Below are 57,760 nucleotides of genomic sequence, written 5' to 3'. Positions count from 1 at the left end.
CGTATATATATATATATATATATATACACGTGTGTATCTTTGCTTATAAATGAAATGGGTCGACCTTCTTGCATTAGTATTGCCCCTATACCAACTCCGCTTGCATCGGTCTCTACTACAAAGGGAATATTGAAATTTGGAAGCGCCAGGACCGGAGGGGAAAGCATACGCTGCTTCAACAATAGGAATGCATCTTCAGCTTCTTTATTCCATTCAAACCGACTTTTTTTCAACAAGGTCGTGAGTGGTTGTGCTATGGAGCCGTAGCCTTTTATAAATCTTCTATAGTATCCGGTCAGACCAATGAACTCTTTCAATTGCTTAGGAGATTCTGGAACTGGCCATGTGCTCATTGCTTCTAACTTTGCTGGATTCGTGGCTACACCATTCTCGTCAAGGATATGGCCAAGATAGGAAATTTGCTTGCACCCAAAATTACATTTCCCCCTGTTAAGGAATAACTCGTTATGTTGCAATATTGAAAGTACCTTATGTAGGTGCTGGATATATTCCTTCCAGCTCGGGCTGTATACTAGGATATCATCAAAAAATACTAGCACAAACATCCTTAAAAATGGTTTCAGGGTCGTGTTCATTAAGCTTTAGAAGGAGGATGGTGCATTAGTTAGGCCGAAGGGCATCACCAAAAACTCATACAGGCCTTCGTGAGTACGGAATGTTGTTTTATGGCAGTCACCTGGGTGCATCCTTATCTGGTGGAATCCTGAGCGCAAATCGAGCTTGGAAAAGAACCTGGACCCATGCAATTCTTCCATTAACTCTTCACTGACCGTAATAGGAAACTTATCCTTAATGGTTGCTGAGTTGAGCCGCCTATAATCAATACACATTCTCCAGGATAAGTCTTTCTTTCGGACCAACACCACGGGGGCGGAAAAAGAGCTGTGGCTTCTTTTTATGACTCCCCTGTCCAGCATATCGTTAACCAAATGTTCAATTTCTGTCTTTTGTAGGGCGAGGTATCGGTAGATACGCATGCATACAACTTCCGTGCCTTCCTTTAATGGGATGCGGTGATCTTGTTCCCTGGCGGGTGGTAAGTCCTCAGGTTGCTGGAATATTGGGCTAAAGTCATCTAGCATTTACTGAAGGTCTTCAGGAATATCATCTGGTGGCCTTGTAGAGAGCGAGAAAAATTGTGCTTCGTTTTCACTTCTTATTTGGATCATGGCAGCACCATTACCTTTTTTTAATAACTTCTATAGGTGATCACCCTTCATTAAATTGATTTGTGTATGGGGTATGCCTTGCAAGACCGTGGTTATCCCTTCCCTTTTAAAAGAGAGTGTTAATTTTTCAAAGTCCCATTTTTAAGGGCCTAGAGTAATCAACCATTCGATTCCCAGCACAATATCATACACTGTCATTGTCAATACCTTCATATTTGCTTGATAAAGCTTACCATCCATAGACCATTTCAGATCTTAACAGAAACTAAAGCATAGAATGTTAGAGTCGTCTGCCACTCGGACAGAGAGCACTTGGGTGAGAAGTATGTCATGGCTAATGTTCTTCATTATCCTGCTATTAATGAAGTAATGAGTGCTGCATGTATCAATTAGGATCACAACCGGTAGGTTCCCAACTTTACCAAGAATCTGGAGCGTTTGAAAGGTTTTAGAACCCGTCAATGCATGTAAAGATATGGCTAGTTCTTCCGCTGCGTCAGGATGCAAAAGAGAATCATCAAGGTCTACCTCCGGAGCAGGATCTTGGAGACTTGGGGCGACTTCTTGATCATTGGTCGAGACCATGAATAACTTTGATTTACACCTGTGGTTTGGTTGCCATTTTTCATCGCAAGTGTAGCATAGGCCCTTCTTTCTCTTTTCATCCATTGAGACCAGGTCTAATTGCTTAATATGGCCCTAATTTGCACTCGAAGAGGACCCATATGATGAGCTCGGCTTGATGTATGGGGTTCTGTTCGTGCTTTGCCAACTTGGTTTGATGTTGCTCGGATTGGGCAGTAGTGGTGGCTCGGCGCTGTACAAATTCCCAATGCTCATTAAGGACCGATACGTTGCTTCTTGAACTTTAGCCATGGCTTCGTTTAAATAATCTGAGAATCGCAACCTGATGCAGTTCGCAATCTCTTCCCTTAGACCGGACAAGTAACAATCTATGACATATTCCCTTGGCATTCTGTAGAGTTTTTGAGAGATCGCAGATTATATTCTTGAACCGACCTAACCTGTTTTAAATTCATCAACTCTCTCATTGGTGTGTCATGTATAGAGGGCCCGAATTGAGTCATAAGGTCTCTCTTGAACACGTCCCAAGATAAGGCCTTCATATGATTTCGGTTTTGAAGATATGACTCGTACCACATTCTTGCTTCGCTAGAAAAGTGAATGGAGGCGATTTTTAATTTAGTGGCATCCTTAGTTTTGTCCACCCTGAAAAATTGCTCGGCAGATATTAGCCAGCCCTCGACATCCGACCCATCAAACCGATGAAAATCGACCTTGGTTAGCCGAGTGGGAGGAGCATAGTGTTGGTCGCGGTTCTGGCCAGGGTGCGGGAGCCTAAATGGTGAAGGACCGTGGCAAGAATTATCATCATAGGGTCTGTGGCGGGGTTTTTGCACATTTCCAGATTCTCCGCTCTCAAAGGCTGTCATACGTTCTTCAGCCGCATCAAATCTTTGGTCTATGGCAGCTTGTATCGCAGCTGTTTGTTGGGACAAGTTTTCAATAAGGGCCTTGAGCGCATCCATTTCTGATTGCTGACAAGTTTCTACAATGTTGAGAATCGGTCAGCTCTGATACCAAGAATGTTACGACTTGTTTCGTAAGGTGTGTTTTGGGTTCAAGAATCAAGTTCTTGATCTCTAAGACCGGTGGAAATTCTACATTCAAAGGGCAGCGGAAGGTTTTGATAGAGAATTTGGGGGGAGGGATAGAAGAACCAAGGGTGCGAAGAGAAAATACTGAGGCTGCATTAATCGAGAATACACGACAGTTGGTCTATACCAAATAGTCCATAGTAAATAAAATTAGACGAACGGGGTCGAAGTTCATATCTTCATTATTCCATTCATCGGTCCTTTGGGAAGAAAAAACAACCTTATATAGGTGATGTCTTACCCCAGAATATTCGGTTACAACAAATACTAGAAAATAAAAGAATTCGGTTTGTAAAATAGAAAAGGAAAGCAAAACTAAATATTAATACAACAAAACAGAAATCTGGCCCATGTGCACCATATGACCGAGACCGGGTGCCGAGAAAGGTTGCTGGAATTATTCTACGACCGAGGCCTTGATTTTAGACCGTAACAATATCTCCCCCTTCAAATTTCGTCGCCCTCGACGAAAAAGACCGTGGTCTGCCGAGTCTATCGAGCCTCTAATGCGCATGCTCAAAATTTCAAAGAATTCGGTCGGACTTCAGCAAGTCCAGCAAGTGTCGGAGTCTAGGACCGCATTTCTTAGAAGTCTTCGGTCTTCCTGCTCCACGACCAGTCCTTCCTTCGGCCCAGCACGCCAAGTGCAGCAAAATGTCCATCTTTCTTCCGGGCATACTCTAGAATGTCTTCAAACAACCAAGCTCAGTCCTTTATCCAGACCAGCAACACATGCGCAACAACATAGCCATGTCTTCCGACTACCTTCCTGGCTGGTGGTCGGTTGTTGGGTTGCTGGATGAGCCCTTTGATTATTTTTTGGAAATTTTTAGGAGCGTCTTCCAAAACAAGTGAAACACATTGGCATTCGTTTTTGCTCTTTATTTGTATCGTGGCAGCAACATTATGATTTTCCAAGGCCTTTTCTAGCTGGTTGCCTTGTATTATGTTGACCCGCGACCGAGGGGTACCCTTCTGGACCGTGAAAGGGTGAAAAATAATGACACGTTTGTCCCATGTCTCAAGTAGCAAAAGTGGGTCATAAAAACCTGATTCTTGGACGGGTTCTTGAACGACTTCTTAAACTTCTGTCTGATTAGCCAGGGCCATGAACAATCTGGATTTGCACCTATGATTGGGCTCCCAATTATCATTGCAAGTATAGCGCCGATCTTCCCTGGATCGGTTGTCCGGTTTGAGCTCGAGCAGACCGTGTTAATAATGCATGGGTTGGGCAGCAGCGGCGACTTGGCACGGTACCAGGGTATGCGACCGAATCGCAGCGAGAGATCCCTCTTGAATGCATCCCACGTCAATGCTACCTTTTGGTTCCGATTACATAAATATGATTCATGCCACGTTCTTGCCTATTTTGAGACGTGAGTGCGGACAATGTCTAGCTTTGTGGCATCATTCGTCTTGCTCTCACTAAAGACTTGCTCGGCAAATAAGAGCCAGCCCTCCAAATCAGTCCCATCAAATTCAGGAATATTAACATTTATGAGTCGGGTTGGAGGAAGGTAGCAAGAAGCAATATTATAGGGTCGGGTGCGGGGATTTTGGCAATTATTAAACGCACATTTTTCAATGGCTGTCAAGCTTTTTCCAGCAGCATACCTTCTGTTCATATTTTGCAGAAAGCATTGTGCAAGGCAGCCTATTCTGTCATGTGTTGTCGCAGGGCAATATTCATGGAGGCATATTGTTGGGTCAGCCCTTCGAGTAGGGTCTTAAGATCGTCCATCTTTGTTGCTATTGGGTTTCTTTCATTTGAGGATCGTCTTGCTCTGATACCAATATGTTACGCTTTAAACTATAACTGACCCTTTCGAGTTCTTTGATTCAAGAAACGAGTTCTTGATTGATGGGACCAAGGATGGAATTCAATACTCAAATGCAGCGGGCATAGAGTGAGGAAAGAATTCGAGGTTAAAGAGAGAAGAAACCGGGGTGAGAAGAGAATACCACTAGAATACACCTAGTAGTCCAAGAAGTGGGATGAGGGCCGAGAGATAACTTAGAGCACCAAGTTCCAAAATATTTAATTCATAGCCCCAAAAAGTGGGGTGGGCATCAGCATTTAAAGAGGCTGAATTACCCAAGAGTCGGTTACAAACTTGTTACAACAACTTACAAAATAACAGAATTCGGTTTTAAAGAAATATAAGAGAAGATAAAAGATGAATTATTAAACAGAACATAAAGCTGGCCCAAATACACCATAGGGCCGAGGAGGGTGCGATTTCTTATTCGTGGATCGTAACAGAATGATAAAAACAATAATAATTCTTTACATAATAAATCATGATATCAAATTTATAATATAATTAATCTTAAATGATAGAAAATCAATTATATAGTTATTGTTTTTTAAAAATTACTTTACTTTACTTTGCATAAATGAAAGCTATAGATGTTTAAAAGACATTTAGCCTTAATATATAATGTAGTTTACATGGTAGCTTCTTATAATAATAATAATAATAATAATAAAAATAATAATAATAATAATAGTAATAATATAATTTATATTATATAATTTTTGGTTGTGAAATCTCCATTATTAATTATAAAATTATATTTAAATTCAGTAGAGTACTTACAACACTAAGGATCATTATTAAAAAAATAATATTTTCAAATAAGAAAATGAAAAATTTATGAAAATTATATTTTAAAATATTAGCATTTAATAAACAACCTTCCATTATAAATATATATATATATATATATATATATATATAAAAAAAAAAATCAATTTGTCAATCTTTAACCATCCAATTTTGAACTCTTATGTTTGGATGTGAAAATAAAATAATAACTCAAATTATTAATTACTTAATTATGACTTAAGATAGATTAAATTGTGGAATCATTTAATTTATTTAAAATAATTTCCAAATTATTTTATTTATTACAACTATTAAATTTTGATAAGAAATAGGAATCAAGTTAATATATTTTTTAATAGTAAATATACAAAAAAAAAAAAAAAATGAGAGTTATTTAAGAACACAGTATACATGACATTAAAAATAAAATACAAAAATTTTCGGCCAAAATTCTCCTTCCATATAATATAATTATTCAAATTTGCTTCCTCATGAATCAATACTCATTTTATTATCTTTCAAACCCTAAATTTGAGTAGCAATGATTAATAATTTGAACAATTGACTGCCCTAAAAGAAACACTCCCATCCTGACGATCATATCCAATCATATAATCCATTTGTAACAAACTCCCAATTATAGTTTCACCATTAATGGTTGGGTTTATCACTAAGCACCAGAAGCAGGGGCGGAGCCATGGACTAGGGCAAGCCCCACCTAAATTAAAATCTTAATATAAAACATTTTATATTTGTATTTGATATATAACCCTTAGCCCAGTTGGCTATGTAAATAAATTGTGAAGATGAGGTGAGGTGATCAAACCCTAGCCTCACCTATATTTTATTAAAATAATAATAGTGTTTTATATTTCTTAATTTTAAACTATTTCAAAAATTTATAAGAAAATATAAATTTATATTAATAAACAAGTTAAAATAGTTACATTGGTTTGATTAGGTATTTAAATAAAGAATTTGATATCTCTGTTCAAGAACCTAGCAAATCTCTTAATAAACAAGTTAAAATAGTTACATTGGTTTGATTAGGTATTTAAATAAAGAATTTGATATCTCTGTTCAAGAACCTAGCAAATCTCTTAGAATTAATGTTGATGTAAGTTTTTTAAACGTGATCCATCATTACGTATTTCGATATGGAAATATCCTTTTAATCAAAGGGATGAAATTAGACGAACTTATATCAAGATGGGGTCATATCAACCTATTAAGGATGAGTACCCGCCAACCAAATTTGGAAATCAAAATCGACGATTCCAAAATCATTGGTTTAAGAAATTTACTTAGTTAGAATACTCTCCTTTGAAAGATGTTGCTTTTTGTTTCCCATGTTTCTTGTTTGAACATAAACAACCCCAAAAACCTACATTTACAATAGATGGATTCAAATATGGAAAGCGAGTTAATGATGAGGATAGATGCTCTTTTGTTATGCATATAGGATGTAATATTTCACCACATAATAGGGCAGTTGAATATCTTGATAATCTAATGAATATTCTTGTCATATTGACAAAGTACTGAATGCATAGTCTTTAGATAAAAACAAAATAACAGATTACGGCTTATAACAACTATTGAAAGCACTCGGTGGCTCACTTTGCAAGCGTGTGCATTGAGAGAGCATGACGAGTCTCCATCTTCTAATAATCATGGAAATTTTATTGAAAAAAAAAGCGGAGCATAAAAAGTTACATCTGAGATGCAAGTTGGAGTCAGCCCCAGGTAATTTTTCATACTGGCTCCACCCCTGACCAGAAGCCGTTATTGTTAATAATTGTATTTCTCTTTGTCAAAACTAATTCAGCACCTCCAGAAAAATGTAACAATGTAACAATGTTTTAAAATGTCAGTTTCAATTGGTATGGATGTAATCACCCTTCTTAGTGCATTCTTCAATTGTTGGTACAAAATCCTCGGTAAATAAGATGCAAACGAGCCAGTATCTAATATGGCTCGACACCTAAAAGGAATTCTTGTATAGATTTTCTCATGGTTGACCATGACGGGAAATCCCATATTTTCGACACTAATCCCTTCCAATGTGATATATTCGGATACCAACGGGGTGCTGCCTCTAGACACGATTGCGCTAGCCCCGAAGCTTGTAAGAAGATTAATTAGATGTTAGTTTAGTATGATTAAGAAGTTATAGATAAAATTGTAATTAAATAAAAGTCCGAGGACTTGATTGTAATTGTTAATTTTTATTAACCCTAATTCCAGTTAATAGAAAATCAGTTTTTCCCAAATTGCTTTCTCTCTCATCTTGCTCTCAATCTCTTCTCTCTTAAACCTCAATTCCGCACATGGTATCAGAGCCTATTGCTAACAAGAAAGCTTAGAGAAACTAAAAATGGATATAAGAAGCTGAACTAGATACATCAAAAATGGCTCTAGAAAAGAAAAAATACAATGTTGATCCGTTGAATCTTCACGGTGCTGACAATCCAAACACTGTTCTAAGCGCCATAACTCTCACCGGAGTAAACTACTTTTCCTGGACAAAGAGTATCAAACTATCGCTTCAAGCCAAAGTGAAACTCGGTTTTCTTGATGGAAGCTGTGTAAAACCAACAAACGATGATGGAGCAACTCAATGGATGGTCGTAGACGCCATGGTTCGTTCCTGGATCTTAAACACTATCTCAAAAGAAATTCGAGCGAATTTCGAAGGAACGATTACAACACAAGATCTATGGCAAGAAGTCAAAGCTCACTATGAAGGAAACAATGGACCAACACTCTATGGACTAGCAAGAGACATTTCTACTATAAATCAAGGTAACCTAACTGCTGAAGAATACTATTCAAAAATTAGGTTATATTGGGAAGAAATGGCTGGTATTAATCCGCTTCTGAAATGTGAATGTGATGGCTCAAACATAGCAAATTGCCTTGGCTGTAGGGAAATTAAGAAATTTCATCTCATAGATGAGAATGCTAAACTTTTACAATTCCTATTAGGTCTAAATGAATCTTACGAAAATGTTAAAGATCAGATCCTATTAGGTCTAAGATTGATAAGTAAGATGCATGGAAATTGGGGCTGATATACCTGGTTTGTCATTATCTCTCCGCCCTTGACCCAAAGAGGATAATAAATATCAGACTCCTCATCATGGTTGAGGACATTAACACTTTCCTCCAATTTCCATGGGGAAAGTTTTCCTTTAGAGCAACCCTGAAGGGTTTGAATATGGACCTAGAACACTTCAGGTCGCTATATTTGGAGAAGAAGAAAGCCATGGGGAAGAAGAACAAAGACAAGAATGTCGATGTTTCTTATAACGTATATGGGTTCTCACTAGCTCCTTACAATTGTGGACCTATGGGGTTATCAAAATGTTTGTCCCCAAACTTGCAAGGGATACTATGCTTCAAGTGCATGAGGCTGTCTACCCATGCCCAATGATAATATAGTACAAATCCAATAGGAAGAGCACCGCCTCTGATCTTCACACTGCCCTACAAGGCAAGATTGTCAAGAAGATGAAATTGTCTGAAGAGGAGAAGATCTTATATGTTGGGGAGGACTTTGAAGATATGTGAGGTATTTTTTATGATTTCTTATTTGAACTTGATTGTAGAAGGAGGAAATTTGAATATATTTAAGATGTAGTTCCTCCCAAACCTGACATGAGGAAGAAAAGACAAATTACTCACCCCAACACCTTTCATTCTGTTCCTACCAAACCTTTCACGAGGAGAAGAACCCTCATCCCCAGCCTTAGCCCTAACAACTATTATTCTGTCGAGAGCGCCACCGAAACTCAAAAAGATGATGATACCTCTGAAATGACTCCAACATCAATAGATCCTCATGATGATGATGACCCTCAAATGAATCCAACAACAACAACTCCCCAGGATAAATGTAGATTGGATCAACTGACGAAGGAGCTCAATGAACTAAAAACTGAAATGAGAATTGAAATAAATCTCATAAAATAGATGCTAAACCAACTACAAGAATAATTTGACATATTATCATCCACACTAGAATGAAGAATGTTATGATTTGTGTCTCCCAAATCCGACCTACTTGAAAACAATATGTAAAAACACAAGAAAGAAGAACACAAGAACACACAGATTTATAGTGGTTCACTCAAATTGAGCTACATCCACTTCAGCCACCACCAGATTTACTATGAAGAAGAAGAAGGAATACAGAGTTTTTGCCTCACACTTTATCTCTCTAGAATTCTGTCTTACCAATGTAAACCCTTAATAATTACATATTTATAGGGTAAACATTCAAGTAATAAACCTAAATAACTTTGGTCAGGCCCAAGCCCAAAACCAAAAAAGATAAACCCAATAAACTCTAATTAACAATGTAGAGTTTATTATAAGTGTAGGCTCCATAAATAGACAATCTCCCACTTGGAGACTAACTTCATCATCTCTCGATCGGTAGTGGCTTTCCATTCGGTTTCTTAACGAAGAAGACCAACTGAAGTTGCACACAACTTCAGTTTCTCATTTGTCACAGCTTTCGTCAACATGTCAGCTGGATTCTCACTCCCGGAAATCTTCTCAAGAGCTAATACTCCATCTTCTAAAGTTGATCGGATGAAATGATAACGAACCTGTATATGCTTCGTCCTGCCATGATAAACAAGATTCTTTACCAAATGAATGACACTCTGACTGTCGCATCGCAACACACTTCCCTCGTAGTCTTGACCGAATTCTCGCAAAAAGGGTTTTAACCACATCATTTCCTTAGCAGCTTCTGTCACAACAACATACTTTGCCTCACAACTAGAAAGAGCAACAATCTTCTGCAATTTTGAAACCCAACTGATTGCAGTACCTCCCAGAGTATAAATGTACCCTGTTGTGCTCTTCCTACTATCAACATCACCACCATTGTCAGCATCAACATATCCTTCTATACCCATATTAGACTTTCGAAAACACAAAGCGAGACCCGTACTTCCTCTTAAGTATCGTAGTATCCACTTTACTGCTTCCCAATGTTGTCTACCCGAGTTGCTCATGAATCTGCTAACAACTCCCACTGCATGTGCTATGTCTGGTCTTGTGCAAGCCATCGCATACATAATACAACCAATGGCAGAGGCATACAGAACAGTGACCATGTAATTTTTCTCCTCCTCTGTTGAAGGGATTGATCTTTAGATAGTCTGAAGTGACTAGCTAAGAGGGTAGTAACTGGTTTTGCATCATACAAGTTGAACCTGCTAAGAACTTTCTTCACATATTCTTCTTGTGAAATCTTGAGAACTTCTTCATCCCTGAAAATTCTCATCCCAAGGATTTGTTTAGCAGCACCCAAATCCTTTATTGCAAACTTTTCAGACAACTCTTTCTTGAGCTTGTTAATCTCATACAAGCTTGCTCCAGCAATCAACATGTCATCAACGTAGAGAAGAAGAATAATGTACGATTTATCAAACCTCTTGATATAGCAGCAATGATCAGCTTCACACCTCAAAAAATTGTTACTTTTCATGAAGCTATTGAACTTCTTGTACCATTGCCTTGGAGCCTGTTTCAAACCATACAGACTCTTCTGAAGCTTACACACAAGCTCATCTTTTCCTTTGATTTCAAATCCTTCTGGTTGTCGCATATAAATCTCTTCATCTAAATCACCATGAAGAAAAGCAGTTTTGACATCCATTTGTTGAAGATGAAGGTCTTCTTTCACAACCAAACTCAAAATAGTTCTGATTGTCATCAATTTAACTACTGGAGAAAAAATCTCATTGTAGTCAATACCTTCTTTCTGTTGAAATCCTTTCACAACCAACCTTGCCTTGTACCTCATGGTTTTATCATGTTCTTCTTTAATCCTGAAGATCCATTTGTTGTGAAGTGCTTTCTTTCCCTTTGGTAGCTCAGTGAGCTCCCAAGTCTGATTCAACAACAAAGAGTCCATCTCATCTTTCATAGCAGACTCCCACTTAATCGATTCATCAGATTGTATTGCTTCCTCATAATATTCAGGTTCACCTTTATCTGTCAACAAGATATAGTTCAGAGATGGAGACCACCTCTCAACTGGTTTTCGATTTCTTGATGATCTTCTCAACTGTATAACCGGTGTTTGCTGATTTAGCTCTAGGGCCACGTTCTCAACGATTTCATCTTCAACAACACATTGTTCTTCTTCGACAACCGGTATATATTCAGCTGAAAATTGTCTCAAATCGACTGTACAAGTCTCTTCCAACTTGGAATCACCATCTGATGTCTTCCCAACACAATCTTTATAGAGAACCTGTTCATTGAAGATAACATTTCTGCTACGAATGATCTTCCGATTTTGATTATCCCAGAAACGATAACCAAACTCGATATCACCATAACCAATGAAAAAACATTTATTAGACTTTGGATCAAGCTTGTTCCTATCACATTCATTAATATGAACATATGATAAACAACCAAACACTTTCAAATAAGAAAGATTTACCTTTTTATTGCTCCAAGCTTCTTCAGGAATTATGAATTCAAGAGGAACAGAGGGTCCCCTGTTTATCAAATAGGCAGCAGTATTAATAGCTTCTGCCCAGAAGGTTTTAGGCAGCCCTACATGCAATCTCATGCTTCTAGCACGCTCGTTCAATGTTCGATTCATTCGTTCAGCTACTCCATTCTCTTGAGGCATTCGGGGAACAGTCTTTACCATACTGATCCCATTCACAGCACAATATTCTTTGAAATCTAGATTGATATATTCACCTCTATTGTCGGATCTCAAGCACTTAACTTTCTGATTTGTTTCATTTTCAACCAAAGCCTTCCACTTCTTGAAAATAGCAAATACTTCAGACTTGTGCTTCATAAAGTAATCCCATACTTTTCTTGTTAATCATCTATAAAAGTCACATAGTAGTATGATCCGCCAATAGAAGAAACAGGTGCAGGTCCCCACACATCAGTGTGTACCAACTCTAGTCTTTCTTTCTTGAGCTCCTTCCCAATCTTTAAGAAACTCACCCGTTTCTGTTTTCCAAAAATGCAGTTTTCACATAACTGATGTTCAACAAACTTCAGTTCTAGAATCTGTCCATTCTTCAAAAGAATTTTCATCCCTTTTTCACTCATATGGCCCAACCTGCAATGCCACAACTCACTGTTCTTCGAGTCATCAACTACAGCAGCAACTGTTTCTCTGCAAGTTGAAGTCGTGTATAACGTTCCAGTTTTATGACCTTGAGCAACAACAATTGCTCCTTTAGTCACCTTCCACGCACCATTTCCACAACTGAAATTGTGACCTTCTTCATCAACTTGTGTAATAGAAATCAGATTGCGCATTAAACCTGGAATGTGTCTCACCTTATTAATCTTCCAAACAGAACCATTTGCCATCTTCAATTTGATATCACCAATGCCAACAATATCCAGTGGCTCACCATCTGCGAGATAAACTTTCCCACAGTTTCCAGCCACATAGTTCTCCATTAATTCTTTGTGAGCAGTGGTGTGGAAAGACGCTCCTGAGTCCAAAACCCATGAATTTATCGGGCTATCAACAGACAGAAGTAATGCATCAGTGACAGATTCTATAACAACGTTGGCTGCATCATTTTTATCATCACCATTTTTCTTCGGTGCTTTATAGTTCCTCTTTAAATGACCCTGTTTACCATAATTCCAGCACTCAAATGTCCGCCCAGACTTGGACTGACTCCTCCTGCTCCTTGACATAGATCTGCTCCTACCTCGGTTGAAATTTCTATCATTACCTCTTCCCATGTTTTCCACATTCAGAGCAGAACCTTTGAATGTTTCTCCAGAATCAATTTTACGAACCTCTTCAGCAAGAATACGATCTCTAACTTCAACAAATTTCAGTTTAGCATTTCCAACTGAATTACTAATTGTTGCCCTCATAGGTTCCCAACTATTTGGTAGAGATGCTAACAAAATCAGGGCACTAACTTCATCCCCAAAATCAATCTCAACGGATAGCAATTGATTCACAATTGTATTGAATTCATTCAAATGAGTAGTGACAGAAGTACCATCAACCATTCTTAAGTAAAAGAGTCTTTTCATTAAGTGTACCTTGTTGTTAGCAGATGGTTTCTCATACATATTAGAAAGAGCTTTCATTAGACCCATGGTGGTCTTCTCCTTTGCTACATTATGAGCAACTGTCTTGGCTAGCGTCAATCGGACAACTCCCAAAACCTGTCTATCAAGGAGTTTCCATTCAGTTTCATCCATCTTCTCTGGTTTCTCACTCAAAGGAACATGAAGCTTCTTTCCATAGAGATAATCTTCAATCTGCATTCTCTAGAAGGCATAATCTGTCCCATCAAATCTTCCAATCCCATGTCCTATACTGTTCTCACTTGCCATTGTTTCCAATTCTCAGATCTAGCCTAGTTGCTCTGATACCAGTTGTTAGCATTTGTATCTCCCAAATCCGACCTGCTTGAAAACAATCTGTAAAAACACAAGAAAGAAGAACACAAGAACACACAGATTTATAGTGGTTCACTCAAATTGAGCTACATCCACTTCAGCCAGCACCAGATTTACTATGAAGAAGAAGAAGGAATACATAGTTTTTGCCTCACACTTTATCTCTCTAGAATTCTGTCTTCCCAATGTAAACCCTTAATAATTACATATTTATAGGGTAAACATTCAGGTAATAAACCTAAATAACTTTGGTCAGGCCTAAGCCCAAAACCAAAAAAGATAAACCCAATAAACTCTAATTAACAATGTAGAGTTTATTATAAGTGTAGGCTCCATAACTCAACAAAGAAGATTTGAAGCAGGTGAATGAGGAAGATTTGGAGGAGGTGAATGAGGAAGATTTGGAGAAGGTGAATGGTTGATTGAGGATCTGGTGAATGAGAATATTGAGGTATGTCTAATTCAAGCATTTTGTCTAATTCAACCATTTTGTTTTTTTTAGGATAAATACAATGATGAGCTTGTGGAGATGAAGAATGAGGATGTGATGGAGAAGAAGAATGAGGATTTGGAGGAGAATGTGGTGAATGAGGATGTGGTGGAGGATGTACTGAAGAATGAGGATGTGGTGGAAAAGAAGGAAGACAAGCAAAAGAATGAGGTATGTATAATTCAAGCATTTTGTTTAATTCAAGCGTTTTGTCTAATTGAAGGATGAGATTGATGATGTGGAGAATGTGGATGTGAATGATAAAGACAAGGTGGTAAATGAGCAGAAGGTGGAGAATGTGTTTGTATAGAATGAGCAGAAGGTGGAGAATGTGTAGAAGGTGGAGGAGGATGTGTTTGTGGAGAAGGTGGTGTAAAAGAAGAAGGTGGTGCAGAAGAAGATGGTGGTGTAGAAGAAGAAAGTGGTGTAGAAGAAGAAGGTGGATGTGGTGGTGCAGAAGAAGGACAAGCAAAAGATGAAGGAGGATGTGGTGGAATTTGACGATCCAATCTATGTCCAATTTAAGAGAAAGAGGTTGAGGTCGAGAGTACTACTTAGTCCCTACACCGACCCTGCTGAAAAAAATGAGGGTCAAAGATTCAATCAATGTTGATCCTATGGTGAAATTTTATTAGAAACTAATGAAAGAGTTGGGAAAAAAGTTAATGTAAACAGCTGGAGCTCAATACTAGCACTACAGGCTATAAATCTTTTGATACAATGCTGAGAACAACTAAGTGGCTCACTGATGAGGAGATCATTGCCGGATGTGCTTTGCTAAGAAAAAGAGCAATCACGTACCCTAAGACTTACACGAAGGATTTCACCATCGCCGATTGTCATCTCGCCCATTTGTTTTCATCACACTATGTCCAATTTGTTGCTGCTGATGAGCTAAAAGGCTATGATTTTGATGTATCCTTTTATGAGTACTACTGGGGTAAGGAAGAAAGACATATGCTGATGTGGAGTTTAGTTGATGACATTTTCTTGCCCCTTAACCTTGAAATGAAGCACTGAGTACTGTGTGTTTTACGAATTAAAGAATGGAGAATTGACGTTTATGATTGCGATCAGTCAATTTTTAAGGACGACCAATTTGCAAAATTAATGATACCCATGTGTGAAATGATGCCGTTCTTTCTTCATAAAGCAATGTCTCCAGTTGAAATTTCCACGTACCCGAAGATGACCATGGACACTTTAATATTTCGTAGAATCCCACATCCATAAGTACCAAAAGCCACAATAAGTGGGAACTGTGGCGTTTTTGTATTAATGTATATAGAGTACATGACTACTAAGCTTGATCTAGAAAATTGCCTATCAAATAACATGAATTTTGTTTTAGAGAAAAATGGACAGTCATGTTGTTCCACCAACTTTTAGAGCCATGAAGTGTTCACATTATTGTAATATGTTGAAACAATTCACATTATTGTTGTAATATGTTGAAACAATTCACATTATTGTTGTAATATGTTGAAACAATTCACTATATTGTTGATATTATTGTAATATGTTAAAACAATTCACATCAATAAGAGATATCAAGGTTTGTGACAATATTCGTGAGTGAGTTATGTTGAACTACGTGAGTTGATGATACACCATAACTCACGAATATTACAATATTCGTGAGTTATGTTATAATATGGTGTATCATCAACTCAGGATATTACAACATAACTCACGAATATTGTAATATTCATGAGTTATGTTGTAAGCTGCGTGAGTTAATGATACACCGTATTACAATATAAGTCACGCAGTTTACAATATTCGTGAGTTATGTTGTAATATTTGTGAGTTGACGATACAACATATTACAATATAACTCACGAATATTACAATATTCGTAAGTTATGTTGTAATATCCTGAGTTGATGATACACCATATTACAACATAACTCACGAATATTAAACATATTGTAATATTTGTGAGTCACTATTTATCTCTTTACCAATAAACATAAGAACACTGTAATATGCATACAACACAACTAAGAGCCATTGTTTGAAGTAACTTAGAAAATAGAATTATTCATACAATACAATACAATAAAATTATTCATACAACATTATCTTAGGGAAATGCCATGCAACACATGAAAATTCAATGAAGCATAACCGAGGAAGAGTTTGCTAGTAGAGTTTCATGAAAATTAAATTAAGCAACTTTCCTAGAAGTTTGCTGCAATGGATATAATGGATAGGAGCCCCCTATCCAATAGGTCCATTGAAGCAAACTTGTGGGCAATTTTTGACACATTGTATTTCCATGAAACCTACCAACAAACTCCTCCTCAATAACTATTTTACAATACAATAGAATTATTCATACAACATTATCTTAGGGAAATGCCATGCCACATATGAAAATAGAATTATGGATGATGCTGCTATTAAGATGATGACTGATGCTGCTGTTAGAATGATGGATGATGCTACTACTAGGATGATGGCTAATGCTGTTGTTCAAGATGATGGCTGATACTGCTTCTAGGATGATGACTGATGCTACTGTTAGGATGATGGCTAATGCTGCTGCTGGGATGATGGAAATCCAATGAAGCATAACTAATGAGGAGTTTACTGTTAGAGTTTTAGGAAATCCAATGCAATAACTTTCCCAAAAGTTAGCTGCAATAGATCTAATGGATAGAAGACCTCTATCTAATAGGTCCATTGAAGCAAACTTGTGGACAATTCTTGGCACATTATATTTCCATGAAACCTACCAGCAAACTCCTCCTTAGTAACTAAGATGATAACCTAGTTATACTATAACCAACCTAGTGTTCATAATCACTAACTAAGAAATCATCAAATCAAATAACATAAAATAAACATACCCATTTGAGAACGAAGAGTCGTGGGTTTTCAAAGGGAGAGGTCGTGGTCGTGTCAATGGGAGGGATATGGTTTTAGGGGTTGGGGAGTAGAGTCATCGTGGGTTGTAGAGAGAGTCGAGAGTCGTGAATGGAAAGGTTTTGTTTTTATAAAAATAGGTCAAATTAAGTACATATATATAGGATGAAAGACGCGGTTTACAACTATCGCGTTTTACTGTAAAATGCGTGAGTTAATAATCATGTTTTATATAAAACGCGATCGTTGTAAATCGCATGTTTTCATTAACGAGAAATACCACTCACGCGTTTCATCTAAAACATGTGAGTTCATAAACGCATTTTATAGGAAAATGCGAGAGTGATATTTCTTGTCTTTGAGCGTAAAGTGGGCGTTTGGGGGTAAGACGGACATTTCGCAGGGCGAAAAGGCCCTTTTTACAAGATTTATTCGGTGTGGGCCTTTTTTGAAATTAGAGGTCTCATCAAATTTCTACCTTCTCAACACTAAAGAAAAAGTGATTTTTTACTTTCACCAAAAAAAACTGCATGAATAAATAAATAAAATCTAAAGACAAGTTATAATATTATTGGTCACCTTCTTCTACCCAAAAAAAAAAAAAAAATCAAACTCTAAATCATCAAATCTGACCATAATTATATTATAATAAATTTATCCAAAATATTTGAATCTAATAAATCACACATAAAGAAGATTTATGATAGAAAAATATAAAACAATAATAAATTTTAAATTTATTTATGAATGTTATTTATGGTATTTATAAGTGTTATACAAATAATGGGATATTAGTTTTAATTAATTACAAATTGTTTGTGTGGTGCATTTTTTTTTTTTTTTTAGATTCAAATAAATTATGATATCAAATTTTAAGATAAATAATCTTAAATCATAGAAAATCAATTATTTTATTATTTTTTAAATATGTTGTTAAGAGAAAATGTGGTGCATTTTATGTTTTTTTAAGAGAAATAGAAAACAAGTTATTATTTTTTTTAAACAGTAATGTATAATAAAACATGATTAGAGTTATTTAAGCACACAGCCATATATGACATTAGAGAAAAACAAATATAAATAGATCGACCAATTATCGAACTTGTACCTTCTTCAAATTAGCGAATACATTAATAGAAAACAAGTAACTGATACACATTCAAAATATACTAATTCTCCTTCCTTATAATATAATTATTCAAATTTGATTCTATTAATGATTTAAACAATCAGTTGCCATAAAAGAAACATTCCCATTCTCAAGATCATATCCAATCATGTAATCCATTTGTAACAAGCTCCCAATTGTTATAATTTCATCATTGGTTGATTTTATTGCAAGGCACCATAAACCGTTATTTTTAAGGATTGTATTTCTCATCGTAAAAACTAACTCAGCCCCTTTCGAAAAATGGAAAATGATAGTAGGAAAGTTTGGATAGCTCGTGTAACAATGTTTGAAAATGCCATATTGAATTGGTACGAGTTTACTCACGCTGATTAGTGCATTCTCCAATTGTTGGTACAAATCCGTCGGCAAATAAGATAGTAAAGAGCCAGTATCTAACCAGGCATGACTCCTAAAAGGAATTCTCGTATAAATTTTATCATGACCAACCATGATGGGAAATGTCATATTTTCGACACTAATCCCTTCCAATGTGACATAACTGGCTACCAGCGGGGTGCTGCGCCCAAACACGATCGCGCTAGCCCCGAAGCTGATCTTGCTTCTTGCATGTTCTTTCGAATAATGAACTAAGCAGTACGCAAACTTACCGCCGGCTCTATGGCCAAGCTGACTTATTAATGAGTTAGGCCCAGGTCCAAACCCAGCAATGCCGGCAACGGTGTGATGGTACATGCCAATGTTGTTTTTCGAACATCCATAAACCATTTTTGGAAAGAGAGTGTTTCCTAGTTTATAAGTTTCTTTGGCTAGGTCACCAGAGCTGGTGGAATTGTCCATATATTTGAAAGTATATTCACATTTTTTATAGCTCCTTGTACAAGTTTTATCTTCGTCCAAGTTAAGACATTCTTTTGCATCACATTTCAATATTTTATAGGAGCTTGATTTTTTCGAATTAAATTTGGGTTGAGTCTCCGTGAAACAATTGACACATGGGAGACATTGAGTCCATACGTGGTCACTTCCGGTGTCGAAGATTAACAATTGCTTGATTGGTGGTGTGCCATTGGAAATCTCTATGAGGTACTAGTACAAAATAGATACGGAAATTGTTGAGTCTATAGCATTAATTTCCTTCGCGTCATGGTTGGGGAATTTTGAAATAGATTTAAGATGGGACAACCGAGAACTAGAGCGAACACTAGTAAAAAACAGTGCAATAGCCACAGGAATTACTGTCGTTGTTGCTTAATATACTGTCGCTAAAGGTTAATAGCCACAGTAAAGTCACCCGTCGCTAACCGACGCTATTGGTCCGTAGCTAAAATATAGCTGCAGGATCGAGTACTGTCGCTATTGATGGCTACAGGATTTGAGTACTGTGGCTAAAAAAGTGACTACAGGATTTAAGTACCGTCGCTAAAGAATACCTACATTAATTAAAAATTATTTATAATAAATTTATATATTTTACCAAATTTAATATGAACAAAATGTTTTCAAATATCTCAAAATAATTTTTTTTATTAGTGAAACTAAATCATTCATATTTACTAAAACAAACTTACATAATATTTCTCTTAAATACATATTGTTTCTCATTCTTATAAAATAAAAATAAACATAAATCAAATATAAGTTTGAACCCTTATAATATCTTGCTCTCCATTTGTTTTTCAATAATCTCAGTCCATAATTATCATATTACTTGGTCTACCAAAGACCTGCCATTATTATATTTGCAATCTAATCCTAAAGCTCCTTAAACCCTCTCCTGCATACCTAGTCATTCAGAATTAATCAGAAAGTTAGGTAAATAGTTTAAGTTACCTTATTTCTAACCCATCATGGATACGAGTTTATGGCCAATATTATCTAACTGAATATTTATCTTCTCTACAACATCCCTGGTTGCTTTCTATACACAACTACATCATCCTCTGGATATTTGTCTTTTCCTGCTGCCAAACACACCCAAACAAAGAAAACAACTCTCCTTCTTAGAGAAGAAACTAACTAACCTTGAACAAGTATAATGAGGCATTTCATCATTTAATTATTTCAACGGTCTTCTCTTCTCCTCTCGTGCAGCTTTCTTCATGTAGAATTCCCTTATTGCCAATGAATCTGTGTTTTCCGATGATTCACCTATATTATGAAATAACACACACAATTCAAATATCAATCAATGATTAAAGAAATGCAAACACATAGAAAAGATGAAAGGAAGTTCAGTTACCAGATTGTCCTGCTGAGGCCATACAACCTCGTTTTTCCTCGGACTCGTGCAATGCCGATATAAGAATCTGATAATTTAGCTGATGTCGATGTGAATGCTGAGAAATACTCTTTGAAGTAATAGTACTTGAACCACCTGCAAGGGTATTAAAGGCACTGAAAAATATGTTCAAGAATCCAAAGAAATAAGCACGAACATATAAGACTTATTAAGATATAAACTAATTGATAGAAAATTTTCATAAAGGGTCAGCAATAATCAAGAACATCATAATATTCCTTTAGAGGTCATATCTACCTTAACTGTTAGGACTAAAAGATAGAAGTAGAAGAAATTAGAACAGGTTTTGCACAAACCACTTTGTTGTTTAAAATTAGACTTGTAGTATCTCTCATTGTTGTTTCTTTCTTTTCAAGTGAAGAAAAGTTTTCTTATTTAAAATGAAAGACCTGAAACAAATAATAAAGATACATCAATATATATATGATTGTTAATGAATTGCTAAGAAAAAAAAATAAAAAATCTAGAGTTCTAATGATGCTCTAATTAACTAGAATTTATATGCAGAAAATAAAAAAAAAATCTAGAGTTCTGTTTTACTTTTTGGAGGGCCAGCCAATGGGAAATAGTAACACTAAAAGTAAAAATAAAAAAAAGCAAGTCACTTAGCGTGCTAAGATTTTCTCAAATGGGTAACTTAACTTTTCCTCCTATAAATTCTCATTAAATAAGATAAAGGCAGTATGTAATCCATATTCTCTTATAACCATATTTATGTGATTGATAGTTGTAGAAAGTTCAAACTTATATTTTTCTTTTCGCAAACTTTGGGATCTAACTTGTTCAGAACTTGTTCACAATCTCTAATGATGTCCTGGCTCACTGGATGCAAAAATAAAATAAAATGCTTCTACATTTGGCCTTATTTGATGAAGGGTTATTTTTATACATGCCTATGCCTCTAACTGCACAATAAAGAAGGTTTGAGGTTTTTTTGAGACATAGGGATCTCGAAGCTCATCAATATGCACAAGCTTATATTTTGTCCAAATTCTGTTAATTATATACTAATCTTGTGTTAATTTATTGCAAACAATTGAAGAAGATGTTGCTCACCTGGAAGATTGGATGCAAATCCACAATTGGTTAAACGTTTGGCAAGAGTTTCTCCTAAATGGTTTGGCACTCCTGTGGCTTCAGATACACAGGCGGTTTAACTGCAATTTCTGCAGCAAGATCAACAGCAGCAGAAGACACTTTTGATTGTAGAAACAAGAAGAATTAGGTTCCTAATTAAGACAATCCAAAAAAATTATAAAAAGAAACCTCACTTAGATTTCTAGTATTCTCTTTATGCTGGAAGCGCATCGATCCCTCACACATCATTCCCTGAAGAAAACGAACAAATTGAAGTAAATGAACTAACTGATCAGAAGACAAGGATTGCTTACTCGGATATTTAGAACAATCTCATCAGAAGGACGAACGCCACTGGAAACAGAAGTTGCCACAACTTAAACGATGTCTATTGAATCCCTCACACATCATTCTCTGTAGGAAATGAAAAGATTGAAGTAAATTCCTAGAGATGTAGTCGATGAAGGAGGTGAAGAAAAATTTGGCTTGACAATAAAAACAGATACAGAAAAGACATACACAAACCAGATCTAAGATCTTGACCTAATCAACCGTGAACAAATGTTGGATTAAATTGTTTGGAATTGACATTTAGGAATGCTAAGGCATTGCAAGAAAATGCAAGGTTGCAGGTGGAAGCGGTGGCGATATAGGAGGTAAAATTGAAACAGATCTGGATCCATTCGATCTAAAGATTCCTGTATTATTATATATCCAAAACAAAATTTGAAGCGACAAACCTGAAATGATCAGGAGGATATGAACTTTTGGATCTCAATGATACATAGAGAGTAGAAGAAGCAGATAGCAGATATCGCCTCCAAGACCGCAACTTCCAAAACTTCCAACTTGTGTGCGACTTAGTTTTGAGTCTGGTTAAGTTTTTAAGTTTAGTCGTTAGGGTTTAGTTTGATTTAATTTTGAATTATTAATATGTCATTTCAAATATGCATATTGGCAACAGGATAAAATACACGTGCCTATTGATAAATATTAATTATAGTATATTTATATATGAATCAATAGCGACGGGTTATGCAAATCGTCGCTGAATTCTGTTGCTATTGATCATTTCTTTGACAGTGGAAGAATGGCTCGTTCTAGAAGGTTTGTTTTGTTGGTAGATGAATCGTTCAACGGAGATTCAAGTGAATCTCGATGAACGAGATAAGTAGAAAAACTTATTAATTTTGATGTATTTGAGCTAAAGATAGATAAAAATGGTAGTACCACAACTAAAATTACTAAATGGTTGAAAACAATGCTGACCATGATAGAAATATATAATAAGAGACCAGCTAGATATAAGAGATGAAATTTAAATCTACAACATTGGTTGAATTTATAGATGTAAAGGAATAAATAAAAATGCTATATTGCTATAATATAAATATATGTCAAAAATCTGAAAAATGAATTAAGTAAAATCTCAATGTAATATTACTTTAATATATATATATATATATATTTTAATTGATGTATGTGTAGCATATACTTTCTAATAATATTATGATGTATTTTTAGATTTTTTCGGGAATATCAGTAAATTAATTCGAACTTTTGAGAATTTACGAGATCGATAATCTTTTGAACGACTGTTTTTTGTGTTTATTTTCATATATTGTGATTTTATTTACATCTTCGAGTTTGATAATTTAAAACTGACCAGTAGGTTTCTCAAGAACAGGGCAATCACTACTTTAGTTTTTTTTCTTCCAATTCCAAACAAATCTGATAATCCAAAACCTAACTCATTGACTTAATCTAGAACTAATTTAATAGTCAATATGTTGGAATTATCTTTCTTTGATTTGTAAGAGTTTCTCATTATTTTGACCATATATGTAAATAGTCAATATGTTGGAATTATCTCTAATATTTGAATACATATATTTAGTAATTGTGTATTACTTGTTATCATATAAAGATTAAAGCTCAATTAAAGTGATATATTAAAACATACCAATTATGAGCTTATTTAGACATTTATTATGGGCAGAAATATCATTTATTATTTCGTTAATGGGCCCAGTAGTAATGGGTATATTAGGGCTAGATTCTCGCATCGTATAAATAGCCTACCTATTATGTTTCTCTAATCAGAAAAAAGGGTAGAGGGTTTTTCATCTCTCAAGAAATACTCAAGAACTATCGATAGAAGGTTGGAAGACTTAAGCCCCATCCACATCATTCATTACCGATCCATGTTTAGATCCAGAACTGGTAGATCCAAGATTGAGAGAAGATCCAAAGAACAACCAAAGAACGACTCAATGGACCTTTCTTCATTAAAGATTCAGGTATGTTTCCGCAACTATAGAATATCTCAAATTTTCGACATATAGTATTAAGATTATAGAATTAAAGAATAAATATTTAGATTAAAGATTTTAAAAAGTAGTATTATAGCCTCTCTATGTTGATTTATTGAGATTTAGGTTTATAATTTTTTTAATAATATGAGTATATGTTTATATATGTTATTGATCTAATTCAGCTAAAACTAATAAAGAATAAATTGGATCATTGAATTAGAAATGACAATACCTTGTGTTGTGATGCATATGTTGATATGAAATTCTAAAATCAGATTTTGTTAAGAAAAAAAAGAAGAAAGACATCATGATATCTAAACAAATTTATTGATGGATAAGGAAAATGTCACACCATAATTAAGGACAAATCATTCTCTCCAAATAAAGAATTTGACGCAAAATTTTATCACGGGGTTACAAATTATAAATGATATAAAAAGACCACTAAAGATATTACGCGACAATAATCTAACGTTCTTTTACATTAAGAGTAATATGAGTTTGACTAAGTCGTACTATTTGGAAAATAAATAATTTAGAATGTTTAGTTATTTATTGAACATATTTGAACAAACTTTAAAATTACGGATTAGTTCTCTAAATATTTAATAACCGAGGTCTTTCATGAACATATTGTTCATATGGATATTGCATATTTAGATGATATACAATTTTAATGGGAGTTTGTATTGTCATGCTTATATAGATATAATTTGGAATTTATGTGCACATTAAAGATTTAGTTTCTAAAGAAATTAAAGATTCAGTTTTAAAGAAATCAAAATTATAAATTTATTCAGATTGATCTCTATAAGGAATAAAAAAAGACTAATTGATATTAGACATGTTAAAGATCACACTACACGTTAATCCACACTACACACTCATGTTTAATCTATGTCATTTGATTGTATTGACATATGTGACTATTGAATGTTTAATTACGAACTAATGTTACAAAACCGCTTTAATTCTATGTTGATATAATTGATGGACGAGATTGATATATATAGATATATTTAGAAATGATAACCATATTTTGAGCTCTTAAGGTTATAATATACAATTGAAAGAAATATATATATGACCAAAGTAGGAGATGGTTAGAATTATTTCCAATATTTGAGTACATATATTATTTAGTAATTGTGTATTAGTTGTTATCATATAAAGAATAAAACCCAATAAAAGTGATCTATTAAAGCATAAAAAATATGTGCTTAATTAGACAATTATAATAAATATGAGGATATATTTGTGTAGAAGTAGAAATATTATTTATTATTTCATTAATGGCCGAATAGTAAATGAGTATATATGGCTATGTCTCCAACCCATATAGATAGTTTACCTATTATGTTTCTCTCATCAGACAAAATGACAGAGGTCTGCTCTTCTATCAAGAATACTCAAGAGGTATCGATAGAGAGTTGGAAAACTTAAACCCCACCCACATCATTCATTACCGATCTAGGTCCAGATCTAGAACTTGGAGATCCAAAATCGAGAGAAGATCCGAAGAACAATGAAAAATGACTTAATGAACCGTTCTTCATTAAAGATTTAAGTATGTTTCAGCAACTTTAGAATATCTCAATTTATCGACATGGAGTATTAAGATTATAGAACTAAATAATAAAAATTTAAATTAAATATTCTAACACAATTATCATTTGACATAATATTTTTCGGAATTGCCGCTTAAAAAGGACAAAATTTATTGTCGCTTAAAATATTTGGTAGAAATTCTTCCAACATCGCATGAGTAGTTTGTTCTGTTTGTTCTACTTTTTCCCTCATCTTTAAGAAACGCAAACGAGTTTGTATTTGAAGTCACCCTCAAGAAATTTCAATATTGTTGGATCTTATCTATTGAAATTTTAGTTTTTTTTTTTAAATTTATCATACTATTTAATATTTAGATTTTCATTTAGTTGTTTTAATTTTTAGATATTATTTTATATTATTTAAAAATTAATAATCTAATATGTATCTCCTAATTTAAATTAATAAATTAACTTTTTTTTTTATCAAAAATTAAATAAATATGAGACAAATTAATTTTTTATTTTGATAATTTCCTTCAAATAATAATTAGTTTGATAATTGAATACTATGATGAATTCAAATTCAATTTAGGTGGAAATTAAAACAAAATTTGTGAGTAATTTTAGCAAGATTTCAGTTAAATAAAAACGATCATACAAAATTTTCTACAAACAATCTATTTATGGACATTGTCATCAAGTCAACTTACTACAAAAATAAACAAGTAATGATGTACGTAGTTAAAAACATTTCATTCAGAGAAATCGACTTGAAAGACGATTAGCCTCATGTCTTAAATTTCTCTCGAATCTCATGTGTAAGGGTGATATATTTTAATGGTATGTCTTTTATTAAAAATTTATTTTTAAGAATGTTTCACAAATCGACTAGCCGAGGAATTGCCTCCTAGTGAACTCATTCCTAAGATAGTCGATCACATACAAGTTTTGGCAAAAAAAGTCATCACCTAGTTTACTCCGTTAGAAATTAGGAATTTTTTTTTCAGAAATTCTTTAGAGTTCGATGCTTGGTTAAACGTGGAAAAATATTTCAGCACTATACTCCACCCACGAGTCCGTCTATAAAGACAGTCTTTACTCCGAAACAATTGGTATTTTATTTAAAGACATATCAATTTTACACTAAAAAATAATTTAAATATAGGCATGCTTCTATAGTTAAAAGCCATAATTTCTAGCCTACAACTAAGGGACTACGACCACTTGTATATGTAATATAGATGTAGATAAAAGCGCAAAACGCATCTCTTCCGAGAGAGGATAGAAAATAGTCTAAACCGGTAACTATTTCAAAAATTATAGTCAATAAATGTAATGGTCAAGAAATTATAACCATTTTTTATATTTTTGGAATTTAATAAAATCTTTTAGAGTATTTATAATAGAAAATGAGTAAAGAATAAAGCAAATAAGACTCAAGTCATGCTTGGGATTAGGCATGAAGTTAGGATCGAGTAAGATAAGAGGTTGTAGAAGTTTGGGCCAGGCTTGAATAACATCTAAAGGCTTTAAAAGGTTAGAGGGGGTAGACGGTAGGCTCGAGAAGCGGAGAGGTTCGATGTGGGCTTGAGTTTCAAATTCCTGGGTCGAGGTTATGGTTTGATCCGAAGTTGAGAGGTCATGGGTTAGAGGTTCAAATCCCCGGAAATCCTGATTTCCTTTCCTTTCCTCGGTCTTTTTCTATGCGCGGGGGATTCAAGTTCTTTATCACTTGTTGGCTCCAATTTCGACCCCAAACGTCTAAAAATGTGGTCACATTCTCATCTCCTTCAACTAGATCTCTCACGACATTAAGGAAGGACATTTAGAACATGCCCATGTTAATATCAAACCGTCACATAAACCCGAAGACCATAACCCTAATCATTTCTTAATTACATTTAAAACATTTTTGAACCATCACTTCGAGCAAGAGTTTGCCTTGGTCGAAAGTGATGATAAAAAATTTTCTTACTTAAATTTTAATTTGGGAAAATTTGATTTAGATGGAATTAGGTAGGTAGAACTTAACAAGAATCAAGGTCAAAAAATGGTGCTGATGAGATAATCAGAAACGGTTATGGAGAAAATTAACGAGAAAGCAATAAACACAAGAATGAGAGAAAAAACCCGATGGGGATTTGTGATATTTTATTATGTATAAATAGTGTCACAAATCTATTACAGGTACAAAAAAACTCCCACATAGTCTAAATAAGTCTCTCAACAAAATATAAGTACAAATTATACTTCAACTTTTATATTAGTATTAATTAACATATTATAACTTTTATAAATGGTTATAACCACTCCTAAATAATTAGGAATGGTTATATCAAATTAATAAAACAGTTTAACTATATAACAATATTATAACTAAGCATTAATGAATCATTTTGACATAACTTCTACACTCCCCCTTCAAGATGAAAATTTTGTAGTTGTAGCTTGTGTCGAAGATTCAAAAATTGATTCGTTTCAAATGATTTAGTAAAGATATATACAATTTTCATACTAGATGATACATGTGTTAGTGAAATAAAACCAGACTTGTATTTATTTCTTATCACGTGACAATCAATATCTATATGTTTTGTTCGTTCATGAAAGACCGAATTTTCAGTAATGTGTATAGCTGCCTTGTTGTCACAATAAAGTGTAATTGGAAAATCAACTTTAATTTAAAGATCAATAAGAAAATATGTTAGCCATTGTAGTTCATAAACTGTCGTTGCCAAGCTGCGATATTCAGCTTCGGCTGAAGAACGAGAAATAGTTTGTTGTTTCTTTGTTTCCAAGCAACAAGGGAATTTCCAACAAATATAAAATACCCTATAATGATTTTATGGAATCAAAATAGGATTTCCAATCACTATCTGAATATGAAAATAATTTAAAACTTGTATTTGATGAGTAAAATAATCCCGAAGATGGAGTCCCTATGAGATATTTGACAACTTGTATGGAAGTCTCAAAATGAGTTTTAAATGGTTTATTAATGAATTGAATTAATTGTTGAACACAATAATTGTTGACTATATATATCTTTTAATACCGATATATGCTCTTGTAGAGGTGTACCTTTTGACATACGATGAAAATATAATCGATGCTTTAGATGTAACTTACTAGTAAGAGTTTTCATCATACATAGTTGTTCTAGCTTCAACCATAATCCAACAACACTCGTCTCCTTCAAAAAATCTTGTAGAATATTGTTCGATAAATGTTGATGTATATGAGACAATGCCTTACGATCCCTTCTCTTTTTCTCTTCTGATGTCCACAAACTGGGCATCTTATCAAACCCTAGTAGAATTTCTTCCAAATCCATCTGAGTGAGCAAACCTCGTATCTTTATCTTCCATAACGAAAATATGGTATTGTAATCGAATAATGGAATGTCGTACTGCATACTTGACATCTCCAAAAATAGATATAGTCTCAGAATAAAAAAATCTCAAGGTTCGGATAACAATTGTTAAAAAACAAGATATGAATCTAAGACTAATAAGATAAAGAAGTGATGAAGTATCAACCAAAAAAGTACGATAAATAACACAAGATTTACGTGGAAACTCAAGACGGGAAAAGAACAAGCAGATGAGGAAACTCATTATGGTTAAAGTAGAAGATTACAATTTAGAGAGAGAAGAATAAAGACAAATATTCTGTGTGTTATTCTGTAAATAAAATTCTAACTAAGACCATACATTTGTAGTCACATAATTGGGCCTAGTGGGTCCAATATCAAATAGTTAAGATTTAATTTACTTTATATTATTTTATTATATCGCAAATATAGGCCTAGGCCCCGATCAAAACCCATCTAGGTCACCATAATCTAACAGTGCAACAATCATGCAATGCACCCTTCCTGTTTTAGATGCTTCCTCTTATAGTTGTAACCAATCTTGCAACTTTATTCTACATAAATTGTGTGCAAAATTACCTCGTGAGATAAAACACACAACTAGCTCAAACACAATACTCCTTCATGAAAGACATGACTTAATTTGACATTTTTTAATGCATTCGTTGTCGACAAATTGAGAACGGATTCGCTTAAATGTTACCTAGATCTTAGATGTACGAAACCGTTCCCAATTGACAACCAATGAAGAATAATGTGTTTGAGATGGTCAGGTGTTGTATCTATAAGGTAGTTTGACACACCATTTATGTAAAGCAAAATGAAAAGATGAATGTCAAAATGGATTCAAATTGTTCTGGTTCCTTGTTAATAAAATAAGAGAACCTGCAAAATTTATATATATATATATATATATATATATATTAAAATTTACATTTATTCTTTAGTTGTTTTTATTTAATTGAAATCAAAAGTGTAAGGCCTATTAAAAATCAAACAGAAGTGAATATCATTTTAAAAAATATTTCAGAATTCACAAATCTATTAAATCTCAAACTTCTAGATCACTTTTCTCACAATTGATGGAACTGACCAAGTGGCTTTAAGAAAATGATCCAAACTATTTTGAAGTTCAAGTTAATTAGATAACCTATAGAACGATAAATCGCAAACAATAATGTTCGAAAACAATTTTGCAAATCTAAACTTGTTAAAATCATCTTGAAACAAATAATGTGATGTATGTAAGCATTAAAAGAGTAAATGTACCTGGTTTGAAAACTTGAATTCCTTTGGTTCTTGACTCTCTGTATCGAAATCTTCGGCCTCCTTTTCTCTTTTTTATACTGATTTCATCAAACTTTTTTTTTTTGGAAAAACGACTTAACGTCATTTCATTAAAAATTCCAAAAACGGGAAAAAACCACGAGTTTAAGAGATCATTCTAGACAGGCCTAGAATGATTTTGAAGTCGTATAATTCTGAATAAAAGCTAAAAAGCTAAAAAGCTAAAAACGTAAATGAATTATCTGATTACAATGCTTTCAATTCTAGTGAGTTTAAGAAACGGTAAATTCTAGTTCCTGCAGATATTCCAGTTCTGCTCCGTGCTTGGAATTTTTTTCCACGTTCCCGCGAGGGCGCTGCAATCCGATACAATATCTTTCCATAACTCTTCAACGCTCCTGCGGGTTCTGCCATATACCATTACATTCCGTTCTTGCCAAATGTTATAAACCACTGCTCCAAAGCCGCACTTGAACACGCTTGTTGCAAATCTATTTCCCTTGGTTTTGAGTAGTGCCGCTTCTTTGAATTCATTCCATTCGTTCGGGAAACTGATCAGCTCCAGGATTTTATAGAATCTGTCCAAAAGCTCTGAAGCAATACAGCAGCTCCCGAATAGGTGATCTATGGTTTCTTCATTTCCTCTGTATAGAAGACAACTCGCGTCCGGGATGCTCATATACTTGCTGATACGATCACGAGTACCGAGTCTTTCCCAGAAGGCGAGCCATAAGATGAACTGGTGTCGAGGGATAATCTTCGTTGACCATACGAGAGAAGCCCATTCTACTTTCTGCGATTTTGCCCGGAAAAAATTTCTTCAAACTTTGGTTAAAGTGCCATGAGAAAATTTTCTTCTGCAAAGCTAAGGTGAAAGCTAGAGGTGATGCTGCTAAGTGGGAAGCTTATTATTCCATTTCAGCAATCTCTTTTGCTTTTTCTAAAACTTGATTATCCCAATTTCCAAGATTTTATAGTAAAATAATAGGTTATTTTCTTATATTTAATAATTAAAGTTAAAAAATCATTTTTGATCAATTCAGTCAATTTGAATAAAAGTTAAAGTTAAATTAAGTACCATATATTAAATGAGCTCAAGTTGAATAAAAGTTAAAGTAGTTATATGTGTGATCAAAACAAATGAGAGATTAAATTATGTTTGAGATTTATATAAACAATAAAACCTCAACCAAACAAGCATTTTAACCTCTTAATTACATTCTTTTTTCTTTAAGTTTCGTTCGGATACGTGTTATTTAATTCCGGGTTATTTGAAAATTAATGATTAGGGTGATTTTGAGAAGATGACGTTTTTTTTTATTTAAAGGACTTAAAGGTTATGATAAAATAAAATAAATAATTTAAAATAAAATGTATTTTAATATTTGGTTAATGAATTGAGTATTGTGATAGAAAAAATAAGAATAAAATAATATTTTTTGAATTTAAGTTATTGAAATAATTCTAACCAAACAAACCTAAGACAAACCTGAAAAAAAGAGAAATTAATCAAATAATTTCAGTAGTGCCTTTTCTTTACAAATATAAGAATTAAAATATTAGTTTTTTCTATAATATAAAAGGATTTTTTTCCCTCTAGAGAAGATTTAATTAAATTTAGGCAAGTGATTATTTTTAAATTTTAATTAAATAATTAAAATTTGATAAGTTACTCCAATTTGAATCTAATAAAAGAGACGAGAAATCGAAAGGATAGAGTTGATTAAAAATATTTTGTTTATTTTTTTTTGTTTAAATGACTGTTTTGGATTTTTTTTAAAGTTACCACTAATTTTAAATATTATAAAATTATTTTACGTTCCCAAAACTTCATGTTTTGAATTTGCGATTGGAGTCCTCAAACTCCAATTCAAATATATGGAGGTTTTTCTCGACCATTTAGAACATGTCTATAATGGCCTGAGATCTCATTCTTCACGTAGATGCGTCATCGGATCTTCGATGGGAGAATGAAAATCTTGGCTGAAAGAATCGATTTTTGTGATTTAAGATTCTAATTTAAATTCTAACCTTACAAAAAAAAAGTTTGTTAAATAATTTTTTTTTATTTAAGCTTGTTTGAGATCATGTGTTTATAGAGTTTTGTTTACTTTTAAAAAATAAATTTATTTCATTGAAAAATTAGGTTATTTGAAATTTGTTTAAAATAAATTTTAAAATATTTTTTGTTGTATTTAAAATATAAATTTAATAGAATTAAAGTAAATGTATTTTGACATTTTAGTTGATCAATTAAGTAATTTTATAGTTAAAATATAATGATATGATAAACATAAAAAAAAACTCAATAAAGTTGAAGTGCCATATATGGTCACTTTATTTTGTTAATTCTTCTTTAAATAAGTTATAATTTGATTAGATTCTATAATAATACAACAATTACAATGACATAGGATTTGAATTATGTTTAAATTATGATTTTGGTGGTAGAAGTGACTATCAAAATTTGAAATCAAAGTATTAGTTGATTTAAATAACCAAATTAGGGAAAAATAATTTAACTTATTAATTTGATATAGTTTTATTTTTATTTTACTTCTAAATAAATATAAAATAAATAACGCACAATAATAATACATTAATTTATTTAAATTCAACATATTTATCAACTTATTATTTATTTAATTTTTTGCATTTTATTTTATTAACAATAAATGGTCCGGGATAAATTATTTTGGGATTGAACCGATACGACATTATTTCAAAATAGCGATTGATACACATTCAAATATACTAATTCTCCTTCCATATAGTATATAATTATTCAAATTTGCTTCCTCAATACTCATTTTCTTCGATTAATGATCTGAACAATTCGTTGCCCTAAAAGAAACACTCCCGTTCTTAAGATCATATCCAATCATGTAATCCATTTGTAATAAGCTCCCAATTATAGTTTCACCATTAAAGGATGGGTTTATCACTAGGCACCATAAGCCTTTATTGTTAATAATTGTGTTTCTCCTTGTCAAAATTAATTCAGCACCTCTTGAAAAATGTAAAATGAGTGTAGGAAAGTTTGGATAGAACCTGTAACAATTTTGGAAAATGCCATATTTAATTGTTGGATAGAGTTTAATCACGTTGATTAGAAAATTCTCCAATTGTTGGTATAAATCCGTCGGCAAATAAGATTGTAAAGCGCCGGTATCTAATATTGCTTGACTCCTAAAAGGAATTCTCGTATAGGTTCTCTGATGACCAACCATGACGGGAAATGCCATATTTTCGACACTAATCCCTTCCAATGTTATATATTCGGATACCAACGGGGTACTGCGTCCAGACACGATTGCGCTAGCCCCGAAGCTGATCTTGCTTCTTGTATTTATTTTCGAATAATGAACTAGGCAGTACGCAAACTTACCACCAACCATATCGCTAAGCTGACTTATTAATGAGTGAGGCCCAGGCCCGAACCCAGCAATGCCAGCAATGGTGTGATGGTACTCACCAATGTTGTTATTCGAACACCCATAAACCATTTTTCGAAAGAAATTGTTTCCCAATTTAAAAGTTTCCATGGCTAGATCACCAGAGCTGCTGGAATTGTCCAAATATTTAAGAGTGTATGTACATTTTCCATATCTCCATTCACAAGTTTTATCATTGCCCAATTTTCCGCATTCTTTTCCACCACATGTTAATATATTATAGGACCGTGATCTTTTCGAATTAAATTTGGGTTGAGTCTGCCTGAAACAGTTGACACATGGGAGACATTGAGTCCATACGTTGTCGCTTCCAGTGTCGAAGATTACCAATTGCTTGATGGGTGGTGTGCCAATGGAAATCTCTATGAGGTACTCATATACAGTAGATACGGAAACTGTTGAATCTATAGAATTAATTTCCTTCGGGTCATCGTTGGGGAATTTTGAGATTGATTTAAGATGGGACAATCGAGAACTAGAGCGAAGAATGGCTCGTTCTAGAAAGTTGGTTTTGTTGGTAGAAGAGTCGTACAACGGAGATTCAAGTGAATCTCGATGAATGAGATAAGTAGAAAAACTTATTAATTTGGATGTATTTGAGGCATAAACAGATAATTGTAGTACCACTACTAAAATTAGTAGATAGTTGATAGCAATGCTGACCATGATGAAATATATAAAAGGAGACCAAACTAGATAAGAGATGAAATTTAAATTTACAACCATGGTTGAATTTATAGATGTAAAGGCATAATTAAAATATCAATGCTATATTACTATAATATATGTCAATGCTAATAGATGTAAAGGCATAATTAAAATATCAATGCTATATGTAAAAAATCTTTAAAAAACAACTTAATAAAAGTTAAAGTACTCTATATCAAATGAGTAATAGGTGTGACCAAAATATTTTGTCATATATGGTCACTTTATTAATTCTTCCTTAAATAACTCATAATTTGATTAGATTTTATAATAATACAATTACAATGAAATAAGATTTGAATTATGTTTAAATTATGATTTTGGAAGTAGAAGTGACTATCAAAATTTGAAATCAATGCATTAGTTGATTTAAATAACCAAATTAGGGAAAAAATAATTTGAAGTGATATATGAAATTTGAAATTCAAATGGGATTGGTCTTAACAATCATGGATGCTACTTGGACTTAGAGATTGTGTTTGAAAAATAAAATATATAAGTGAAATATTCTGAAATTTTAAAATTTGTCTAATTTAGAAATTGGTTCGATCGATTTGAAACAATTTAAAATTGGAATTCCGAAGTAAATGAAAATAAAAAACTTAGAGAAAATTCTTCTAGAATAAGTAATAAAATTTTGTTAGAATCCAAAAAATAAAATTTTGTTTTATTTTTTATTTTATTTAAAATTGATTCATTCAATGTAAAAAAGAAAATTGGCTAGATCTCAGAAATCGAATTGGCCTCCTCTTTTCTTAAATCTCTTTTTCTTTTTCTTTAACGTGGCAAAGAAAAAAAAAACTTAGCTAAGAAAAAAAATAATCCTAGAATTTTTGTATAATCATGAGTTTCTAGAATTTTATTAATTTTTAAAAATAATTTTGTTTCATAAAAAGATAAGTTATTTTAGATTTGTTTACAATAACTTACTAAAATATTTTTGTTGTATTTAAAATATAAATTAAAAATATTTTAAAATTTTAGTTGATCAATTCAGTAATTTTATAATTAAAATCATCATTATATGATAAACTTGTTTTAAAAAAAAAAAATAAAACCAAAAAAACAACTCAATAGAAGTTAAAGTGCTATATATCAAATGAGTTAAGTTATTTTATTTATAAATTCTCAAAATGAGCGATTAAATCTCCGGAATAATAATATAAATATTCCCGAATAAGGTCGAGATTGGGTAAGCCCAGCAAACTTACGCAACCCATTTAATAAAAAAAAATATTTACTTAATTTTACTAGTTTTATCTAGGGATTTCTCTTTATATATATTTCATCATAGTTATCCTTTTTATTTTTATTTTTTTCAACCATTTTATAATTTTATTAGTGATACTATGTGATATATGCATCACGTCATTTCTTCTACCAAATTCCTCTCTCAACCATATATATTAGTGATAATGAAGGAAATGGAAGAGAGAATGATGTGTTATATTACTGACCGAAAAAAGAGAAAACTATAAGAATAGAGAGTAGAGAGTAGAGAGATAAATTTTATTATTTTCTCAGCCAATCAGATTGCACCACGTCATTCACTCTTCCAAATTTTCTCCCTTAATCATTTCTCATATATATATTATTTTTTTAAAAGGTCTATCTATTAAAAATAAAAAAATTCGTTTAAGCACAACGAAAAAACATGACATGAATAGAAAAAAATACAAATAAATAATAAGAAAAAAACGGTGCTGAACATAGTATCAAGCTCGTAAAGTCATGAGAAAAACAATTAACTTTCCATTAGACTATATTAGTTTTTCTGAACGAATTTTAGAAAACATCGTAATAATAGTATTGTGAATGATACACATTGAACGACTTTGATTATTGAAAGTTCGACAATTTCTCACCAATCAAATAGTATACTAAAAATAATTGGGATGGTAACACAAATATGTAGGTCTCTCATATCAGCCGCATCAATTCAAACTTTCCAGCAACTATTCAAAGACTCGAACATCACCCAATTAATCCCAGTAATATTCCACAAAAGATTCCAAATATTAGTCACCATCGACAATACAAAAGTAAGTGAGTTATTGATTCAACCTCTTCGTGACACATACGATTATTTATAACACAATTTTTTATCATGCACATATCATCTGTAATGATTCCACAATGAATAACGCTTCATCCAAAGAACGAGATCTTGGATGGACTTTGACTCCCAAAGTTTTTTTTCAACAAAAAATATATGAAATCATCTTAGTGAACAACTTGTAGCAATGTCTAACATTTAAACTATCCATATCTTGCCAATGAATAACGTCATTTTCGATAGTGACATTTTTTTTATGTCATGCCAAAAGTAAACTCTATTATGGGACGAAGTATCCATAATGTTTATTCTTATTTTATATTTAACTCGGTTAGCGAAATTATTAGACCGATGATCAAACATGTCCTTAACTCTAACCTTTCTAATATATTATAATTAATGGTTGGTTAAAATTTTAATTATTATCTTTATAATCTCTAACAAGATAATTGTATTTCTCTCTCAAACAGACATCCTTCTCAACCCTATAAGAAAAAGTGAATTTTTACTTTCACCAATTTTTTTTTTTTGCATGAATAATTAAATCTAAATACAAAATAAGTTATAATATTATTTCGTCAACTTCTCCTTACAAGAAAAACTCATTCAAACTCTAAATCATCAAATTCTGACCATAATTATATTATAATTACACAAAATGAAGATTTATGACAGAAAAAGATAAAACAATAATAAATTTATTTATGAATGTTATTTATGGTATTTATAATTGTTATATAAATAAGGAAAATTAATTTTAATTAAATACAAATTGTTCGTGTGGTGCGTTTTTAGATTCAAATAAATTATTATATCAAATTTATAAGATAAATAATCTTAAATCATAGAAAATCAATTATTTAATTATTATATTTAAAAATTATGATCTTATAATCCGTTTGTATTTTGTTTTGCGTAAATGAAAATTATAGACTTTTAAAAGACATTTAGCATTAACATATATATATTTATATAATATAGTTTATATACTTGCTTCCTAAATTAAATAATATATATATATATATATATATATATATATATAATATAATTTATGTTAAGTTATTTTTTGTTGTGACATCTCCATTGTAATTAAACCCAATAGGTTACTTAAAATGGTAAGGATGAGTATTTAAAAATAAATAAATCATATATACTAGATTTTCAAATATTAGGATTTAATAAACAACCTTCCTTAACTAATTTGTCAATCTTTACAAATCAAACTTTAAATATATTATGTTTGGATGAAAAAATAAAATAATAACTAAAATTATTAATTACTTACATTTATAACTTTAAGATAAATTAACTTAATGGAATCATTTAATTATTTAAATTAAATTTCAAAATTTTTATTTATTGAAAACAACTAAATTTTTGAAGAGAAATAGAAAATAAGTTATTGTTTTTTTAAAAGTAATGTATAATAAAACATGATTAGAGTTATTTAAGTACACAACCATCACATTAGAGAAAAACAAATACAAATAGATCGACCAATTGAACTTGTACATTCTTCAAATTAGCGATTACATTAATGAGAAAACAAGTAATTGATACACATTCAAATATACTAATTATCCTTCCTTGTAATACAATTATTCAAATTTGCTTCTATGAATGATTTAAACAATCAGTTTTCATAAAAGAAACATTCCCATTCTCAAGATCATATCCAATCATGTAATCCATTTGTAACAAGCTCCCAATTGTTATAGTTTGATAATTGGTTGATTTTATAGCTAGGCACCATAAGCCGTAATCTTTAACGATTGTATTTCTCATCGTCAAAACTAATTCAGCACCTCTTGAAAAATGGAAAATGAGAGTAGGAAAGTTTGGATAGAACTTGTAACAATGTTTGAAAATGCCATATTGAATTGGTACGAGTTTAATCACGCTGATTAGGGCATTCTCCAATTGTTGGTACAAATCCGTCGGCAAATAAGATAGTGTAGCGCCGGTATCTAACAAGACACGACTTCTAAAAGGAATTCTTGTATAAATTTTCTCATGACCAACCATGATGGGAAACGTATTATTTTCGACACTAATCCCTTCTAATGAGACATAATAGGATACCAGCGGGGTGCTGCGCCCAAACACAACTGCGCTAGCCCCGAAGCTGATCTTGCTTCTTGCATGTTGTTTCGAATAATGAACTAAGCAGTACGCAAACTTACCACCGGCTCTATGGCCAAGCTGACTTATTAATGAGTTAGGCCCAGGTCCAAACCCAGCAATGCCGGCAACGGTGTGATGGTATATGCCAATGTTGTTTTTCGAACATCCATAAACCATTTTTGGAAAGAAAGTGTTTCCTAGTTTAAAAGTTTCTTTGGCTAGGTCACCAGAGCTAGTGGAATTGTCCATATATTTGAAAGTATATTCACATTTTTTATAGCTCCTTTTACAAGTTTTATCTTCGTCCAAGTTAAGACATTCTTTTGCACCACATCTCAATCTTTTATATGACCGTGAGTTTTTCGAATTAAATTTGGGTTGAGTCTGCGTGAAACAATTGACACATGGGAGGCATTGAGTCCATACGTGGTCACTTCCGGTGTCGAAGATTAACAATTGCTTGATGGGTGGTGTGCCAATGGAAATCTCTATGAGGTACTCATATAAAATAGATACAGAAATTGTTGAGTCTATAGGATTAATTTCCTTCGCGCATTTTTTGGGGAATTTTGAGATACACTTAAGATGGGACAGTCGAGAACTAGAGCGACGAATGGCTCGTTCTAGAAGGTTTGTTTTGTTGGTAGATGAATCATATAATGGAGATTCAAGTGAATCTCTATGAATGAGATAAGTAGAAAAACTTATTAATTTGGATGTATTTGAGCTAGAGATATATAAAAATTGTAGTACCACTACTAAAATTACTAAATGGTTGAAAACAATGCTGACCATGATAGAAATATATAAAAAAAGAGACCATATAGATAAGAGATGAAATTTAAATCTACAACATTGGTTGAATTTATAGATGTAAAGGAATAAATAAAAATGCTATATTGCTATAATATAAATATATGTCAAAAATCTGAAAAAAGAATTAGTAAAATCTCAATGTAATATTACTTTAATATATATATATATATATATATATATATTAATTTATGCATGGGTAGTGTATAATTTCTAATAATATTATGATGTATTATTAGATTTGTTCGGGAATATTGGTAAATTAATTCGGATTTTTAAGAATTTACGAGTTTTAAAATATGTTGAGCGATTGTGTTTTGTGTTTGTTTTTGTTTTCATATATTGTGATTTTATTTATTCTTTACATCTTCGAGTTTGATAATTTGTGTTGTATTGTTTTTTTTATAGTAAAACTGGACTGTAGATTTCTCAAGAACAGGGCAACCACTACTTTAGTTGTTTTTTTTCAATTCTAAATAAATCTGATAATCCAAAACCTAACTCATTGACTTAATATAGAGTTAATTTAATGTTCTACTAAATTCACAAAAAATTTATAAATTCAAATCTAGACAGAAATCATTTCTTTTAATTTTTTTATTGTTCAAAATCTAATAACATGAGGTTTCAGTAATTTGAAATGCCATCTTTTCATGGCATTTGAGAGAAAACACTGAATTATAGTAGGATTCAAGGAATTAGAAACATGTTCTATCTAGTTTCTGAAACAAATGATTTAAGGTTGAAAATAATTTCAAATGCAAATCTTAAAAACTGTAATAATAAAATTCCATCTTTTGAGCTAGTTGAGAGAAAACATTGATTACAGTAAGAGTCAAAGAATTTAATTTTTTTTTCTGTCCAGTTTCATGATTCAATTAATTTGAAGTTCAAGTTAATTAAGTTTAGTACCATTTAAATTTGAATTCAAATTTGAGTTAATGTTATATTTTGTTTTGTCCGTTTAGTTTTATTAGATTTTTCTTTTCAAATTTTTATAAGCTTGTGTAGGCCGTTTCTTGCTTATATCTATCAATATCTTGATTATGCTTTCTCGAATATTTATACATTCTCTTCTTAGCATCAAAAGCGATTAGTGGACAAATATGTAATTGTTTTTTTTTGTTTAATAAAGAGTTATTAAAATTTATATCATTTTTAATTGATAAAGGTTTCTCATTATTTTGACCATATATAAAAATAGTCAATTTGTTAGAATTTTTTCCAATATTTGGGTATGTAATATTTTGTTCTTAAAATGTTACATTACTTGTTTGGTTTCTTTCTAATAATATAAATCAGGATTTTTTAAGTATTTGTCCAACATCATAAATATACTTTATTTCTTGATACATATAATCTTGAGCATACATTAAACTCTGGTTTAAGGAGTCTTTTGTATGTATTTATTTTTAAGGCTAATCTTGAAGTACTTATGAGACTAAATTTACTTATAGTTCTTTTTAAAATATTCATCAATTAACATTTAACAATTTTTTAGTCCAATTTATTTTCTTTGGGCTTATAAGACCTAACCTTAACTGGACAACACAAAAAGAATTTATTAGTTGTTTTAGTTGAAACTTTATTACATATATAAGTTGTAGTTATTTAATTTTATCTCAAAATAAATTTATTATATGGAGATATGTCCTAAATGTTTGTTTCTAAATAAAGAGTTTATGAAATTGTTCATTATTTCTTTATCTTTAATTTGAATTGTTATTGTTCACGTCGATGTTTCTTTCACCATCAATTGAATTTTAACAACTACCTCAACCATACATCAACACACTCACTATCTATAGTAACACCTAAGTTCCCATCTAATGTGTCTAAGTACCGAAGTTAAATTACTCTTAGAACAAACAAAAACTTGTAATATGTATTCTTTTATACACCACTTTCTTTAGTAATTTTCTTTTAGGTACAACATCTGCAATTCCTATAACTCCATTATTTTATTATCATTTAAAGTATTTCTAAGTGAACACTATTTATGTTATTTTTCTTTAAATCTTTTATTTTCTTACACACAATATAATGTGAGTTTATATAGAGACTAAGTCTCCTTTATACAATTGCAATTCACATAAATTAAATTAAATGTGAATTAAAAAAATCAAATTAGATGCATGAGAATAAATTAGTGTAACTCTAACTTTAATGCATTTAATTTTGAAACAAAATAAAACATATATGATGGCGTATTTCTTATGATATCTTTATTCTAATAATACCCTTAACAATTTAAACCTTTTTAGATATAATTCTTAAAAATAAAAAATTCTAAATACGCTTTAAAAAATTGTCATATAAAATGAACTGTTGACAAGAAAATTGTATAAGCAGAAGTGTTAACTTAATTAGATAAAAAAAATGAACAACCATACTCACAAGAATTTAATAATCATATAAATTCAAATAATGGTACGTCTCATCATAATATACCAAACGCAACATTAATATTTAGTCTTTGGACATTAAATATTAACTTGGAAACGATACTCTTTTGTAGTAATCAAATATTAACAATAAGTTCTGTCAAATAATTGGTTATCTTTGAATAGTCCAATTATTCACACGACACACCGAATAATTGTTACATATTTATTACCACATGTGCATAATGTTATTCTGATCAATTATTTATCTTCATTTGTGTCGATTAAATAAGCGCATGAATTATATACACACTATCTTCTTAATTTATAAAAATATTAACCTACACAAGAAAGTCTACTTTGTTAGGATGTTGCTTCAATTAATTGATTTAATAAATTAATAACGTATGTACATACTTTAAATATATAACTCGAGCAATTATTAAACTTCCTTTTGTTCGATTAATAACCATATAGTTACAAATACAACCGTCTTAATTTTATAAATCAAATATGTTTTATAAATTAATAATTTGTACATTATTTTAAATTTGCAATCCGACCAATTATTAACCTTTCTTTGGGACGATTAACAACCGCATAATTACAAATTTAAGTGGGTCTAAAATTTTACCAAATTTTGAATCGTTATTAATATCGAAAATCTGAATGTTGTTTTATATATGTATCAAAATCGCATAAATTTCACACGCATGTAACACAATAATGATCCAAACTATTATGAAGTTCAAGTTAATTAGATAACCTATAGAAAGATAAATCGCAAACAATAATGTTCAAAAACAGTTTTGCAAATCTAAACTTGTTAAAATCATCTTGAACCAAACAATGTGATATGTATGTAAGCATTAAAAGTGTAAATGTGTCTGGTTTAAAAACATGAATTCCTTTGGTTCTCGACTCTCTATATCGAAATCTTCGGCCTCCTCTTCTCTTTTTTATACTGATTTCTTCAAACTTTGGTTAACCTTCCACGGAGAAAAACACATCATGAGAAGTTAGTTCACTTTCTTCTGCAAAGCTAAAGGTGATGTTGCTAAGAGCTTGATTGATCCCAGTTTCCAGGATTTTATACATAGAGAAAATTAGGTTATATTTTATATTTAATAATTAAAGTAAAAACATTTTGATCAATTCAGACAAGTTGAATCAAAGTTATAGTTAAATTAAGTATCATATATCAAATGAGCTCATTTGAGATTATATGGAAATTTATATAAACAATAAAACCTCAACCAAACAAGCCTGTTAACCTCTTTTGTTTTTTCTTTAAGACAAACCCTAACAACTTTCTCTTTTGCTTTTTCTTTAACATGCAAAAGAGAAAGAATAATCAAATAATTTCAGTTATGCTTTTTCTTTACAAAGATAAGAATTAAAATAATATTTTTTCCTATAATATAAAAATATATTTTTTTCATTTTTCATATTTGTTTATGTTAGAGGAGAATTAATCTATTTTAGGTTAATGATTATTTTTAAATTTTAAATTAAATAATTAAAATCTCATAACTTACTCTAATTTCGAATATAATAAAAGGACGAACTGAAATGATCAATAGATTTGATTAAAAACATTTTGTTTAAAAATTTATTTAGTTTAAATGACAGGCCTTTTGATTTTTTAAATTCGTCATTTTATTTTAAAAATTAAGAAAATATTTTACGTGCCCAAAACTGCATGTGTTTCAATTCACGATTGGAGTTCTCAAACTCCATATTAAACATATGTGAGGTTTCCCACGACCATTTAAAACATGTCTATAATGGTCTGAGGCCCTCATTCTTCACGTAGAGGCATCCTCGGATCCTCACCGGGAGAATGAAAATCTTGGCCGAAAGAATCGATTTTTGTGAGTTAAGCTTCTAATTTAAATTCTAACCTTACAAAAAAAAAGTTACATATTTTTATTTAAGCTTGTTTGAGATCACAAGTTTATAGAGTTTTTGTTTACTTAAGAAAATAATTTTATTTCATAAAAGAATTAGGTTATTTGAAATTTGTTTAAAATAAATTGTTAAAATATTTTGTGTACGTTGCATTTAAAATATAAATTTAATAGAATGAAGTAAAATTATATTGACATTTTAGTTGATTAATTAAATAATTTTATAGTTAAAATATAATGATATGATAAACATAAAAAACAAACTCAATAAAAGTTGAAGTACCTTATAACAAATGAGTAATAGGTGTGACCAAAATATTTTGTCATATATATATATGGTCACTTTATTTTGTTAATTCATCCTTAAATAACTCATAATTTGATTAGATTCTATATAATAATAAAACAATTACAATGACATAAGATTTGAATTATATTTAAATTATGATTTTGGAAGTAGAAGTAAATATGAAAATTTGAAATAACTCATAATTTGATTAGATTCTATAATAATAACAATTACAATGACATAAGATTTGAATTATATTTAAATTGTGATTTTGGAAGTAGAAGTGACTATCAAAATTTGAAATCAAAGCATTATTTGATTTAAATAACCAAATTACGGGAAAAATAATTTAACTTATTAATTTGATATAGTTTGGCATATTATTTTTATTTTACTTTTCAAAATACATATAAAATAAATAACACACATTAATAATACATTAATTTATTTAAATTCAACATATTTATCATCTTATTATTTATTTATTTTGTAGCATTTTATTTTATTAATAATAAATGGTCTGGGATAAATTATTTTGGAATTCAAACGATACTATATTATTTCAAAATAACGATTGATAGAGAACATAAGCTATTGATACACATTCAAATATACTAATTCTCCTTCCATATAATGTAATTATTCAAATTTGCTTCCTCAATACTCATTTTCTTCTCTTCAAACCCTAAATTTGAATAGCAATAATTAATGATCTGAACAATTCGTTGCCCTAAAAGAAACATTCATATTCTCAAGATCATATCCAATCATGTAATCCATTTGTAACAAGCTCCCAATTATAGTTTCATCATTAGTTGGGTTTATCACTAGGCACCATAAGTCCTTATATTTAATGATTGTATTTCTCATCGTAAAAACTAATTCAGCCCCTTTCGAAAAATGGAAAATGATAGTAGGAAAGTTTGGATAGATCGTGTAACAATGTTTGAATTTGTCATTTTTAATTGTCACGTGTTTAATCACGCTGATTAGTGCATTCTCCAATTCTTGGTATAAATCCGTCGGTAAATAAGATAAAAACGCGCCGGTATCTAATATGGCAGGACTCCTAAAAGGAATTCTCGTATAGGTTTTCTCATGACCAACCATGATGGGAAATTCCATATTTTCGACACTAATCGCTTCCAATGTGATATATTCGGATACCAACGGGGTGCTGCGTCCACACACAATTGCGCTAGTCCCAAAACTAATCTTGCTTCTTGTATTTATTTTCGAATAATGAACTAGGCAGTACGCGAACTTACCACCTACCATATCGCTAAGCTGACTCATTAACGAGTGAGGCCCAAGTCCGAACCCAGCAATGCCAGCAATGGTGTGATGGTACTTACCAATGTTGTTTTTCGAACACCCATAAACCATTTTTCGAAAGAAATTGTTTCCCAATTTAAAAGTTTCCATGGCTAGATCACCAGAGCTGGAGGAATTGTCCATATATTCAAAATTGTATGTACATTTTCCATATCTCCATTCACAAGTTTTATAATCGCCCAATTTTTGGCATTCTTTTCCACCACATGTTAATATTTTATAGGAGCTTGATCTTTTTGAATTAAATTTGTGTTGAGTCTGCTTGAAACAGTTGACACAGGGGAGACATTGAGTCCATACGTTATCGCTTCCGGTGTCGAAGATTACCAATTGTTTGATGGGTGGTGTGCCAATGGAAATCTCTATGAGGTACTCATATGCAATAGATACAGAAACTGTTGAATCAATTGAATTAATTTTCTTAGCGTCATTTTTGGGGAATTTTGAGATAGATTTGATATGGGACAACCGAGAACTAGAGCGAAGAATGGCTCGTTCTAGGAAGTTGGCTTTGTTGGTATACGCGTCATACAACGGAGATTCGAGTGAATCTCGATGAATGAGATAAGTAGAAAAACTTATTAATTTGGATGTATTTGAGCCAAAAACAGATAAAAAATTTAGTACTACTACTAAAATTACTAGATAATTGATAACAATGCTGACCATGATGAAATATATAAAAGAAGACAAGCTAGATAAGAGATGAATTTTAAATTTACAACAATGGTTGAATTTATAGATGTAAAGGCATAATTAAATAGTAATGCTATATTACTATAATATATGTATATATGTCAAAAATCTTTAAAAGTAATAAGTAATTCTTAATCTAATTTAGCGACAACAAAATATGAATATCCCGCGAGAATGATTAAATGTATTTGCAGGTTATGTGCTTAACCCGCAAGAATTAGTCACACTCCAAAGGAGAAACAAAACTAGTGTTCTAAAAAAATTCTCAATGTAATATTTAATTCGGAGAGTAATCGTCTTTCTCGAAAATTTACGAGTTCAATAATTTGTTAAGCGACATATTTTGTTTTCGTTTTCAAATTTTGTGATTTTATTTATTTCTTTACATCTAGGAGTTTGATAATGTGTTCTTAATATTTTTTTTTGTTAATGTAAAACTGGACAGTAGATGTTCAAGATCAGGGTAACCACTGTTAGATTCTTTAGTCTAGATCTTTAATTCTTAAATCTATATTCTTAATTCTCTATGTCGATAAATTGAGACAAATTGTAAAGAGGAAACGTACCTGGATCTTGAATGCAGAACGGTTCATTAAGCCATTCTTCGTTATTCTCTTCTTCTTGATCTTCTCTTGATATTGGATCTGGACCTGAATTTGAATGTGGATCTTCTTGTTCTGGATCTGGACCTGGATCGGAATGTCAGATGTGGGTGGGGTTTAAGTCTTCCAACCCTATATCGATAGCCCTCTTTAGTGTTCTTGAGAGATGAATAGAAACCTTATTGTCTGATGAGAGAAACAAATAGGTAGGCTATCTATATGGGTTGGGGACCTAGCCCTAATATACCCATTTATTATTCGGCCCATCAACGTAATAATAAATGATATTTCTGTTTCTACACAAATAATCCCATGTTTATTATAAATGTCTAAATAAGCCCCATAATTTTTATATACTTTAATAGATTACTTTAATTGGGTTTTAATATTTATTACGATAACAACTAATATACAATTATAAATAATATATGTACCCAAATATTGGAAATAATTCCAACAACCACTACTTTAGCTCTTTTCATTTCCAAACAAATCTTCATAATCCAAAACCTAACTCATTGACTTAATCTATAATTAATTTGAGGTTCTCCTGTAGCTTAAAAACTCAAGGTCACAACGAATTTATACATTAAAATCTAGATAGAAATCATTGTTTAAAATTTTTGATTGTTCAGCTTTTAATAATAGGAATTTTCTGTATGGAGATAATTTGAAATGCCATATTTGAGAACTCTTATAAATGCCATGTTTTCATCCCATTTGAGAGAAAACACTGATTTACAGTAGGATTCAAGGAAATAAAAACATGGTTCTATATGAAAACAAATGATTTAAGCTTCTAAATAATTTTAAATGCAAATCTTCAAAACACAAGTAGAAATGCAAATCTTCAAAACACAAAAAAGTTGTTCATGATATGATGTCTTTTAGAGACAAGAAAAGTGTTTATCTCATTAAGTATTTTTTTATACGATAAAAATGATTAAATCTATTAAGCATCTGAATTGAACTACACAAAATATCATGTTGTTATCAAATGATATATTGATAATGTACCCCCGAAAAACCCTTGTCCTGTGGAAAGCTTGAGATTTGAGAAATTTCAACAACGGTTTACGTGTCAAGAATCTTTTTAAATAAAAAATTATTTTAAAAGATTTAAAATAATTTCTGACAACTTTTAAAATTAATTAAAAATAATTAATTCGAGTTCAAATTTAAATAATTTTTGAATTTACAGTAATTAAATTACAATTTGATTTTTTTTTTATAAATTCGTTGTTTGAATTATTAAAAATAATTAATTTAAAAATGCTGGTACTTGTTACTAATGACATTGATGACATTGAGACTAGGGAGAAAAGTGCATGAAACATGTCAGCATTTAAAGTCATTAGGGTTAAACATAAATCTCAAACATTCCCTTACCAAAATATTTTTTTGTGGAAATATCTCGAAAACATTTTGAAATCATTTTCTAATTTTTTGGGATTTTTAGAAAATGGTTTGGGTTCCAAAATTACAAAAATAATTTTGGAATTTTAAACGAGGAACCAAACATGCCTTATTACCGGTGTCCTAGGTCTTGGGTTCGTTTTATCGTTCGGGGCTAAAAAGACATCGGTCCTAGTCGAGAACCCTTTATTAAGTTATAAGTTTGAAACATACTTATAACAATATTTTTAATTTTATTTTTAATCGTTTTAAGTTTATGGGCGGGTCAATCCACGACCAAACATAAATATCCATTACTCTCACATATATATATCAAAATTAATTACAGATTTTGACCCAACCATCCGGGCATTTCAAAATTAAGCATTATTATATTATGTTATTTTTAGTTGTGATATCTCCATTTTTTAATATAAATTCACTAGAATACTTAAAACGGTAAGGATCATTATTTAAAAAAAATCATATTTTCAACATAGAAAAAGAAAATTTATTAAAATTATATTTTTAAATATTATCGTTTAATAAACAACCATCCATTATATAATTAATTTGTCAATTTTAACCAATCCAACTTTGAATCTTATGTTTGGATGAGAAAATAAAATAATAACTCAAATTATTAATTACTTAATTTATAACTTTGACATAAATTAAATTTGTGGAATCATTTAATTTATTTAAAATTATTTCCAAAACTTTTAATTATTACAACAACTAAGTTTTGATGAGAAATGAGAAACAACTTAATGTATTTTTAAATAGTAAATATACAATAAATGAGAGAGTTATTTAAGCCCACAGTATAAAACATTTCGGCCAATTACATTATTTAGAATACAAGTTATTGATACACATTCAAATATTCTAATTCTTCTTCAATATAATATAATTATTCAAATTTTTCTCCTCGATCAATACTCATTTTATTCTCTTCAAACCCTAAATTTGAGTATGATTTGAACAATTCACTGCCCTAAAAGAAACACTCCCATTCTTACGATCATATCCAATCATATAATCCATTTGCAACAAACTCCCAATTATAGTTTCATCATTAATGGTTGGCTTAATCACTAGGCACCATAAGCCGTTATCGTTAATAATTGTATTTCTCTTTGTCAAAACTAATTCAGCACCTCTTGAAAAATGTAAAATGAGAGTAGGAAAATTTGGATAGAGTTTGTAACAATGTTTGAAAATGCCATATTTAATTGGTACAAGTTTAATCACGCTGATTAGTGCATTCTCCAACTGTTGGTATAAATCCGTCGGCAAATAAGACAGTAAAGCGCCGGTATCTAATATGGCTTGACTCCTACAAGGAATTCTCGTATAGGTTTTCTCATGACCAACCATGACGGGAAATTCCATATTCTCGACACTAATCCCTTCCAATGTGATATATTCAGATACCAACGGGGTGCTGCGTCCAGACACGACTGCGCTAGCCCCGAAGCTGATCTTGCTTCTTGTATATATTTTCGTATAATGAACTAGGCAGTAGGCGAATTTACCACCAACCATATCGCTAAGCTGACTTATTAATGAGTGAGGCCCAGGTCCGAACCCAGCAATGCCAGCAATGGTGTCATAGTACTCACCAATGTTGTTTTTCGAACACCCATAAACCATGTTTGGAAAGAAATTGTTTCCCAATTTAAAAGTTTCCATGGCTAGATCACTAGAGCTGGAGGAATTGTCCATATATTCAAAATGGTATGTACATTTTCCAAATCTCCATTCACAAGTTTTATCATTGCCCAATTTTTTGCATTCTTTTCCACCACATGTTAATATTTTATAGGACCGTGATTTTTTCGAATTAAATTTGGGTTGAGTCTGCGTGAAACAGTTGACACAGGGGAGACATTGAGTCCATACTTTGCTGCTTCCGGTGTCGAAGACTACCAATTGCTTGATGGGCGGTGTGCCAATGGAAATCTCTATGAGGTACTGATAGTAAATGGATACGGAAACTGTTGAATCTATAGAATTAATTTCCTTCGCGCCATTGTTGGAGAATTTTGAGAAAGATTTGAGATGGGACAACTCATGAGAACTAGAGCGAAGAATGGCTCGGTCTAGAAAGTTGGTTTTGTTAATAGATGAGTCATACAAATCTCGATGAATAAGCGAAGTAGAAAAACTTATTAATTTTGATGTATCTGAGCTAGAGACCGATAAAAATTGTAGTACCACTACTAAAATTAGTAGATAGTTGATAACAACTATGACCATGATGAAATATATAAAAGGAGACCAACTAGATAAGAAATGAAATTTAAATCTGCAACAATGGTTGAATTTATAAATGTAAAGTAATAAATAAAAATACTATATTGCTATAATATATATAAATATATTATAGCAATATATATATATATATATATTAATTGATGCATGCGTGTAAAATTCCTAATCTTATTATTATGATGTATTTTTATATTTGTTCCAGAATATCGATAAATTAATTCGGAGAACTATTTTTTTTTTTTTTTAATTTACGAGTTCGATAATCTGTTGAGCAATTGTTTTGTGTTTGTTTTTGTTTTTCATATATTGTGATTTTATTTATTCTTTTACATCTACGAGTTTGATAATTTGTTCATATTGTTTTTGGTTTTTTCTTTTTTTTTTGTAAAACTGGACCGTAGGCTTCTCATAAACAGGGCAACCACTACTTTAGTTTATTTTTTTTTCAATTCCAAACAAATCTGATATTCATCCAAAACCTAACTCATTGACTTAATCTAGAATTAATTTAATGTTCTACTATAAGTTAAAACTCAAGTTCATAAATAATTTATAAATTCAAATCTCGAAAGAAATAATTTCTTAGAATTTTTTTTATTGTTCAAAATCTAATAACAGGAGGTTTCAGTAATTTAATATGGCATATTTGAGAACTTTTATAAATGCTATATTTTCATCGAATTTATGATTCAAGGAGTAGGAAATATATTTGTGATTTTATGTTAGTTCTCTTTAATTTAAAAAATAAAAAAAACATAATTTCAAATAATTTAAGGTTGAAAATAATTTCAAATGATTTAAGGTTGAAAATAATTTCAAATGCAAATCTTCAAAAATACAAAAAGCTGTTCAGGACAGGATTTCCTTCAAAACTGTAATAATAAAACCCATCTTTTGAGAGAAAAGATTGATTACAGTAAGAGTCTAAAGAATTAGAAATCTTTTCTGTCAAGTTTCATGATTCAATTAATTTGAAGTTTATGTTAATTAAGTTTCATATATATAAGTGAAATATTCTGAAATTTTGAAATTTGTATAATTTAGAAATTGGTTCGATTTGAAACAATTTAAAATTGGAATTCCGAATTAAATGAAAATAAGAAATTTAGAGAAAACTCTTCTAGAATTATAATGTTGTTAGAACCACAAAAATGAATTTTGTTTTACTTTTTTTATTTCATTTTATTTAAACATGGTTCATTCAATATAAAAAGGGAAATTGGCCAGATCTCAGAAATCGAATTGGCCTCCTCTTTTCTTAAATCTCTTTTGCTTTTACTTTAATGTGGCTAAGAAAAAAAATAATCTTAGAATTTTTGTATAAGAGCTTGTTTGATCATGAGTTTCTAGAATTTTATTAACTTTTTAAAATAATTTTGTTTCATAAAAAGATAAGTTATTCAAGATTTGTTTAAAATAAATTACTAAAATATTTTGTTGTATTTAAAATATAAATAAATTAAAAATATTTTAATATTTTAGTTGATCAATTCTGTAATTTTATAATTAAAATAATAATTATATGATAAATTTGTTTAAAAAAAAACAAAATAAATGTTAAAGTGCTATATATCAAATGAGCTAAGTCATTTTATTTTGTTAATTCTAGTGAAATAACTCATAATTTGATTAGATTTGATAATCAAATACTATAATGACATAAAAATTGAATTATGTTTTATTTAAGTTATGATTTTAGAAGTATGAGTGATTATCAAAATTCAAAATCAAAATATGAATTGATTTAAATAAGGGAAAATTAATTTAAAGTGGTATGTGAAATTGAAAATCCAATTTGGATGGGTCTTATTAACAATATGGATGTTACTTGCGATATAGAGTTGTATATGAAATATTAATTTATAAATAGTACAAAATAACATTTTAAAATTAAAAACAATTAAATAAAAATTTAAATATTAAATAGTATAATAAATTTATAAAAATTAAAATGTAAAAAAAATGATTTATGCAAGACTTTAAATAGTATAATAAATTTATAAAAATTAAAATGTAAAAAAATGATTTATGCAAGATTTTAATATATAAATTATTTTTCAACTTGAAATTTTAACTTTATAATAGAACCTCAAATTAATTCTAGATTAAGTCAATGAGTTAGGTTTTGAATTATTTGGAATTAAACAAAACAAAGTTAAACTAGTGGTTGCTCTGTTCTTTAAGAGCATGTTGTTAGAATCTTTAGTTTAAATCTTTATTTCTTAAGTCTATATTTTTATAATACTTTATCGATAAATTGAAACAAACTTAAATTGCGGAAACATACATCTATCTGAAATGAAGAACGATTCATTATGTCGTTCTTCGTTATTCTTTGGATCTTCTCTCAATCTTGTATCTTCTTTTTCTGGATTTGGACTTGGATCGGAATGTCTTATGTTGATGGACTTTAAGTTTACAACCCTCTATTTATAGCCTTCTTGAGTGTTTTTGAGAGATGAACATAAACCTTTTATCTAATGGGAGAAACATAATAGGTAGACTATCTATATGGGTTGAGGACCTAGTCCTAATATACTCATTTATTATTCGGCACATCAACGAAATAATAAATGGTATTTCTGATTCTACACAAATATATCCCCATATTTATTATGGATGTTACTTGGGATATAGAGTTGTATATGAAATATTAAACTATAAATAATACAAAATAACATTTTAAAATTAAAAACAATTAAATAAAAATTTAAATAATAAATATTATAATAAATTTACAAAAATTAAAATGTAAAGAAATGATTTATGTATATATTTTAATATATAAATTATTTGTCAACTTGAAAATTTAACTTGATAATAGAACCTCAAATTAATTCAAGATTAAGTCAACCAGTTAGGTTTTGAATTATTTGGAATAAAAAAAAAGGTTAAACTAGTGGTTACCCTGTTTTTTAGAGTATCGTGTTAGAATCTTTAGTCTAAATCTTTATTCCTTAAGTATATATATTATCAATATTCTATGTCGATAAATTGAGACAAACTTAAGTTGCGAAAATATACCTGAATCTGAAATGAAGAACAGTTCATTAAGTTATTCTTTGTTATTCTTTGAACCTTCTCTCGATTTTGTATGTTCTTGTTCTAGATCTGGACTTGGATCGGAATGTCTGATCATCTGACTGGAGTTTAAGCTTGTCAACCCTCTATCGATAATCTTCTTGAGAGATGAACAAAAACCTTTTGTCTGATGAGAGAAACATATATAATAGGTATGCTATCTAAATGGGTTGGGGACCTAGTCATAATATACCCATTTATTATTCGGCACATCAACAAAATAATAAATGGTATTTCTGATTCTACACAAATATATCCCAATATTCATTAGAGATGCCTAAATACATTTATAATCTTTATACTTTAATAAATCACTTTAATTGGACTTTAATCTTTATATGATAACAATAATACATCATTCCTAAATAATAAATAATATATGTACCCAAATATTGAAAATAAGTCCAATAACTTATGAATCAAAACTAATCTATATTATTCTTATTTTAAAACATTATCTCCAAATGGTAAAAAAAAATATTTTGCAAATATTTCTTGTTCTTTTTAAGAATAATGTGAAAATTTTGTTAAAAATAGTTTTTTCATCCACTTCTAACATTTTTATCAATTTTTTACCAATATAATTTTACATCAATCACATATTTTATACCGCATCTAAACAAAATTATTTTTACTTTTTATTTTGTAATTTAACGATTATAATTAATAGTGATTGAGTGATGGTTAATATTATAATGATAATTGTGATAAAATAACATTTTTCAAAAAAAAAAAATTAATTTGAATTAAGTTGAGTTTATTTTGTATTTCTCGGGTTAGCAAAATTCATGAATAACATATATTGCATTATCTTCAATTTTGTTGTTTTATTTGAAAACACTTTTTTAAACATGAGTTAGAGTTGTATTTGGATATAGAATGGTGATAAATATCTTGGGAAATATTTTTTACTAATCATTATATTCGAATGTTGATTTAGATGCGATAATGTTATTTTAACTTAATTACATATATATTTATAAATTGGTTGAAATATTTTTCTTCCACACTCAGACAAAATTCAGCTTAAAATAATATTTTTTTAAGAAAAAAATTATTTAGGCTTAGAATATAGTTATACACAAACTTTTTTACAAAAATATAGAGAACATTATTGCAACTATTAAATGATCTAGTTGTTAAAATTGTTGAAACTACAGACCAAATTGCATATATTTATATGTTAATAAAAACAACATTTGGTAAAAGTATGCATGACATAATGGTCAAAATGTAGGCAAGAATATTCTTATGCAGTTTTCATCAGTTATTCAATTGACCTTATTTGGTTGGGGTTAGTTAAATAATAAAATAATTGAGTTAGGTAATTTATAGAAGAGTGGATCAAAATAATGTTTGATTATAATTTTTTTTAAATAAACAAAATCTAACATAATTCAAAAATATACTATTTAAGAGTTGTTTTTCAAATTTTTAAGTTTCCAGGCTAGAGGCTTTCGTTTGTTGAAATAGTTGTGGGTGTTAGAATATAAAATAATATACCTGTAAGATATTATCATAAATTGTGATAATATTAATATTATATTATTGTATTATATTAATTTCCTTTTAGGTGGATTATAATGTCTATATAATCTATGATTTTCTGAGTATTTTAAGTTTTTCGATTATTATTATTTATTGGATTTGGTAGTGTATCTCAACTCCTCACTTCATTGTTAGCGTTAACGGAATTTATGATAAATTTATCAAGGGAGAAAACGGGGTAAGACAGGGGATCCTCTCTCTTCATATACATTTTTATTTTCATCATGGGATCTTTGAGAGCATCTTAAAAATGTCCCGAAAGAATCTTCCATACACCCACACCCACCATCCACAATGTAGGGAGGAAGATATCACACATATATGCTTTGCGAACGATCTTTTCTTTATGGAACACGCGGATGTAGACTCTATTTACATTATTAAGGAATCATTAACACTCTTCTCTAGTCTTATAGGTTTCGTTATTAATAAAGGAAAAAGTTTCTCTTTCTAAGGTGGTGTGAAGGAGAAAACAAAGGCGAGTATATTTGGCATTATGAGAATCAAAGAAGGTGTTTTACCGGTATGATAATTGGGGATTTCATTATCATCTAGGCAGATCCATATTTCACATTGCAGACCTCTCATCGAATATGTAAAGAACTCAATGAATGGATGGGCAACAAAAAAATTATCATGCGCGGGTCAGATTGAGTTTGTTATGAAAGTCATTATGGGTATCGTGGGCTATTGGTATCAACAAATTGTACTACCTAAAAAGGTCATGAAAGATGTTGAACAGTTTATAAGAAACTTTATTTTAGACAGTTAAGGAAGAGGAGGTAAAAAGGTAAAATGGGCTGATTTGTGTAAGCCGAGAGAAGAGGGCGGTATCGGATTACAGAGCTACACGAGTGGAACAAAGCACTCACGTTTAAGAACTTTTGGGCAATTGAACAAAAACATGATTCACTATGGGTTAAATGGGTGCACTCAAGATTTATGATGAGGGAAACTAGTATATGGACAAACAAGATTAAAGCAGGAATGACATGGTCACTTAAGAAGATTCTAAAGCTCAAGGACAACGCTATGATGATGTATAAGATTTGGTTCGGAGATGGTATAGGAACCCTATTTTGGCACGATTTTGTTTTTAAAAACTAGCCTATTGTTCTTGAAGCAGATTTTAGAGGTATTCGAATAAGGAGGGCCTGCCTTGTTGCCACGGTTAGTGACATAAGAGATGGGGAATGGAGCACACTTCTAAGGAGAATTTTGGAAGGTATAAGAATTCTAAATTTTATTCAATCATTGCATATTAATGATACTGCAAATTTACGGGATCGGATGATTGAGAAGGGTGAAAAACTTAATTCAAATATAGCGTGGGAGTTTATTCGGGAAAGGGGGCAGATTGTGGAGTGGGTTGTCTTAGTATGGTCTTCTAAGATCATCTCGCGCCATCAAATTACTCTATGGCTTGGTTTTCGTAATCGGCTCTCGACAAGGGGCTGAATTAGTAGGTATATGACGATCCCAAGTACATGCTGCGTTTTATGTTCAATGGAGGAAGAATATATAGATCATTTGTTTAGTGATTGCCCTTTTACGGTTAAATTGTGGAGGTAGTTTGCTAATACTATGGGCTTGTTGAACTGAATTTCCCCCTTCATTGGAATCAAATCAAAGAATTCATGATTGAAAGGCTAAGGGAAATACATTTTTCGTTAATCTCATGAAGTGTTACTTTGGGGCGGTTTTGTATCAAACATGGATGGAAAGAAACGCTAGAGTCTTCTTAAGGACTAGCTAGTAGAAACAAGGTGCAAGTTTGGAACGATATCCTCTTTGATGGCCAAACACTAATATATACATGGAGGTGTATTCCTATCACTCTGGAGAATTAGATGCTTTGTTGAGAATAGGGTATTATATTTGAAAAAGTCACAGATTTATGTTTGTATAAGGCGAATTAATGGACTTGTGATATTTATAATTTGTATGTATTCATTTGTTTATTACTCTTTTTTCTTTAAAATCAATCTAGGATTTGTCTAGTTTGATTCAAAAACTCATGTTCGTTTTCTCCATTTTTTAGGGTATTTAATGAAATGGAAATTTTGATGTGTCCAAAAAAAAAATATATAATAGACATAATATATGTAACTACAATAACAATTCAATACAATAATTTTCTATTATTCTAATAGTGGGAAGTTGTTCGTGAACTTCATTATAACGCGGGTAAGTGTTTAAATCTTTTTCATTCAATCATATGTAACACTTGGATTTTTTAAAAACCCAAATTTGAAGAAAATGTCAATGTTTAGCTTTCAATATTCATAACTTCTAAATGTGTCATGTAATGATTGTCGATTGATTTGAATGGTTAAAGCCACCACACAGAAACACCCAAATTCAAAAATTTGGAATTTGGGTTTTCAGTTTATGTTCTTGAGCATATGTATACCGGGGTTGTTCTAAACTATGTAGACATGATTTAAATGTCTTTTAGGAATGCCAAGTGAAGAAGGAAAAGCAATCAAAGTCTCGTTTTAAGAAATGAGATATTGTGGTGCTAGAAAATTTAGGTTTTATAATTTATAAGATGTCATGTTGTTTGGATTACCATATGATAGATGTATTTTGTGTTTTATATTGGATTAGGATTGAGCTGGGGAAGAGCCATAGTAGAAAAAATGAAGAAAAAGTTTCTAAAATTTTGGTCTTTTAGGCTTGCTGGTTTCGACCGAGAAAACTAGCCAACGACCGTGGGCTTGACCTATCATCCGACCGAGAGAAAGAAGGAATTGTCCGATCGAGAGGTTGAAGAGAG

At 31.2% G+C, this 57,760-nt stretch overlaps 6 protein-coding genes and 2 long non-coding RNA genes across 8 annotated transcripts; 1 reads left to right on the top strand and 7 right to left on the bottom strand.

The window, feature by feature from the left end:
• Positions 1-7,892: 7,892 nt before the first annotated feature.
• LOC124934650 lies at positions 7,893-8,555 on the top strand. The gene has a single exon (XM_047475171.1). It carries the CDS (start codon positions 7,893-7,895, stop codon positions 8,553-8,555), a length of 663 nt encoding a protein of 220 aa, XP_047331127.1.
• A 9,936-nt stretch (positions 8,556-18,491) lies between these two features.
• LOC124934649 (aspartic proteinase CDR1-like) lies at positions 18,492-19,247 on the bottom strand. The gene has a single exon (XM_047475170.1). It carries the CDS (start codon positions 19,245-19,247, stop codon positions 18,492-18,494), a length of 756 nt encoding a protein of 251 aa, XP_047331126.1.
• Positions 19,248-19,913: 666 nt separating this feature from the next.
• LOC124933528 lies at positions 19,914-20,733 on the bottom strand. The gene is made up of 3 exons (XR_007098990.1): positions 20,650-20,733; positions 20,432-20,558; positions 19,914-20,192 (listed from the first exon to the last, which is right to left on the bottom strand). It is a non-coding gene; the product is annotated as an uncharacterized LOC124933528 (long non-coding RNA).
• Positions 20,734-21,741: 1,008 nt separating this feature from the next.
• Positions 21,742-22,661, bottom strand: LOC124937034. Its single transcript, XR_007099212.1, has 3 exons — positions 22,527-22,661; positions 22,101-22,200; positions 21,742-22,038 (listed from the first exon to the last, which is right to left on the bottom strand). It is a non-coding gene; the product is annotated as an uncharacterized LOC124937034 (long non-coding RNA).
• A 10,466-nt stretch (positions 22,662-33,127) lies between these two features.
• LOC124934648 (aspartic proteinase CDR1-like) lies at positions 33,128-34,429 on the bottom strand. Its single transcript, XM_047475169.1, has one exon. It carries the CDS (start codon positions 34,427-34,429, stop codon positions 33,128-33,130), a length of 1,302 nt encoding a protein of 433 aa, XP_047331125.1.
• Positions 34,430-38,141: 3,712 nt separating this feature from the next.
• LOC124934647 (aspartic proteinase CDR1-like) lies at positions 38,142-38,828 on the bottom strand. The gene has a single exon (XM_047475168.1). It carries the CDS (start codon positions 38,826-38,828, stop codon positions 38,142-38,144), a length of 687 nt encoding a protein of 228 aa, XP_047331124.1.
• A 5,924-nt stretch (positions 38,829-44,752) lies between these two features.
• Positions 44,753-45,505, bottom strand: LOC124934646 (aspartic proteinase CDR1-like). The gene has a single exon (XM_047475167.1). The coding sequence runs from the start codon at positions 45,503-45,505 to the stop codon at positions 44,753-44,755; it is 753 nt and encodes a 250-aa protein (XP_047331123.1).
• A 3,533-nt stretch (positions 45,506-49,038) lies between these two features.
• Positions 49,039-49,803, bottom strand: LOC124934645 (aspartic proteinase CDR1-like). Its single transcript, XM_047475166.1, has one exon. It carries the CDS (start codon positions 49,801-49,803, stop codon positions 49,039-49,041), a length of 765 nt encoding a protein of 254 aa, XP_047331122.1.
• Positions 49,804-57,760: the final 7,957 nt, after the last annotated feature.

This window comes from Impatiens glandulifera, chromosome 4 (genome assembly GCF_907164915.1).
Source record: "Impatiens glandulifera chromosome 4, dImpGla2.1, whole genome shotgun sequence".
In the NCBI taxonomy this organism is placed as follows: Eukaryota; Viridiplantae; Streptophyta; class Magnoliopsida; order Ericales; family Balsaminaceae; genus Impatiens; species Impatiens glandulifera.
The sequence above is the reverse complement of the archived record's forward strand: the minus strand, read 5'-3'. Positions and strand labels throughout refer to the sequence as shown.

Bases quoted from the DNA above. Each gene is read 5' to 3' on its own strand.
- LOC124934649 (XM_047475170.1), bottom strand. From the start codon at position 19,247: ATGGACAATTCCACCAGCTCTGGTGACCTAGCCAAAGAAACTTATAAA.
- LOC124934647 (XM_047475168.1), bottom strand. From the start codon at position 38,828: ATGGTTTATGGATGTTCGAAAAACAACATTGGCATATACCATCACACC.
- LOC124934650 (XM_047475171.1), top strand. From the start codon at position 7,893: ATGGCTCTAGAAAAGAAAAAATACAATGTTGATCCGTTGAATCTTCAC.
- LOC124934645 (XM_047475166.1), bottom strand. From the start codon at position 49,803: ATGGACAATTCCTCCAGCTCTAGTGATCTAGCCATGGAAACTTTTAAA.
- LOC124934648 (XM_047475169.1), bottom strand. From the start codon at position 34,429: ATGGTCAGCATTGCTATCAACTATCTACTAATTTTAGTAGTGGTACTA.
- LOC124934646 (XM_047475167.1), bottom strand. From the start codon at position 45,505: ATGGACAATTCCTCCAGCTCTGGTGATCTAGCCATGGAAACTTTTAAA.